At 41.5% G+C, this 71849-nt stretch overlaps 3 protein-coding genes across 3 annotated transcripts in view; 2 read left to right on the forward strand and 1 right to left on the reverse strand.

Moving 5' to 3' along the window:
- Positions 1-13009: 13009 nt before the first annotated feature.
- Positions 13010-22912, reverse strand: LOC113179088 (HLA class II histocompatibility antigen, DP beta 1 chain). Its single transcript, XM_077801855.1, has 6 exons — positions 22756-22912; positions 20470-20733; positions 15019-15300; positions 13839-13949; positions 13528-13551; positions 13010-13237 (listed from the first exon to the last, which is right to left on the reverse strand). Exons 1-5 carry the CDS (start codon positions 22850-22852, stop codon positions 13535-13537), a joined length of 771 nt encoding a protein of 256 aa, XP_077657981.1. The 5' UTR covers positions 22853-22912; the 3' UTR covers positions 13010-13237; positions 13528-13534.
- Positions 22913-27599: 4687 nt separating this feature from the next.
- LOC113179041 (HLA class II histocompatibility antigen, DP alpha 1 chain) lies at positions 27600-35959 on the forward strand. The gene is made up of 5 exons (XM_026383400.2): positions 27600-27767; positions 30831-31076; positions 31404-31685; positions 31857-32007; positions 35625-35959. Exons 1-5 carry the CDS (start codon positions 27686-27688, stop codon positions 35626-35628), a joined length of 765 nt encoding a protein of 254 aa, XP_026239185.2. The 5' UTR covers positions 27600-27685; the 3' UTR covers positions 35629-35959.
- Positions 35960-70154: 34195 nt separating this feature from the next.
- The window catches only part of LOC113179205 (HLA class II histocompatibility antigen, DO alpha chain), a 4639-nt gene continuing 2944 nt past the window's right edge, over positions 70155-71849 (forward strand). Inside the window, exons 1-2 of the mRNA XM_026383677.2 lie at positions 70155-70267; positions 71345-71596. Of these exons, the coding sequence (XP_026239462.2) occupies positions 70186-70267; positions 71345-71596 (334 nt within the window). The 5' untranslated portion in view covers positions 70155-70185. The remainder of the gene's footprint in view (positions 70268-71344; positions 71597-71849) is intronic.

Genomic DNA, 71849 nt, shown 5'->3' on the forward strand with positions numbered 1-71849 from the left:
TAAATTACCTGACTTCAGTTTCTGTTAGGAACACGGATGCAGTATAGTAAAGAGGTCAGAACAGAGGTGTGGAGGGAGATCTCCTGTCTGGGAAGCTGCTTTTGGCTTCTTCTTGGCTTCCCAGCTTTGGACAAGTTACTTTACTGGCTGTATCTTGGTTTCCTCTCCTGTGGAGTAGAAGTTATGGTGGTCTGTATGTCGTAGGTTTATTAGGTAGTAATCAGTGTTCGTAAATCTTTAAGAATCTTGCCCATAGGAAACATCAGGAGATTTCAATTTTTATAATGGACTAGTTTAGAACATGAAAAAACTCTTTATACGATGAAACACACTATCCAATTCCGTAATACAATTTCTGTCATTTTAACATTAAATAGCAGAGAAGCTTACTACAGCTCCTCATCCCTTTAGACTAAAACAGAGTATATAAAAAGAAAGATGTACCATTACATTTAATGTGAAATGATTGGAGAGAATGTTCTTAAACATAAGGACCTTCTTTGTGTCATTTCATTCTTGTATAAAGAAGAAAGAAAAAAGAGCAAAAAGAAAATAACTAAAAATTTCATCCCATTTATGTGTCTAGAAATAATCAAAGAATTTCTCCAAAATTATCAAAGGGGTGAAAGGGTAAATAGGATATCATTTGGCAACCATCAAATGAATTCTTATATGAAATTAGGAAGAAGCATCATCCATTTACACAAGCGAAAAATAGTCATTTATACAAATGAAAAATAGCCAGGGACCACCCCATGCCCTAGTTCCAAACAGCCCTGGGAGGGGCTGCTCCTGACGTCTCTGATGTAGCTTCTTCCTCATCCTCAGACCCCACAGTAGGTCGGGGCTTTCTGGGCCGCGCCAGGCCCGTGGTGGACACTGGAGGCAGCCCTCCACCTCCTCTCCCAGGGATGCTAGAGCCTTCCTCAGCCAGCCACAGAGGCGCCCCCTGACTGTTCTGGTTGTCCCCTCGTCCCCTCCCTCTCCACAGGGGAAGGGGAACAAGCCCTGGCTCAGAAGCCCCCGCCCTGTGCCACCTCAGTTCTCCCCATTGTCTGGCTCACGGTGGCCACTGCAGGTGCTCCTTGAACATGGAGGGAGCCAGAGCAGGGCCGGGACGCTGGGAGCCCATGCCACCCTAGTTAGCCCCAGTGGAACTGGTGCCACCAGGGCTGAGTGCTCAGGTGGGCAAGAGGGGGTGGGGTGGGGCTCGGGGACAGTAGGGTCTGCAGGTGCTGTTCTGTCCTGTTTTCCTTTTCTTATTACTTTGTGCGAGTTATTTTTTGGCTTTCTCCCCTTATTCCTCCTCCTCCTCCTCCATCTCCCTCCTCTTCCTCTCCCTCCAATTTTTTTTCTTCTTCTTTTTATGGGGAGACTATGGATTGGACCCCTTAACCACTGAGCCACATCCAGGCCTTTTTCATATATATTTAGAGACGGTGTCCTAAGTTGCTGAGGCTGGCTTTGAACCCTCCATCCTCCTGCCTCAGCTCCGAGCCCCTGGGATCACAGGCTTCCTCTTATTCTAACTGAACACCCGCTAGCACCAACTCTCACACCACTCTTCACATCGCTTTTCTCAGGAAGGCATTTAGGATCTCACTTTAGAAATGAAAAACTGAGATTCTGAGATTCCTAAGTGCCTCATTATCCCAATGTCGGGTGCTGAGGGGAGGAGTCAGGGCCTGGTCCTCCTCTGGGGAGCTCCTCTTTCTCACTGTTTAAAGCTAAATCTCTTGGAGCAGGAGTCAGGGATGTCTGCTTTAACTTTCCCCATTTCCACTGCCCACTGGGCTCCCCCTTTGTCTCCCCACATCCCCGCTGCTGCTCTCCTGTGGGGATCAGTGACCTTTGTCCAGCACCACCTCTCAGCGTCTTGTGTTTCACTGGTGATATTTGAGATGTGACCACTACTCTTTGCTGGAATTTTCCTCCTTTCCTCCCATTTGTTGATCCTCTACTTTCAGCCTCTTGTTGAAGGTCCACCTTTCCCAGGATGTAGACCACACACTGGGACCATCCTCCTCTGACTTTGTACACTTTTCTTGGGGACCTAATCCAAAATCACAACCTTCCTCACCCATGAGGACTCTAGTCTACATCCCTAACAGTGTAACTTGAGACCCATCTACTTATTTCAACGTCCCCTAAAACCTCCTCTGTCCCTCAGAAATCCCACTCCAATCAGAACATCCTATTTCTTTTTTTTAAAAAAATAAATGACAGTGAAATGCATTAGAATTCTTATTATATTTATACAGCACAATTCTTCATATCTCTGGTTGTATGTAAAGTATGTTGACATCAATTCGGGTCTTCATACACGTACTTTGGATAATGATGTCCATCACATTCCACCATCATTTCTAACCCCCTGCCCCCTCCCTTTCCCTCCCACCCCTCTGCCCTATCTAGAATCCATCTATTCCTCCCATGCTCCCCTCCCTACCTCACTATGAGTCAGCCTCCTTATATCAGAGAAAACATTCGGCATTTGTTTTTTTGGGATTGGCTAACTTCACCTAGCATTATCTTCTCCAATGCCATCCATTTGCCTGCAAATTCCATGATTTTATTCTCTTTTATTGCTGAGTAACATTCCATTGTGTATAGAGGTCACATTTTTTATAACCATTCATCTACTGAAGGGCATCTAGGTTGGTTCCACAGTTTAGCTATTGTGAATTGTGCTGCTATAAACATTGATGTGGCTGTGTCCCTGTAGTATCCTGATTTCAAGTCCTTCAGGTATAGACCGAGGAGAGGGATAGCTGGGTCAAATGGTGGTTCTGTTTCCAGATTTCCAAGAAATCTCCATACTGCTTTCCATATTGGCTGCACCAATTTGCAATCCCATCAGCAATGCATGAGTGTATCTTTTCCCCACATCCTCGCCAACACTTAGTGTTGTTTGTCTTCATAATGGCTGCCATTCTTACTGGAGTGAGATGATATCTTAGAGTAGTTTTGATTTGCATTTCTCTGATTGCTAGAGATGATGAGCATTTTTTCATATATTTGTTGATTGATTGTATATCCTCTTCTGAGAAGTGTCTGTTCAGGTTCTTGGCCCATTTGTTGATTGGTGCTTAGCTTTTTGAGTTCTTTAGAACATCCTATTTTCCCTCAATCACTTCCCATCCTTCATCACCTTTTTAGCCACTGATGCCATAATCCTCCACCTGGAGTCCCCCTTATCGTTTACTGATGCCTGTGGATTTCCAGCCCAACCCACCATTCCACACACTGGTTCTCTCTTTCCCAGGATTATGCTCCTGTCCCCCACCCAGTCCCCTCATCCCTTCTCACCTCCCTGCCCCACCCCCAGCCTTGCTTTCAATCCAGCTTTATTGTTGCTGCCACCTCCCCACCAAACTCTGATCCTGTCACTCTCCTGCTTAAGGCCCTTCAACAGTGTCCTCTGTCCTGTGGCATAATTTAGTACACAAGGCAGGTTACAGGGCAGCCCCCACCTCCCCTCAGCCCCAGCCCTGCTGAGGAGCTCCCAGGTCTCCTGCGATTTCAGCCCTCTCCCTGCCTGAGCCCATTTCTGCTGCTGGAAATGCTACTTCCCCTCTCTCTGCTTTGCCAGCCCCAGGGAAAGGCCATCTCTAGGAAACCTTCCCCAAATCCTTTGTGATTTTATTGCCCTCTTTTTGCTCCCGTGTGGCATCTTCTGTAAACCCAGAAGTGATCAAAGCTTAGACTAGTGATTTTTCTGTTTCTCATTATTGGAATTTCAAATAGTTTGAGAGACAACTTTTGTTCCTGGAGTGTGAAATTTTATGGTATACGTTTTTATGATTTTAAAAAATTTTTAATTTTTTGCACCGGGGATTGAACCCAGAGGGCTTAACCACTGAGTCACAGCTCCAGCCCCTTTTTTAGACAGTGTCCCCTTAAGTTGCTGAGGCTGGCCTTCAACTTGAAATCCTCCTGCCCCAACCTCCCTAGCCACATGGATTATAGACATGCACCTGGCCCTTCTCCCAGTGAATGAAAATTAATATTTAAAGAGTTTAATTCACATAAAAATGCACAGACCTTTGTCAATTTGTCAATATGCAGAAAATGAAATATTCTGAGGCAAATAAACTACATCTGTGTAGATCTTTTCTGTAGGTGACTAATTCTCTATGGTCACTGAACTCAGTGCAGGACCCCTAAGCATTACTGTCACTAGTGTGTCTGAGGAGAGGGCTGCTCTCCATGTGCTGGGACTGGGAGGGGGAGTCCTTGGTAGAGACCCCTGAACCCCACGGTGTTGTTTCACTGAAGTTTCTCTAAACACTGTCAACACCAAACCCCAACTTGTTATTGTTTTACTGTAATAACAATAGATTTTTCTTAACTTTTTGCTTCCCCTAATATATTAGCTAAAACTAAGATACTATCTCACAGGAGTTTCAAAGGCAATAAAAAATTGCCTGGTACCAGGGGTTTAACTCAGTGGCACCTAACCACTGAACCGCATCCTGAGACCTTTTTAAAATTTTGTATTTTTAAGACAGGGTCTCACTAAGTTTCTTAGAGACTCAGTAAATTGCTGAGGCTGATCTTGAACTTACAATACTCTTTTCTGAGCCTCCTGGGTCGCTGGGATTATAGGCGTGCTCCATGGTGCCCAGCTTCAAATGCAATAATTTTTATTTCCAATTGAAACTACACTCAAAAACAAATTAATCAAGCCAGTTTTGTTTTTGATATTATTTTAAATTTATTATGTCTAAAATGAAAATCTTGTGGATAAAAGTATACAACTAACTACTTTTATTTATTTATTTTTAAAATATTTATTTAGTTGTAGATGAACACACAGAATCTTTATTTATTTTTATGTGGTGCTGAGGATTAAAACCAATGCCTCATATATAGGAGGCAAGCACTTTACCACTGAACTACAGCCTCAGCCCCAACTGCTTTTATTTTAAAATTAAGCAAGTAAACCAAGTGTGGTGGCATACACTTGCAATCCCAGCAATTTGGGAAGCCAAGGCAGAAGGATTGCAAGTTCAAGGCCAGCCTGGGCAATTTAGGGAGAACCTCAGAAGTTTAGTGAGACCTTGTCTCAATATTTAAAAAAAAAGAATAGAAAATGTCTGTAGATGTAACTCAGTGATAAAGTGCCCCTGCCTTCAATCGCCAGTAGAAAATGAAATAAAACAAACAAACAAACAAAAAACTCTAAGAAAGTAACTTGAAGTCTATGATTAGTGCTAAGGGTCTGGAGGCCTTTTCATTCCTTTATTATTAAGCACTTTTTTTTTCCACTCTGATTTTTATTCCATTCCTACAACCCTATGCCATTCTGTGGATCTATCATTAATTTTATGTCTGGTCTTGTAAAGATTTTGAGATTGTGTGGGATTGGGGGTTTTAGGGGAGACTACCTAATATTGCTTCTACCAGGAGTTGTGTGACCTGGGACAGGTTACTCAACCTCTGTGATCAGTTTCCTAATATGAAAAATATTATCTTCTTCATGGGGGCGTGAGGATTCAGTGAATAACCTGAATAAGACAATATTATCTTATTGTGTTCAATATGTTATTATCTTGTCCTGGAGTGACAAACGCCTAAGTCTTCAGTGACAAAAAAAGAAAAAACGATCTAAATGTTTAATAAATAGGTCATTTCTCTCATTGTTTCCTCTTATTTTTCTTCAACTTTGTAAAAAATTTCTCACTTTGTATTTTTCCTTCATGTTTTTTTTTAAAATTTAATTTTGTTTATTTATTTATTTTTATGTGGTGCTGAGGATTGAACCCAGGGTCTCACATGTGCAAGGCGAACACTCTACCACAGAGCCACAACCCCAGCCCTTCCTTCATGTTTTTAATTCCTTTATCTTCCTTCCTGTGTCTGTGGTTTCCTACATATTCATCCATTTTTCAGTCTTGTTCCTCTTCATGCCGTGGGCCACGTGTCTAGGTGTGCCAAGTGTGCCCAGACACCTCGACCTGCTGTGTTTGATGAACAGTTCTACATGGGCCTGCACAAGGAGACTGTCTGGCAGCTGCTGGGATGACTCATGCCTTTGACTTTGATGCTCTGAGGGGTGTTGCGGCCATCATCGTAGGAAGGAAGGACTTGAAAACCATGATCCAAAGATCCAAATACACACAGGCCCCAGGTGTTACTGCCTGCCCTGCCTCCTCCTCTAGAGCCCAATTGGAGAGAGGGGAGGGCCTCTCTGCCACATAGAAAATGGGAGACCCAGATGCCCGTCCATGAATAATCCCCTTCCCCAGAAGCCAGCAGTGTTTGGTCCATAAAGCTAAACACTTGGATGCTCAAAGGAGGAGGCATGTTGTTCTTACTCAACAGAACAGGTGGGCTGAATGGGGAAGCAGGTCAGGAGCATGAGAAGCTGGGACCTGACCTGGGAGCCCTGGTGGAGCACAAGGTGGGCCTGGGAGAGGTGGCCCCAAGTCTGTAACTTATAGGGTTTGGGGTGGTGGAACCTCTACGATTCAACCACAGGCCGTGCACTCACCAGGTCTTGTCCCAACCCAGACCCTCCTGAGGCGACCATGTTTCCCAAGGAGCCTGTGGGGTTGAGCCACCCAACGCCCTCACTGCCACAGTGACAGGTTCTTCTCCTCAGTGCTCAATGTCACCTGGCTGCAGGTGAGGGGAGGTGAAGGAATCTGTCCAAGGTCACATGGGTTCAAGGTGCAGAGCTTGGATTTGAAGCAGGCACTCGGGCTCCAGAGATTGGGGTCTTACCCACACGTGGGTCATGTCACCTGCAGCCATTCTCTGTGTCCCTCTCAGTCTACAACACAGCCTTGATTTTCTTCCATTCTCACAGAGAGGTCCAGGATCTCTGTTCTGTGTTAAACATTTGCAGTAATAAAGGGCGACCTATCTTTTTCATAATCTCTAAGGGGATATGTCTACTTTCTTCATATATCTGATATATATCTGTTTTATTAGCTTAATCATGGTGTAAAAAAATAATCACACTCTGTTTATATATTGAGTTGAATTCATCTGAAATGAATATGAATTTTCTTCTTTGGCCCACTGATATGCTAATCACATTATGGATTTTCTGACACTGAAAAATAACTATATTTTTAGAATAGACCTTATTTGATGAAAACAAATTGTTACTTTGTAGTGACTGTTGGATTCAGTGATGTGGATAAAATTAGTGCATTTTTTCATCTTTTTTTAAAAAATGTTTTTTGGTACCGGGGATTGAACTCAGGGGCACTCAACCACTGAGCCACATCCCCAGCCCTATTTTGTATTTTATTTAGAGACTGGGACTCACTGAGTTGCTTAGTGCCTCGCTGTTGCTGAGGCTGGCTTTGAACTTGTGATCCTCCTGAATCAGCCTCCCAAGATACTGAGATTACAGGTGTGTGCCTGGCCATCATTTTCATCTCTTGTACTACCCTTAGCTGGCCCTGGAAAAGAATGCACACGCTTCCTAAGATGATCTGGAAGCTCTAGTCTTTTCTGCGTTCCAGGCTGCATGTGTAAGAGAGGCATGGTCTCTCCTTCAAGTGTGGTAGGACCCACCCAACTGCCTTGTTATTGGGACAGGCGCCCAGGGCAAGGGGTGATACTGAAATGTTTCTTTGATGTTCATTACTCTATTTTAGTTTTTCATTTTTTCCTGTTGTTTTTACCTTTATGTCTTTCTAAAAATGCATCTCTCTTAATTTTCAAATTTATAGGCATAAAGTTGTTCATAATTTTTTTTCATTTTAAAATTTCTGTATGTATAATCATTTCCCTTTTCATTTTAAATCTTCTACCTTTTCCCTAGCAATCATTCTTTGATGCTAGGTGACCTCATCAATTTGAATTGACTCTGTTTATCTTCTCTCTTTTTCTTTTTCATTGAATTTTGCTGTCTCCTTTATTACTTGCGTCATAAAGAGAGGTGGGCACTTTTTAAAACTTTTCAATCATTTAGCTCATTTGTTTTGACACTTCCTTTTCCCCATAAATTTGTTTAAAAACATCTGTCATTCTGTGTACTATTTTCAACTAAATTATTATTTTTTATTGGTTGTTCAAACCCTTACAAAGCACCTGACATATCATATTTCAAACATTAGTTTCAAGTGAGTTATGAACTCCCGTTTTTACCCCAAATACAGATTGCAGAATCACATCGGTTACACATCCACATTTTTACATAATGCCATACTAGTAACTGTTGTAGTCTGCTACCTTTCCTATCCTCTACTATCCTCCCTCCCCCCCATCTTCTCATTCTATCCCATCTACTGTAATTCATTTCTCTCCTTGTTTATTTTCCAATTCCCCTCACAACCTCTTATATGTAGTTTTTTATAACAATGAGGGTCTCTTTCCATTTCCATGCAATTCCCCTTTTCTCTCCCTTTCCCTCCCACCTCGTGTCTCTGTTTAATGTTAATCTTTTCTTCCTGCTCTTCCTCCCTGCTCTATTCTTAGTTGCTCTCATTATATCAAAGAAGACATTTGGTATTTGTTTTTTAGGGATTGGCTAGCTTCACTAAGCATAATCTGTTCTAGTGCCATCCATTTCCCCGCGAATTCCATGATTTTGTCATTTTTTAGTGCTGTGTAATACTCCATGGTGTATAGATGCCACATTTTTTTAATCCATTCCTCCATTGAAGGGCATCTGGGTTGGTTCCACAGTCTAGCTATTGTGAATTGTGCTACTGTGAACATCGATGTGGCAGTATCCCTGTAGTACGCTCTTTTAAGGTCTTCAGGGAATAGTCCGAGAAGGGCAATAGCTGGGTCAAATGGTGGTTCCATTCCCAGCTTTCCCAGGAATCTCCATACTGCTTTCCAAATTGACCGAACCAATTTGCAGTCCCACCAGCAATGTACAAGAGTACCCTTTTCCCCACATCCTCTCCAGGACTTGTTGTTGTTTGACTTCATAATGGCTGCCAATCTTACTGGAGTGAAATGGTATCTTAGGGTGGTTCTGATTTGCATTTCTCTGACTGCTAGAGATGGTGAGCATTTTTTCATGTACTTGTTGATTGATTGTATGTCCTCCTCTGTAGAGAATCAGATGTAACTGCGTTACTATTACTGTCCTTGATGGAGTCTGCCTGCAAACGGGATATTCTGTCAAGGTATAGATAAGTAACAGCGGACATGCTTGAAAACGAGGTGTCTGCTGTCCTTGGGAGGACTTGCCTGCAAACGGGATGTTCTGCTAAGTGGGCTAGGAGGGCGCTGAGAAAAATTTTATTATCTGTTCTTAACAAAGAGCAGAGCTCAACATACTCCGGGCCGAAAATAGATTAGCCATGAGAAGCGGGTCACTTCTGATTAGAAAGTAAAACTTCTGTGTGCTATGTTTAATTAGCTGAAAGACCTGATTTACTGATGTTGGAAGGCTGCCTTCTTTGTTCACAATACTATAAAAAGATTGCTGGTACACAATAAAGGACTTTTTTTTCTGCTGCTGCTTCGCTTGCTCTGCTTCTTCTTCTTCTTTGTTTTCCCATGCTGACCTGCAAGTGAATTACTGCAACACTCCTCTGAGAAGTGTCTGTTCAGGTCCTTGGCCCATTTGTTGATTGGGTTATTTGTTTTCTTATTGTCTAATTTTTTGAGTTCTTTGTATACTCTGGATATTAGGGCTCTATCTGAAGTTCGAGGAGTAAAAATTTGTTCCCATCAACTAAATTATTTAATCTTTTTATTTATTTATTTGTTGGTCCTGGGGTTGAACCCGGAGTCTCGCTAAGTTGCTTAGGGCCTCCCTAATGGCTAAGACTGACCTCAGACTTGGGATCCTCCTGCCTCAGCCTCTTAAACTGCTGGGATTACAGGCATGAGCCATTGCTCCCAATGGCTTATCTTTGCTTATCTTTCCTGAAAGCTTAGAAATTCATTATTTTTTCCTGTGGTAACCTCTCCTCCTACATTTCTCTTACTTTCTGGGTGTTTATTTACCTAGGTGTCAGAATCTTTGTTTCTATACTTCATGTCTCTTAGCTTTTTTATTTTTTATTATTTGATCTTTCATGCTGCCCTAAGGTGAGTACCTCAGTCTGACTTTTTATATATTAGTTATTCTTTTTGTAAAAAAATGTTTTAATTAGTTTTACATGACACTAGAATGTACTTTGACACATCGTACATAATGGAGTATAATTTCTCATTCTTCTGGTTATACATGATGTAGAATCCCACTGGTCATATAGTTATTTATGTTCATAGAGTAACGATGTCTGGTTCATTATTAGTTAATCTTCAGTTGCAAAAGTCTCATTTGTTATATCATCTGTTATGTTCTTTATTCCAACTATTATTAAAACCCAGTTTTTCTGCTAGACTCATTGGCTTTTGTGTTTGCTCCAATTTATCAATATCTTGCTTTGCTTCTTTTTAAACCCTTTTATTGTGAATTAAAGGACATTTTCAAGAAATACATAAAACAAAATAATGTACAGCCAATGATTATCAAGGCAAACACCCACGTAACTAGTACCTGTGCCAGGAAATAGAGCATCGCCAGCATCCCTGAGCTCCTCAGGGCAGCACGTAGTTTACGAATTTTTAGGAACCTAAGTCTCTTTACCCATAAAGCCCAGCAAAACTCCTACTATGTGGTAGGAACTCATCTAGTAAGCATGGCAGGTCCTCTTGTGTATTATTTATGTAACATGCAGTCACTGAGTAATCGCTACTTTCAAGGATACCAACTCACTTGTAGCTGGATGCAGCCATGTGACAGGGGAACCCAAGAAGGAGAAATGACATCTTCCTTAGGGTGTCCTTTAACTTATGGCCATCACCTGGGGCAGTAACACCTGTCAGACTGAGAAAACTCCTTCTCCATAGGAGGGGCAGGAAATGAGGAATGAAGGATATGACACCAAACCGAGAGTCCTAACTGTGTTTTTCCTATTGTAGGTGGCAACTTTTCTGTGACAGAAGAGGACATAGGCATGTCACCAGCTTCAAGTCTGCTTGAAAACTGCAGTCCCAGCTTTCCTTTGAATCTCTCTGCGTCCCTCAATGCAGCCACTGAACTGATGTACCCAAGACCTGTCTTATTCCCACCTGTTTTTGATCCTACTCAGACTCAGCACCTAGCACAGGCCCTGAAACTTACAAAGTATCCAGTAAATGTTGTTGGATTTGGAAGCATGGTAACAGGTGACCCCCACACTGAGTGGACTTCACACCCCCGTCTCCTCTGGGACTTCTCCCTACGCTGCATCCTTCCAGAAAAAAATCCTAGAGACCAACAAATACCTGGTTGTGTGAGAGCTGGACCTGCCTGACGCCTGCTTTCTTAGCTGCAGGGCCTTCCCCATTTCCTTCACCCCAGCCCTCTAGAGGCACGTCTCCTGGACCCGTATGTGCAGTTTCTGATCCTGCCAGAGAATGTCGCTTCCACCCTGGTCCTGCCCTGGCCTGTGGCATGTGGAGCAGTGGGTGGGGGATGGTTGGGGAAGATCCCAGTCGGATATGTTTTGTAATATTCAGTGCCTGAAGGCTCCGCAGAGGAATCTACACATTCTGTGTCTAGGATTTAATAGTGATCATGATTTTAAGACTTTTCAGAATTTTCATGACCCATCTCTGTCTTTGAATGACAAGGTTATAATCATATTATTTTTCTGCTACATAGACTTCTCTGAATCTAGAAAGGAAAATCAAGAGATAAAGGGTCTTCATTTGTCTGCTGTACACTGTCCTCGTCCTCTCATTATGTGACAGCTGAAATTACTACACAACCCAAGGCAGCAGTTACTCCTGTATTAGTGACGCCCTAGACTCCACCTTCAGCCCCAACCTCTCCTGGAAATGGGGGAGTCTGGTGCCCAGATTCAGGGCACAGTGAGAGAAGACTGTGAGAGAAGAGCACTGTAGATGGTAGTAACTGACCAGGGACAGGTATCTAGGAGTATATGGATCCAGAAACTGCTTCTATGAAGCCAGGGACAGGGACCGCTTTGTGTGTCAATAGCTGTAGAGCACTCAAAATGTGCATCTCCACAAAAAAGTAGTACTAGACAGACCTGCTAACTCTTGCCTATAATCCCAGCATCTTGGGAGGCTGAGACAGGAGGACTGCAAATTTGAGGCCAGCCTCAGCAACTTAGCAAAGCCCTAAGCAACTTAGTGAGATCCTGACTCTAAACTAAAAAATAAAACGGACTGGGATGTTGCTCAGTGGTAAAGTGACCCTAGGTTCAATACCTAGACCCCCAATTAAAATGAAATAAGAAGTGCTAAAGTCCCAGGATAGAAAAGTTATGGTTTTATAAGACTATCTAGACCTAAAGATAACTTGACATATGGAACTAAGAAAAATTTTGCATTGTAAAAAAAGACTTGTGTTTGAAAAAGTACTACATATACTGCTTTGTCTTTCGACAATTAGGATGCATCTCCCACAGTACAAATTATTAGGAGAAGAGGTCTGGGTCGGCTGGAGAATACAGATTTTGAGGATAAGTCTGTACATTCTCCTTGATGCACTCAAAAGGGTAAGACATATTTGGTTAAGCAGTATTTATTATGTACACAATGAAAATGTTTAAAGTGTATTAAGTATATTTATAATCCTTAATTCTGATTTTTAAATTTTATTTCTTAACTGATAATGGTAAAACATGCTCTTAATAAGATATATGTTGAATTGGTGAATACAGGTCACATAACCATATTCATATTCAGAGTCACTGTCTGCTCACCAAAGAATAATTAAGAATCATGGTCCGAGACCTACACAGATGCAAGGGGCAAATATGATTATGGGGCAGCCCATAATATAAATATAGCAAATTCAGAAGAAGAACTATGGAGCACACAGTATGTGCCATCCAGACCTGGTGATTCATGCCTGTACTCCAACTGGCTACTTTATGCAGCAGTTAGGATCTCCCATTTCCATGTTTTCCTCTTGCCTGTGTGTACATGACAATGAACTTCTCCATTATCTCTGACTGCTTACCTCAAGCCAAAGCAATGGCAGAGATGACTCGCTGCAATTCTTAAAAGAAAACAGACAACTATGTTGAATTTTCATTATTTATGGAGTTCAGGAACTTGGTTGAAAGCCTCAGGAAACTTTTGCATTGAGTCAAAGAGCAGAGCTATAGACTCTAGTTTCAGAGCAATTACTTGGCAGGAATATCTTCTTGGGAAGCTGGGAGTCTGCCCCAGAATCAGCCTCAGGGACTAAAGAAACGCAGAAAAATCCTTGTTCCAAGGCACAGAGAGTCTTCTGGTAAGATCAGGAGCCCTGTGGGATGGAGAAAAAGTCATCTCAGGTTGGTGAGCCCTCTTCCTCTGAGCCCCAGGACAGAGAAGCTATGGCCTTATAAGATTGAGTCTTAGCCTGATAAAAACCCGTTTTCCTGAGCTTCCATCCCCAGTGGAGTAAAGGACGGCCCTTTGCCCACACTCACTCAAGGGCTGAGGCTGAGAGGGAAGTTCAGGCCTGCGACCCTCTTCCCTGTGGTCAGTCACAATGCAAGGACAACACCTAATCCTTCTGCAACCCAGTCCCTCAGGAAAACAGAGAAGTGTTACCTGTTTATCAAGGTCCTCGTTGAGCTGGAATGAAAGGAGCAAAGGGGATGCATTCAGCCATTAAAGCCACCTCAGAATGAGAGAAACCCTTATCCCACCTTCCAGTGCCCTCACTACATAGACCCCACATGAGCTTGAGCACCAGACCTTGTCCTCTGGGCTTTCCTCCCTCCCTACAGGCCATCTTTGCTTTGAGGATCTGATTTCAGTGGCTTCTAGAACTCTCCAGCACTGCTCTCCTGTCTCAGTCCCTCATCATGCAGATGAGGAAGCCAGGAAGGCAAGCCTGGGTCTCCTCCAGGCTTTCTTACCTTTCTTGCTTCTCTTGTGCATGAAGACGCCCACTACAAGGAAGATGAGCCCCAGCACGAAGCCCCCGACCCCAGTCAGGGTCTTGTTCCGGGCAGAGTCAGACTGTGCCTCTGGGAAGAACAGAATCCAGGATTAGTTTCAGGGCCTCCAGCTGCATCCCTTCCTGGGTCTTGTGTGAGATCCTGGAGCTGGAGCAGGAGGTCAGCATGAGTGTTATGGGCCAGGCTATATGGGTGAGGACCAAACAGACTCCATTTTGCCCTGAGACTCCACGTCATGTGAGAAATGCTTCTCCCAGGGAACACCCCACCTTTGTACCCATCAACAGTGGCTTAGCATAGCGTGTTTGGCAACACAAAATGGCAATTCTTCTACAGTGTAAAAGTGTTCTCTCTTTTTGGTTCCCGTTTTTCTTGGACAATGTCCCCTGTCAGAGATAGATTGTCTAGATGTTAGTAACCATTCTTTAACTTGTAATCAACTAGAGACGTTTTGGCCCACTCCCTTTTCTGCTTATGATTTTAGATCTCATGACGTTTGCTTATGGTTTTGAATCATAGCAACAGCCACTTACGCTTTAATATGGTTTTGGACTATAAAGAATACTCATACTCCAGGAGGGGGTTGAAGGGTGGAGACTTGCAGCCTATCCCTTGGTCCACCAGCTGGTGGATCCTGACCACCAGCTGGTGAATAAAGTTTCTGTCTCTTGCTTTAAGATCAACTCAGTGATTTATTGCAATCTCACCTTAACATGAAGACAGTGAGGGTGTCCACTGAGAAGTAAATTTAGAAAGGACCCCCCACCCCAGTTCTGGACTTAGGCTGGTGAATTGAGTAAGAGAACAGATGCTGATTCTGGCAGCTGTCATTCAACATAACACAGACCAGGGGAAAAGGTGGAAGGAAAACAGTTCCCATGTATGAGGGCAATTCAGGAAAACGGCTGATTCCCTAGGTTTTCTGACAAAGGGGAGATCCTCAATCCTCAGGATACCCTAGGCCAGAGACAGGCTAGTTTCCATTGTCTCCAGTTCAGAACTGCCCTCAGGGGCTTGGATAGGAAACACATGGTGGTAAAAGTGGTCCCAGCGTACAGACGTGTAAGACAAGATGCGTGGACCTTGGAGCTAGTGTTCATAATGTGGGGTCTAGAAGGGCTGTTAGGGGCTAACTCACTCCACTCCACAGTAACAGGACTGTTCAGGCTGGGGTGCTCCACGTGGCAGGTGTAGACATCTCCCTGTTTGGGGGTCATCTCCAGCATCACCATGATCTGGAAGGTCCAGTCTCCATTATGGATCAGGTCAGTGGCCACAATCCCAGCTGTTTCCTCCTGTCCATTCAGGAACCATCGGACTTCAATGTTGCCTGGGTAGAAATCTGTTACGTGGCAGACAAGCAGGTCGTGGTGCTGCAGGGACTCCTTTTTGGAGGGTGACACATGAACTTTAGGCTGGACTAGAGTGGAAGAAAAGAAGGAGTGACAATGGAGATTATAATTTCTTAGATGCTTTTATTAAGGAAGTGTTTTCTAGATGTTTAAGACATAAATATATGGGCTGGGGCTCAGTGGTAGCCCACTTGCCTGGCATGTGTGAAGCACTGGGTTCGATTCTCAGCACCACATATACATAAATAAATAAATGTCTATCAACAACTAAAAAAATTTTTAAAAAGATATAAATGTCATTATTAGGCTAGTTGCACTGAAAAGACGGAAACAGACTTTTGGTGAAGGCGTTCCTGCACCTGCTGTCTGACAGGGTCACAGCATGGGGGATGCTGGGGCAAGACAGCATCATCTGGAAACCTAAACCATGAGGAATGTTAAGTGTTTTGTTTATGATACTCATGATATGGATAACGGGGCATATGTCAATCAATAACAAAAGTACATATTGCCTGAGATTGCAGGAAAATTCCCAGAATGAGACTAAGGATATAATTGAGACATGCCATGAGGTGAATTTCAATGTCTCTTAGGATACAAACAATGGTGTTATTCCTCAATCCTGAACAACAAGAAATATTTATCCCATGGTTAATCATTTACACACTAGCCCCCCCCCCTCAACCCCATCCTGAAGCCACAACCTGTACAACAGCCTCGCTACAGAAAAACAATTGCTGTGCCAACAGTACAAGGACCACTATATGTTGCTTATGGTATCCCCTCAAGGACAAGAGGCTAATAAAAATACATTCCCCAACCAATAGACCCTCCTTTGTTTTATGCAGAAACTTATGATGAAAATGGAAAACACATAGTTAATATAAATGACAAATGGGTTGAGGTGTAAAGCCTGCCCTTTAGTTAAAGATTACAAAGACCTAAGAATTGGTGTGCTTTGACCAAGGATCAAGAAAGTTCTTTAAGAAAGCAGTCAAATAGATCATATGAAAAAAGGAAATTACCTTGGAAATTAAAAATAGAATAATATAAAATTAACATAGATGATATATTTTAGAGGCACTTCAGAGTAGTAGGCTTTTAAATAATAGACTTTCACTACTTTAAGTGTGTTTTATTGGGATTTCTGTTTAAAAGTAAGAAAGCTTTCCAATAATTATAAATATTCTTTAAAGTTAAAGGTTAATGAAAAAATTATAGGAATGCTTTAAAAGTTAGAAGTGAATAATAGGTCAGGAGTCATGTAGTCTAGTTGTGTCACCTAGCACCTAATGATTGAGGTAAAAAACCTAAAAGCTTAATCATGATTGTCTAAGGTTACAGAAAAATATTTTGAACAATGTACTCAATATCTTAGGTAATCAAAGTATGTCAGAAAAGACTGTAACTCTTGAAAATTATGTAAATCAAAAAAGTTTCAGGCTTTGAAGCTATCCATTAACTACCTGAAAAAACAACTGTTAAAAAAAAGTATAAAAATAAAGTTCCCTCCAGGGGCAGAGAGATGTCTTCTGGAGGCTGCTTGTAACTTGCAACCTGTTGTCCTGACTCTTCTTCTTTCGCTGATGCCACTCCTTCTTCAGGACCCCTGAAACCCCACTCCCCCCAACGGGGCTGGACCTCGACAGACTTTTGAAGAGAATATACAAGTTTTTAAGTTACATATCAAGGACTGAGAATATTAGGAGCAAGACAAAAGCAGTGTTTGTTAGGAAACAAACATGAATGATGGGTCAGGGTTTAAGACAACATGTAGGGCAGATCCAATCAGTTCATTAACGGCCCTGCCTCAGTGGTACCACAAGGGATGATAAGTTAGCTATTTTATTACCCTTGCCTGATTTCAAGCCTATAAACTATTCATTTTACAACAGGAGGAAGGTAGATATATTCAGGGGGATAGGAACCAAGGATTTGTTTGCTCAAAAAGGCTTAATTGCTAAGATACCTTAAGCAATATCGGGGGAAAAAAAAAAAAAGCACAACCCAGGTCAGAGATTCCAAGACCTAAGAAAGCAGGATGATTAAGATCAGAGCCCAGTGATCATAAATTCTGTCAAACACGTTCCAATCCGGACCTGCCAGACAGGCCAGGATGACCAAGAGTTGCCCTTGGTTTGTCATACTATAATATCATTGTAATATGAATCAGAGGTTTAAAAAATCAAATGTGGTCTGTCAGTCCAGAGTGAGAGATGATATTTGGGTGGGACTTTCTAAGAATCCTCCTACATATCCAATAAAATGAAGCTCAAAAAGAAGTGAGTTGTTATTCTCCTCTTTGAGAGGACCCAACCCCCCCCCTCCCTTGGGAGTGCTTGTGCCTTCTTCTCTTTAATAAATTTTGCTATAGTTTTACTACTTTTCATATTTTGAAATTGCCTCTTGAGAGAACCCAAAAGCTGAGAACCCCACGCAAATCTCCATGACACTTTGTGGCACATTTAGCAGAAATTTTAACTATAAGCCGTTGATTAATAAATAGTGTTTGGATAAAGAATATTTCTCCAATTGTGAAACTACCTGTCTTTTCAATGTTCTATCTTGATGAAAAGAACGCAAAATTCACTTAGATAACTTTTTGAAGTTAAGATATATGTGGCATTCTCTTTCTCTATTGACCTAATAATTTTATGTCATAAAAATTAAAATTAAACAGAACGAACTTGACAATGACTAATTTTTCAAATAGTCTATATATTTTATGCCATTTCCTATCTACAAAAACTCAAGATATTTAGAGTAATATCCTCAAACCCAATATTTTGAGCCCCTTTTTGCTGAATTTGTCCATTGCCAAATTTCTCCTTTTAAGTGTCTTTCTGTTGCTTGAGGGGCCCATAGATATAGGTTGTCTCTGTTTGGTTCTGTTTGATGTACCTTCTTCTCCTTGTTTTTTCCTCATCCATATTTCCCACATCAGTTTGCATTCTGTTGCCTATTTCCTCCCAAACCCTCTTGATAGTCACTACTTCTGGACATCTGTCACCATTATCTTCCTCCCCTCCTTAGGCCAGAAAAGATCCAGCTGCCTCTGGAGAAAACCTATTAAGAAGAATTTCCCACCTAAGACCTTTCAGCTATTTAAAAAGTTAGTTCTTTTTTCTCTAATTTCTACTTCCCAGAGCAAACAAATACCTTGAGATGGGACAGGCATATTTTTGCAATTTACCTAGAATGTTGTTTCCTATAGCAACTTGGTTTTGTACACAGAGTAGTCCACACTGCCAACCTTTTTATACTCATGGCACTTGTAGGAACACCATTTCACTTCAACCACCTTTATAAACTCACAGTTCATCAGACACTTCAATTCCTGTCTGAGTCACAGTTTGTGAAATAATTAAATTTCTCTGGACCTCATGAAATCAAGCTCTACATGGAAATTTACTTTGAGGCCCAGAACATTCCACAGGAACTTTGCCTGGTGTATAAAATTGATCTCTAGGGGAAGATGGAGCTAAGTCTACAGGTCCAGCACTTCCGTTTCTTAACCAGTTCAAAATACATTTCGCAAAGGCAAAGACTTCCATGTAAGTGGAAGACTGTCCGCTTATTTGCTTCTAGAATTATGTTAGGAAATTCTGCAGCTCTTTCTCCCCTTCCTCTATTTTCTTCCCCCTTATAATTCATGCCCTGATTACTATTCCCTAGACAATAATAATATTTTCTTACTCCAGCTCTGATTGTAGTCATTCCCATTTAACACTCTCTGAACACAAAATTATGACCTTGTCATTTACTATTTAAAAAGAAAACTCCTCAGGATCTGGCAACAGTTACCTGGTTACATGGGAATCACTGGGAAACTAACTAAAAATACAGATTTCCTGACTTCACCACCTACTAAATGTGAGTCTCTGGGCAGTGTCTCTGGGGGAATGTGTGTTTTAAAAAGCTCTCTAGGAGGCTCTGCTTAGCAGAACTAGTTTGGGACCCACTGGCCTAAGTGGTTAACCCAAATTGCTCAGGCTGACACCAGGGCAATCTGGCAATGGATTATTTGGATTTATATCCTAAAAATTTGTATTAGACCCTACAGTTGTTGCCAATCCTATTTCTTCTCTTTGGATTTTCTCACCTAATTACTTTGGTAACTTTCCTAAACTCATGTCATTCTCTTAATTCTTATCCAATTTGTCCACACTCTGATTCCTTCCACTTTCCAAAAGAAGAGGGATCAAAGGTGAGCCCTCCCACAGCTTCTGCCTTCTTTTACCTATCATCCTTCCCCTTTTTCTGTGAGAAGGATCCCTAGTTTTGTGGAAGGCTCATCTCTTCACCCCTCGATGCTATTCCCTCAGGTCTTCTCAGGTTGGTGCAATCCACAAGCTCATGGTAAGAGGAAGCTCATGCTCTCCTCTCTCATCCTTGAAAAGTCCTGAGGCTCTGCACAAACCTCACCTCTCTTCTCCCCTTCACACTAGGTTTCCTGAACCAATAGGAGTCCAAGACAAAATGCCATCTCCTCCTGGAAGAACTTATGGTTATGCTCGGCCTGGGTCCCCACCCTTAATTCTCAGCCCAGGTGGTCCAGCTCCTGGTCCTACTCTGCAGACTACCTGTTCTCTCTGGTTTCCCAACCCACCTTTCAACTTCTATTTACTCATCTTCTGAAGTCATTGGTACAACTGTACAGTTCCCATCTCCCTCTCTACTTCAGCGTCTCTGACCCTTCTCTGCCCAATTCTTATAACACTCAATCTTTACTCTCTGGTCCTCCTAGATATTTCTCTTAGTCAACATCATGTTTGTCCAAGGTCCTAGGAATCAGCCCTTTGCTCTCTTTCCTGGATCCGCCTTCCTCCTTAGAAGATTTTGCCCAGCCCAGACCCTCCACCTCAGCTTGGAATCCCTACTATACCCGCCCATGAGAGATCTGCCCAAACCCCTCAAGCTGTCCAACCCAACCATCTCCCCCAAGGGAGTTTCTTCTCTGCGTGGCCTGCAGCGCTTGGAGGGCAGCATCTCTCCCTCCTCGCTGCCCCTCAGTCAGTGGGCAGGCCTGATAAGCCCTGATGGTGTGTATCTCTCTCCACCCAGCCCTCCCTCTTCATGCTCAGCACAGTTCACCTCCTTGCCCTCACTCCCACAGAAGGCTGACTCACCCGCATCGATCCCCAGCACTCAAACCCCTTCACCGCGCCCCTCCCCGCCCCGCATCCCCACGGGGCTCGAAGCCCAGCGGCAGCCGCGAGCCCCGCCCGGGGCCTCACCTCGGCGCTTCAGGGTGAAGCCCTCGTCCAGCTCGTAGTTGTATTTGCACACAGTGTCCACCTCGGCCCGCCTCCGCTCCAAGAAGTCCTTCTGGCTGTTCAAGTACTCGGCTTGCTGCCGCCCCAGCTCGGTCACCGCGCGGAACTCCCCGACGTCGCTGTCAAAGCGCACGAACTCCTCCAGGTTGTAGATGAGTCTGTCCACCAAGCGCTGCGTCCCGTTGAAGGCGTAGCACTCCTGCAGTTCCAGGAGGACGTAATTCTCTGCGGGGAGAGGACGGCGCTGAGCCCGGCCGCGACTCCCTGGGGATGCGACCTCGGCCACCTCACGACTCCCTCCCCAAAACCTCCTCAGCCTCTCGGCCAAGCCCAGCACCCGCCCGCTCGCCCCTCGGCTTCGGTCAGCGCTGACTCCAGGATCCAGCGCCGTCGCCTCCGGCCGCCCGCCAGCCCGCAGGGCCCAGTGTCGCGGGGAGACCCCGGCGCTCCGTGTTCCTGAGCCCCCTCACTCCTCTTCAAGGATTGCCGCTAATGTACAAGGTAGTAACTCTTCTTCCCACTCAGCGTTAAATCGTAAAATAGTATTTCTTTTTTCTAACAGCGAGTTCTGGGGTCTTAAGCGGGTCACCCAGGCCTCGGTGTTTTCCTATCCGTGACCAGAGGGTTCACTGAATAAACTGTGACTCACTGCTAGAGGGGTGACTTAGTGATCTTTGGGGAGGTGCGGGCATACTGAGAAGGTCATCTATTCTGCAGCAGATGGGGCAGGAGGAGTAGTTCACATGAAGTCACAGGAAAGAGCAGAACTTCACTAGGACAGAAAGTCCTTCAGGAAGAGAAACTTCAGGGGCAGAAGGAGCTGGGGAATGGAGAGTGGTGCTGCCCTTCCTGTTGGTGCTCCCTAACCTACATTGCCATCCTGGAGACACCCTTGACTCAAATGTGACCTGTTCCATGAAATCTTCCCTTATTTCCTTTTCTTCCAAAACCAAATACTCTTTCCCCTGTGCCACTATCTTGTATATATCTTAATCTACTCTGGCTTTGCATGCGGGAAATGTATAAATAATTTCCCTAAAACTTTCTTAAATAATAGTATAAGAAAGCCTTCCTCTCCTGAAAGTTAATGTATCTTTTTACCTTTCAAACATGGCTATGGGAAGACCTGATCTCAAAAGGCGTGGAAGGTACTTTAGTCATTGAAAAGCACCACAATCACCAGAGACCTATGAGGGTAGACTCCATTGTTTCTAGAGGCAGGATTTTGAAGGTATGTTTTCCACAGCAGAGTTGTCCTTCCAATTGGTACTCCCACAACAAGTGACTAACAAGAGCAAGTTCTGCCTCCCTTCTCAGCAAGTGGACATGATATAATAGGAGAGAGTTCCTGGGACTGAAGGCGGTGGGCTCAAGGGATTCAAATATGGTTACCCCTAGAAATGAGGACAATATATCTTAGAAAGATTCTAAGAGAAGTCTCCTGCAAAGGAAATGTGGAAATTAGTAGAAAACTAAGATAGCTCCTTCATAGCCCTCCCTCCTATGGTGGGGTATAAATTTGGACTATAAGTTTGGAAGCATCCTGAGAAAATGGGATCACAGAAGCCATAATATTATACTAGGCAGAGGCAGGCAGTGTGGGGAAGAGGTCTTTCCATTAGCTGCTCCTTCCTTGGCTGTCTGGTATTCTGCAGTAATCCTTTCTTACACACCTACACATCCTCCTTTCATTCTTCCTACAAATCTCAATTCACTCTTGTACTCTAATCAAGCTCTTGGAAGTTTGCATTTATTACCTTCAACAAGAATGCTATGGGAGTAGAACCCATTCCCTTTCTCTTAATCTTGCCATCACCTTCCAATGGTCTTGGCTTTTACCCCACCCTAGGGACAGTAAGGCACTCTCCTTAAGCACTGAATTGACAGGGTGATCTGGGTCCCCTAAAGGTCGTGATGTGATATGAGAAGACACAGGAGGCTGATCCTGCTGAATGCTCTCTGGAAACCTTGTCCCTCCTAAGTTATTCCAGACCCCCTGGCCCATCTTCTACAACATACTTCTCCTTTGGCATTGCTCCCCTGTACACTGTCCTTGTGTCCCTGGAGAGAGAATGGGTTGGCTGGATAGCAATGGGGAGGTTAGCCTGATTCTCTAGCTGGGAAGGAAGGACATGGGATGTGGCGGGAACCTCCATGGCCTTTCTCAAAGTCTGGTCCCCTAAAGGGAAATGCCCTTGGGAATGTTCCCTGAGCCAAGACCTCCAGGAATAGCCACTTTGCTCTTACCTGGAGTGGCCCTGCCCTGGACCATGGGGTGGCTCAGCACCATCAGTAACACCGTCAGAGCTGTTGTCCAGGGGGTCTCAGGGGCCTGCAGGACCATCCTAGAGCTGGAAGAGGCTGGTGAGAGAAAGTAGCAGTCAGGGAATCAGGGACTCACTGAACAGAGCTCCTGTGTGAAATATCAGAGACCACGGAGCAAAGTAGTCTCCTCCAACCCTGGGACTGGACAGACTCTGAGGAAAGAACCAATGAGTAAGAAGCTTTAGATGAGTCATCATTCACTGGGCAGACGGTTAGTGTGAAAGGTCTGACACGATGCTCTCAAAATAATGGAGGGAGGATAGTGATCCTCAGTTTACCCAGTTGAATAAATCATGAGGTTTTAGGAAATTCTGTGTTTTCTTTGCTTTGAAAGTGATCTCAACTATTTTGTTGCTCCTTCTATATGGATTATCATTCCCCCAACCCTGACACTTCTCACATACCCACAGGCCATGGGATGGCATGAATACCATCTTAGAGTATAAAAGGTCATTCCGTGGTGTGATTTATGGAGAGGTTATAGTGCCCATCCCAGACAACATGAGTCCTAGAGTCCATCTGCCTTGCCTTTGTTTAAGGAGGTGTTTAGGATTATCAGAATTCATATTTTCTTTCCCCTAGAAGCATGTTAGTTTGAGAGGTATGGGGACCTAGGGTGCCCCCCATAGGAATGTCATCAGGGTCATCAGGGCTCAGTCTAGGGTCCTGGTAGTAGGTATGTAGCTGTACTACCAAGTAAGTATGCAACTTAGAGGATATTGCTTTTTCGGACTTCAATTCTTTATCTTTTATATGGGGCTGATATCACCCGCTTTTACAGCAATACTCTTAAGTTCAAATAAAATAAATGTATCTGAAATTGCTCTGGAATAGTAAAGTGCTGGAAGCCATCCGTGAAATGCGTGAGGACCTTTTTCAGCCAGTGAGGGGGCAGATGTGGCATTGGGAACTTCCCATGGCAGTCCCACAGGGGTAGACCACCTGGTGCAGGTGAATTCCCCCTCTGCTCTGCTAGAAAGGTCCCTGCAGCAGATGGGCCTAACCCACTAGGAACTGAGCAGCCTACCTGCCCACACCTTTAACCTGTTTTGGTGAAGAACTTTCCATAGAATTTCTTTGATGTCTTCGGATATAAATAAAGCAAACATGGGCTCCTTTCTTTTTTTTTTTTATTGGTTGTTCACAACATTACAAAGCTCTTGACATATCATATTTCATACATTAGATTGAAGTGGGTTATGAACTCCCAATTTTACCCCAAATGCAGATTGCAGAATCACGTCGGTTACACATCCACAATTTTACATAATGCCCAATTAGTAATTGTTGTATTCTGCTACCTTTCCTATCCCCTACTATCCCCCCTCCCCTTCCCTCACATCTTCTCTCTCTACCCCATCTACTGTAATACATTTCTCTCCTTGTTTATTTTCCCATTCCCCTCACAACCTCTTATATGTAATTTTGTATAGCAATGAGGGTCTCCCTTCATTTCCATGCAATTTCCCTTTTCTCTCCCTTTCCGTCCCACCTCATGTCTCTGTTTAATGTTAATCTTTTCTTCCTGCTCTTCCTCCCTGCTCTGTTCATAGTTGCTCTCATTATATCAAAGAAGACATTTGGTATTTGTTTTTTAGGGATTGGCTAGCTTCACTAAGCATAATCTGCTCTAGTGCCATCCATTTCCCTGCAAATTCCATGATTTTGTCATTTTTAGTGCTGCGTAATATTCCATGGTGTATAAATGCCACATTTTTTTTTATCCATTCATCTATTGAAGGGCATGTGGGTTGGTTCCACAGTCTAGCTATTGTGAATTGTGCTGCTATGAACATCGACGTGGCAGTATCCCTGTAGCATGCTCTTTTAAGGTCTTCAGGGAATAGTCCGAGAAGGGCAATAGCAGGGTCAAATGGTGGTTCCATTCCCAGCTTTCCCAGGAATCTCCATACTGCCTTCCAAATTGGCTGTACCAATTTGCAGTCCCACCAGTAATGTACAAGTGTACCCTTTTCTCCACATCCTCGCCAGCACTTGTTGTTGTTTGACTTCATTATGGCTGCCAATCTTACTGGAGTGAGATGGTATCTTAGGGTGGTTTTGATTTGCATTTCTCTGACTGCTAGAGATGGTGAGCATTTTTTCATGTACTTGTTGATTGATTGTATATCCTCCTCTGAGAAGTGTCTGTTCAGGTCCTTGGCCCATTTGTTGATTGGGTTATTTGTTATCTTATTGTCTAATTTTTTGAGTTCTTTGTATACTCTGGATATTAGGGCTCTATCTGAAGTGTGAGGAGTAAAAATTTGTTCCCAGGATGTAGGCTCTCTATTTACCTCTCTTATTGTTTCTATTGCTGAGAAAAAAACTTTTTAGTTTAAGTAAGTCCCATTTGTTGATTCTTGTTATTAGCTCTTGTGCTATGGGTGTCCTATTAAGGAATTTGGAGCCCGAGCCCACAATATATAGATCGGAGCCAACTTTTTCTTCTATCAGATGCAGAGTCTCTGATTTGATATCAAGCTCCTTGATCCATTTTGAGTTAACTTTTGTGCATGGTGAGAGGAGGGGATTCAGTTTCATTTTGTTGCATATGGATTTCCAGTTTTCCCAACACAATTTGTTGAAGATGCTATCCTTCCCCCATTGCATGCTTTTAGCCCCTTTATCAAATATAAGATAGTTGTAACTTTGTGGATTAGTCTCTGTGTCCTCTATTCTGTACCATTGGTCCACCCGCCTGTTTTGGTACCAGTACCATGCTGTTTTTGTTACTATTGCTCTGTAATATAGTTTGGGGCTCCTTTCTTTGTTAGAAGCTGGATCCATCTGGTCAGCTTTGCCTGTCTCTGCCCCCTCTGAAAATACTTTCTGTGTTCTGTAGTTATTTTGCTGTACTATTTTTCTTAGCTTTTATTTCTCAGCCAGTCCATCCCACTGAAGGGAAACCTACTCCCTCACCTGTGCCAGATGTGGACGGTAGTAAAGTCCATGGGGAATCTAAATGGACTAGTAAAAAAGGAAGAAAAAAATTTAAAAATTATCAAAAACACTTCCTCCTCCAAAACATTTGATTATGTTGTTTATTGTGAATATTTTTACGAACTTTAAAGAACATTACTGTCTACTTTATAAACTTATAAATGTGAAAATGTGATGCTATTGGAACACAAATTCTGATAAAGAATGTCAAACTGGAACAATCTCTTTAAATAGATATTAAAATTAAATGAAATGCTAAATAAATAATATGTAATTATATATAATATTTAATATATGATCTATAACAATAATTAATAATAAACAAAATAAAAAAGAAATGCTAGCATATAAAATGCAAGAGAAGAAAATAATTACATAAGAATGAGGAGTCAGCATAGAATTGTGGAATTAAAGCTCAGGTTCTTCATAAAAGTTCCTGGGTTGGTCTCCTCTTTGTCACCTATCTGCTACAGATGATTGGATAAATATCTCCTTAGTGTTTCAGTGGACATTAGTAATACAGGTTTGATGTGAAGATTAAATGAGATAATACTTATGAAGCTCTAAAAATGGTCTCTCTCCTTACTAATTTGTTAGTACCTACTTATTATTTGTACATGATCAGGGTACCACAAAATAAGAAAAATATTGACATGCTTCATTATTACACTAAATATTAAATACTTTGTAATCTTACCTATGAATATCAGAAAAATACTTCAAAATAAAAATCTTTAAAATAAGACTAGAAGGGGGGCTGGGGATGTGGCTCAAGCGGTAGCGCGCTCGCCTGGCATGCGTGCGGCCCGGGTTCGATCCTCAGCACCACATACCAACAAAGATGTTGTGTCCGCCGAGAATTAAAAAATAAATATTAAAATTCTCTCTCTCTCTCTCTCTCTCTCTCTCTCTCTCTCTCTCTCTCTCCCACTCTCTCTTTAAAAAAAAAAAAAACTAGAAGAGCAGTTTCTTAAATATGGTAAAAAAAAAAAAAAGGTAAAACAACAACATTACCATTACATGTAACAGGAAAACATTAGAGAAGTTTCTCTTAAAAAGTAAGTTGAAAACAAGGAGCCATTGTTATTAGTACAGTGCTGTATTGGGTATTCTTATGTGAAAAATGAAATAAAATGAATAGTAATCTAAAGGAGAAAAAATGATTTCAGACAGCTTTCACACAGGAGAACTCACATAGTTAGAAACCAGGATACAAGGATTATGTAGAAATTCCATTAACAAAGGTAACCAGGCATAGAAAATACTTAACGATCAGCTTTATTCAAGTTAATTTAAACCTCTAAATAGAAACTATAAAACTTCTACATAAAAAGTTAAAGAACGACATCTCAGACAGGTGGGCCTGAAAGGAAGATTATTTTTATTGGAGAGTACTATTATTTTTAAATCATAGCAGAATGTTTTTGTAAATTTAATAAGCTAACTTTAAAAATCATTCAGGAAAAAAATAGTGGGAAAAATATCAAAAATAATCTGGATCTCTGGGAGAATGCAGGAAGACTAATTCCATCATATAACAGAACTTAATATAAAATATTTGCCACCAGGAGAATGTACGACTTATCTTTTCAAGCCTAACTCTGACAATCAACTCTGAATTGGTGCTCCCTTGGCCCTGGAAATTCTGCTGGCTCCTGGAGTCCTCCACCTCCTCCTGAGCCCCTTGCAGTCTCTCTTTACCTGGCAACAGGCAGAGTCAGCTCCACTAGGTCTCTGATTGGCTAAGCCCAGCTGTGCTCATCCCTCTCCACCCCTTCTCACAATTTCAGTCTATAGAAGCCCACAGTTTCAGAGCTCTTGTCTGTCCCCTTCTGCCTCAGTCCCTCATCACTCTTCCTGTGCTTACTGTCATCGGTTGTGGACCCCACAAGGTGTGCCTGAAGAGAGGATGTTCCAGAACAGAGCTGTGCTCCTGAGAGCCCTCTCCCTGGCTTTCCTGCTGAGTCTCCCAGGAGCTGGGGCCATCAAGGGTGAGTGCCCAGGAAGTGTGAGAGGGTTGATGAGAGCTGGGGGCAGTCAACCTGCTAATTGCCTTAGGAATTAGAGATTTTAGGGTCTTAGCTATTTTCCCCTGAGTCCTTCTCTCTTTATTCCCTTGAGTGATGTTTACCCTTGTTCCCTCTTGCTGTAAGGATCACAATGGATGTGGCAACAGCAGCCACCACTTCCTACACCTATTTAGCTTCTTTCCCCCCTCACACTTCAAAGAAATCAATAAAGATAAGTTATTCTTCATTGAACTTTTTGAGATGAAGGAACTGAAGCTCAAAGAGATTAATACATTTTCCAAGTTATGCAACAAGTCTAAGAGCCGACATTTAAAGGCAGACCATACTCTACAGTCCCCAAACTTCTGCACACAGTGACTTTCTAACTAAACCCTGCTGAGACCCTGCACAGTCTATTGCTCCTGGTTTGCCAGCTTCTGCTTTGTGTGGCTGCTATTGAGAGGCTCAGAGGTGTGGGGTCTGTGTTGGAGCCTGGGAGAGTATTCCTCCCTGTCTTCCAGGATCTCCCAGGATCTCTGTGGGTGATTCATGACTTCTTCTCTCAAGACAGCAGTGTTTCCTGATTTTGTTCCCTTTCCTTCTCCCTCTCCCTTGAGATTTGGGTCCCCAGTGACCCAGGGGACTATTGCTGCTTTGAGAGGTCTAGACTATGGATAACCACAAGGTCTCAACTGGAGATTATACATTATGATGAACGCTCTCGCTCCTGCTGCTGGCATCAGGGTGCATCAGACCTGTGCATGATATTGTCATCCAAAAATGTAGTGATGTGAAGGATTAGAATTTATAACATAAAGAAGCACCATGGACCACACAGTTTAATGTAGGGTGAAGGGGTCCAGAGTTGTGTAGAGGCGAAGAGGAGGTGAGACTACAGGGAAACAGAAGCACCTGCAGCCCTGTTTATGGGCATTTGGATTATTATCAATGTTGTGCTATAATAAACACCATAATGAATATATCTTTATAAAGGTTTGAAGACTTTCTCTTTCCTTTTTTTGTACTGGGGATTGAACTCAAGGGTACTTAGCCTGGGTTAACTGAGCCATATCCCCAGCCTTTTTATTTTTTATTTTGAGATAGAGTCTTGCTAAATTGCTGAGGCTGGCCTCAAACTTTAGATCCTCCTGACTCAGACTCCTGAGCTTCTGGAATTACAGGTGTGCACCACCAGCCCGGCTGTTGTCTCATCTCTGATAGTGATCTCTACCTAGCTTAAGCACCAACCACATGACAAGGTATATACTAGAAGTGGGAGATACCATAGCATGCAATAATTTTTTTGGAACTTCCAGGATAATGTTAAGATTCCCAAGCTTTGTGTGTAAGTTCTGTCATGATCTAACTTCAGCCCGCTTCTTCTTATTTCCTGCTACTGTTTCACATCTGCAGTCAGCTCCAGTGGCACCAAAGCATCTCTAGTTCTCCAAATGCATCCTCTGTCTGAGCAGGCCTGTACCTTAGAACACTCTTCCCTGTGTGTGAGGAGTGACTTTTCCACGGTTTTCTGACTGTCTAAATTCAAGCCATCTGCCCTGTGCCTTATTTGATGGCATCTCATGCACACCAGTATTTCTGCAGTGTCCTTGCTATGTCTTATCTCTTGTCTGCCTCCTTCAATGGATTGTAAGTGTCTTAAGGATAGAAACTGTACCTTTATTTTATTTGAATATTAATTCTCTAACAGTGTTTGTCATATAGTTCACTTTTTAAAACTTTCTTGTTTGAATGAAAATGATATTTCAGGAAAATAATTTGTCTCATATTTGCCTGATCTTAAAACCCTAGAATATGTGAAAGTGTTAATAACAAAGGAACAAACTGGTGCTCAATAATTCTTGGAGGGTGCTGTCTTTGTCTGAGGGGGAACATAAGAATCCTTGTGAAAGAACGTTCTCACTGTCACTATGAGTGTTCAAGTGTTCACATACAGCCCCCCACCCTGGGGCTGCAAACTCACAGAGAAACACCCAGGTTAGGAGGTTAGAAGAGCTCAGCCCTGACACCCCTTTTCTCTCTTTCTCCTCTGTCATTCTAAGCCCAGAATCTCTCATACTCATTGCTTTGTTTGATGATGATAGTTTCTTTTATTCTCATGTCTTTGCTATTTGTTACAAAGTAAATAAAACTAACAAATAAAAAAATTGAATCCTACAGATATTTCAAACACAGCAACACTTGAGTTCCATTTAACACAAAACTAAAAACTAAAATTAAAACAGAAAGTTTGAAACCTATGTCAAAAAATATCTGTACTCTACTTTGGATTTAATATGTCTAATATGAAAAATATGAACAAATCTATACAAACTGCAGTTTCATGTTCTTGAACTAGAACAGAAAATTAAAGACTATAAGGAGCAGTACTATTTGAAGAATGTTTCCTTCTCCCTCTCAATTTTTAAATTTTTTTCCTCCTTTTTTTAAATAAGAAAATAATACTCCTGCTCTTCTATTCCCAAGACTCTAAAAATGGTTTTACATCTGCGGCCCTAGAAGAATTGAGAGCTTACGTGGAAAGAGAAAAATCTCTCTATTAGTTGCATATAGCTGTGTGACCTTAAGCAAGTTGCTTAACCTCTCTGTATTTCCTTATTCATAAAAATAGTACTTTATGTATATGGCTCATACTTGTAATAATTACATAAGTAAAATATATAAAGTATTTAGAATGATGCCTGGAACTTTGAAAGTGCTCAAAAAATGTTCCTTGTTATTGTTCTTATTAAAAATTCTGCAGGGACAGAATGCTAAATCACTAGGAAGATGTTAAATCACTAGGAAACAGCTAAATTTCTCACTAATACTTTTCTCATTTTGTTCTCCATTTCCTTTTATAACTGCTCTTGTCTACCTCATGTTCTGTCTTTTTTCTATGTTACTCCTTCTTCCTCCATAGATGCTTCCTTTGACCGCTTTCCTTCTGGGTTTGTGTATTAATAAAACTTTATTCATTCTCTTACCTCCACCCTGTACATATTCATTTTTACATTTTGTCTCATTTTCTCTATTTCCTTTACACAGCGGACCATGTGTCAATTTATGCCATCTTTGCACAGAAGCATGCACCATCAGGAGAGTATATGTTTGAGTTGGATGAGGATGAGCAGTTCTACGTGGATCTGGACAAGAAGGAGACCATCTGGCGTCTGCCAGAGTTTGGCCGAGCTTTTCGCTTTGATTCTCAGGGCGGGCTGACTAACATTGCTGCAACAAAGTCAAACCTGGATATCATGATAGAGTTCTCCAATCACACCCAGGCCGCCAGCGGTACTGCCTGTCTTTGCTTCTTCACCCACTGGGAAGGGGTGGGAGGCCCCTCTGCCACACAGAATGGGAGACCCAGATGCCCACAGCTGAGGGACCCTCTTCCCCGTGGCTGTGGGCTCCTTCCAGCATAGTCGAGGGCTGCCTGGCCCCTTCCCACTGCACAGGAAGGTCAGCTGAGTGACGCTGGCCAGTGGGATGAGACTCCTGGCTCGGATTCAGGAGCCCAGAGATGTCACAAGGTCTTAGCCTGAGGTAGATGACACCCCCAGGGTGGCCTTTGTCGCTCATCCCAGAGCAGGGCACTCACCAGGTTCTGTCTCCTCCCAGAGCCTCCCGAGGTGACCGTGTTTCCCAAGGAGCCTGTGGAGCTGGGCCAGCCCAACACCCTCATCTGCCACGTGGACAGATTCTTCCCTCCAGTGCTCAATGTCACGTGGCTGCGCAACGGGCAGCCGGTCACCGAGGGTGTTTCTGAGAGCGTCTTCCTGCCACGCACAGATTACAGGTTCCACAGGTTCCACTACCTGACCTTCGTGCCCTCAGCTGAGGACGTCTATGACTGCAAGGTGGAGCACTGGGGCCTGGAGGAGCCGCGCCTCATCCACTGGGGTACGGAGCCTCTTTCTCCTCCTCACCCTCCACGCACCCTCTCCCCCAGGACCTGTGCACAACCCCCTACCCTCTTACCCTCCCAGGCCACCAAATGGTCTATAACCTTCCACACACCCCAGACCAGGCCCACCTTCATGCACATCCTGACTCCAAATCATCTCTCCCCAGAGGCCCAGGAACCGGTGCAGGTGACGGAGGCAACAGAGACTGTGGTCTGTGCCCTGGGCCTGGTGGTGGGCCTGGTGGGCATCATCACGGGCACCGTGCTCATCTCGAGGGCTCTGCGTTCCAGTCGTGACCCCCGGGCCAGGGGACCCCTGTGAGTGACTGTGGTGGTGGGGACTCTTCGGATACAGTGAGAAGAAAAGGGGAGGGAGCCACTCTCTGTTGTATGTAAGGAAGGAGGGACAGGTAAACTGATCAGGTGTACATTGATCTCTCAAAAGCATCCAGCTATATGACATTGACACTTTATGGAGTACTTAATATGCTCAGGCACTTACATTTTAAAACTCATTTCATCCTCACAAATACTCTTATGAGGTAGGTATTATTGTCATCACTTAATCCCTGAGAAGTACTCACGTGTTCTCATATACACAGGGGATTAAGCAACTGACCAGGGTCGCACAGCTAGGAAGTTGTGAAGCTAGCATTCAAATCTGGAAGCCTGGATTCAAAGCTGTTGGCTTAATCGCTGCCTAATATTTCCTTTTTAATGAGGAAATAAACAGTCCCAGTTTGGTCTAGTAGTGGAGCACGATCCATATTCCTACACGTAATTACAACATGGTGTGATCAGTGCCTAATGACCTTCTCTCTCTGCTTGGACTCACAGAATGGCAAAGTTCATATAAAAATTCCCCTCCTGGGATTCATAGTTTTTAATTCATCATGACTCTTTCCATGTTTTATGAACTTATCTATTTTTGTAATTCTCTTTTCATTAAATAGTGATATTTCCTTGATGGTGACCACACATAATGCCTTATCATTATTGTTTATTCCGGACCCCAGCTGCAAAGGGTTAAGTCACTCTACTGCTCAGTTCACACACATGCCATCGTGGGTACCTCTAAGCTCTCTCTCTCTTGGTTTGTACCTTCAGTCCTCACTCTCATATCTGACCTTTTATCCCCACCCATAGGTTGAACATCGTAATAGATTCAATGAGTTCCTTTTATTTATATATATTCTGTATAACAGAGTAGTAATCAGTGTATGCTCATTTTTTAAATTAACCAAATGACCTTATATTGCACATCTAACTTTGTACATCAGTCCATTGCTTCCACCTGTTCAATAGCGTTCTATTCTGTACATTCCCTTTCTGTATTTCTTCTGGGATACCTCGCTTACCTCTGGTTTGTACAATGGCAAGCAATACTGGTATTATTTTCTTTCTTTCCCCTGCTCCCTCCTTCCCTCTCCCCCTGCCCCCTCTTTCATTCTGGGATTGAACCCAGGGGAACTTTGTCACTGAGCCACATCCCCAGACTTTTTTATTTCTTTTATTTTGAGATAGGGACTTGGTAAGTTGCTGAGGCTGGCCTCAAAATTTCGATCCTCCTGCCTCAGCCTCCACTGTTGCTGGGATTATAGACATGCACCACTGCACCCAGCGTTACTTGTATTTTATGAACCTGCATCTCTGCAGTGTATCTACCCTAGAAAGGGTTTGCAAGGTTATTGGAGATGGAACTCCTTTACCTGACTAAGTAATTTCTACTCACTCGTCAGAATGGCTATACTAATTTGTATTTCCTTTAGTAGTATCAGAAATTTTCTGTAGCTCCTAAATCCATAACAACATTGTACATTATCCAGTTTTCTGATTTTGGCCCATTTATGTGCATGAAGGAATATGTGTATCTAATTACTTCTAATTGGGACTCTTAAATGCCTGTTAGCCCCTATTCTATAAAATGCTGGTTCACATCCTTTGTCCACTTTGGTCCTGTTGGCTTTTTTTATTGATTTGCAGGAGATCTTTCTATAGTCTTGCTAGTAGTTCCGATCAGTTTTAAAAAATTGCAAAATTTCCTCCCCTAATCTGAATTCTGCTAACTTCCTCCTTGACTTCTTTCATTGAAGAGAAATCCTTAATATGTTATAATCAAATCCATCAGTACTTTTTTCAGTGTTTTTTTTTTTAAAGAAGTGTTGCTGGGGCTGGGGAATAGCTCAGTTGGCAGAGTGCTTTGCCTTGCATGCAGAAGACCCTGGGTTCAATCCCCAGAACCACAAAAAAAAAAAAAAGGAAGTGTTCCCCATACTGAGGTTTTAGGTAGTCTTAAAATAGCTTCTATATTTTAAATTTCACATTTAGTTTTTAAATTAATCTGGCATCCCCTTTGTTTTTGATGAGGACTTTTATTTTTCTCTGTATGGTAAGCACGGTTCCCAACTACTTTTCTCCATAATAAGTTTGCGCTGTCCCCTTTATCATAGTGCAAGTTCCCATTGGGTTTGTGCTGAGCTCTATTTTATTCTGTTGTTTTGCCTTTTATGTGACAGAGTCCTAATGTTAATTACTATGACACTGTAATGTGTGTTAACATTTGGTAGGACAAACTCCCTCCCTTTTCATTTTCTTTGTAAAAACACTTTTTTTTATTGCATATCAGATTTTACTCTGGGGCGAAGTCCTCCTAGGTTACCCAGGGTGGTCTCAAACTCATGCACTCAAGCAAATTTTCTCCTTCTGCCTCCCAGAGAACTGGAACTACAGGCATGGGCCACTATGCACAGTTGGCATATAGGTTTTCTTTTCTTTTTGGTACCAAGGATTGAGCCCAGGGGCTTTTAACCACTGAACCACATCACCAGCCCTTTTTCATATTTTATTTAGAGACAGAGTCTTGCTGAGTTGATTAGGTCCTCATTAAATTGTTGAGGCTGGCTTTGAACTTATGATTCTCCTGCCTCAGCCTCCCAAGCCATTAGAATTACAAGCATGTGCCACCATGCCTGGCTTGCATATAGGTTTTAAATTAAGTTTATCAAATGTCTCCAAAATTTTCACAGGAATTTTTACTGAATTAGCATTGAAGTTATAGATTAACCTGGGGAAAAATTTGGCATCTTTAAAACATTAAATTATTTTATTTGAAAAGCATATAATACATCATAATTTATTCAAATATTTTCTTATAGATTTCAGTAGAATTTTTAAATGTCTTTAATATGGGCCTTGTTTCTTCTTCTTTCAATGAAACAGTCTTTTTTTTCCTCTTTCAGTTATTTATTTATTTTTATTTATAGTTTGTGTTCAATGCAAATTAATTCTATAACATGATAAGTTACTAAGAATCAAGCAAAAATACACAAACACAATATTCAATCCAAATAGACGTACAGCAAATTCAACTAATGCTACACCCAAAAATACATAACTCACAAAATATCAAAAGAGAAGTTTTCAAAGCCCAGGGGAAAAACCATAGAGGCAGAAGAATGAGAAGAAAGTTATCACATAAGCTAAGGAAGTAAAGAATTTCAGGAAGAAGGAAATATGGAGTAGTTTTAGGTGCTCCACGGGGTCATATTAGAAAATATACAGTGGTTCGTTTTGAAACTGTTCAAAGAGAAGTTTCCCACAGTGTGAGCAATGATCCTTCCTTCATTGCCATCATTCCAGAGTTGAGCTTCTCTGGCCTCAGTAATGTGGTCCTTCTCCTTGGGATATTTTGGTAACTTGAAGCATATGGGATGCCACCAAACTCAGCTGGGGCTTAGGGATTAAATTCAGTCACCCAGGAGTACTCCTTGTCTCCTAACTGCTGCTCACCTGCAGGACCAGGGCATGTGCAGGGATGACCACTTTCTCCCTGAACAGAGTAGAGGAAGGGGAGGTATAAAGGGAATGGGGAAGTTGGGTCTGAGCTTAAAGTCCTGAACCCAAGGATGTCAGGAACTCTGTGTATCTTGCTGCAGGTGACGAAATTCCTGAAAAGAAGAGGACTTCGGAGAGATCCGAATTCCAGCTGCCCTATGGATGCTAGTCTCAGCTTTCCCTCTCAATTCCTGTGCTCACTACACCACTGATGGACTTTCTTGCTGACCCTCAAATTCTTGTTTGTGGCCCTAAAGCACTTAGCCCTTAGTTCCCAGTAAGTAGAAGGTGATGAATATATGTTGAGATTTTTGTAGCACTGACATGGAGATGATCTCTTCAGTGGGCTCCATGTCCTCTGGTCTCCTTTGAAAAACCCTTCACTGCCTACTTCCTGCAACTATCTCAAGATCAATAAACTCTTTAATGTTTCAGAGCTGGAATACTTTTGAGTTCTTCTTGCTGGAAACCTTGGACCAGGCTACATATGTCTAATATTTTATGAAAATGTGGTTTCTGAATTGGGTTTACGGATGTAGTAGTTATTGAAGGTCTAACCTCACCTGGGTGGAAGGGTCTGAGAATATTGATTTAGCCCTGAGGGGTTATTCCTACTACAGAAGAGGGTGGATGGAGAAAGTGTATTGGGAAATTTTACTTGGATGAAAATTTGTGTGGATATAGCTTGAAAATTGCAGGCTCCAAGGAAAGATTGGTCAGTATGGATCAGGATTTCAGGGAGATCTGGGGTGCACTCACACACAATCCCTGAGCTTCTTTCCCATGGCTAGATTCTAACTATAGTGATTTTCCATGGAGAAGGATTTTCATACAATAAACTAAGAGACAAGAAATAAAATAAAAACATGCCCTCATTCATTCCAATTTCTACCTGCTATAGTCACTCCATGAAGGAGAGCTTAGATCATAATTAGCAGAGTCTACAGTCAAGGATTTGAGAAGACCAGGGCTGATCATGAAGAAAAAAAAAAACCCTTATTTGAACAAGGATTTTGTTTCTTTAGGGAATATTTTCTAGATGATAATGTGGAAAAAGAATAGTAAAAATGCAGATAAACATAAAAGTTTTCTATTTCTCATTTTAAATTTTTGAAAAAGAATTACTAATATATGTGGGAGTTTATAACATACCTAGAAATAAAATGTATGACAACAACAGCACATAGAATAAGAGGAGGAAATGGAAGGGCAGTGTTGTGCTCTGTAGAGTGGCACACCAGTGTTTGAAAGTAGGATGGATTAAGTTAAAGATGAATATTTTAAATACCACAGCAAATACTAAAAAAAGAGATATAACTAACGAATCAATGGAGAAAATAAAATGGAATAGAAATTACTCCCAAAACAAATAAGCAAAAGAAGGAAAACAGAGAGAAATTGTAAGATGGTACCATTGAATATAACCATAGTCTTAATTGAATTAAATTGTGCAAAATCTAAATACTCTAATAAAGGACAAAGATGGTCAGAATGCACACACAAAAATTATAGGCCAACTGTATAGTGATTATGTGATATTTATTTAAATAAGAAAACAAAGATAGGTTTAAAAAAAGGAGTGGGAAAATAATGCTAACCATGAGAATGTTGGTGGCTATACTAATGTCAGAAATATAGAATTTCAGAATAAGGAATATCACCATGGATAAAGAAGGACAGTTCATGATGACAAAAGGATACATTTACCAAGAACATATAATAATCCTAAATGTGCATATATATAAATAAAAACCTCAAGGCTCATGACACATAAATGATAAATATGAAAGCAGAAATAGGAAAATCCTGTTATATTTTAATATTCCATCATTATTCTCCCAATAAATAAACAAAAAAATCACTAAGAATATGGAAGATTTGAGCACTATCAACCAACCAATGTGATCTAATTGACATCAACAGATTATTCCATTCAATAACAGGAGAATACACATTATTTTCAAGTGTACATAAAACATTCCACATGGTACGCCATATACTGGATCATTAAAAAAAAGTTCATAAGCCTATGATCCTAGCAACTCAGGAAACTGAGGTAGGAGCATCTCAAGTTTGAGGCCAGCAACTTATTGAGACCCTCAGCAACTTAGCAAGACCCTATCTCAATATAAAAAATTAAATGGGCTGGACATATAGCTCAGTGGTAAAAACCCCTGGGTTCAATCCCTAGTACAAAAAAAAATAGTCAATAAACTTAGAAATGTTGAAAACATAGAATACATTCTCTGACCACAACAGAATTAAATTAGAAACCAATAACAGACAAATATCTGAAAAAAATCCCAAATGTTTGGAAATTAATAATCACACTTAGAAATAGCACCTGTGTTAAAATTTATCTAAAGAAAAGTTAGGAGGAAAATTAGAAATACTTAAAACTGAATGAACCTGAAAACACACTATGTCAAAATCTGTGTGAATGTAAGTAGAGGACGATTTATAGCTTTACATGTTAGAAAAGAGGAAACTCTAAAAGTCAATGATCTAAGTTCCATTCTTAAAAAGTTAGAAGAGCCAAGCAAACCCATGTGTTATACCTTTTGTCTGTTGTTATAACAAACATCTGAGGCTGGGCACCTTATAAAGAGATATATTTAGCTCATAGTTTTGGAGGTTGTCAGCTCAAGGTTGTCAGCCTTTTCTGTTCTTCCTCTGACTATACCAAAAAATGGTGGAGAAATGGAAAGGGAGCTGGCTGTGTGGAGAAGGGACCACCTGGTGAGACACAGGAAGCCAGAGGCCATGGAGGGGCCACTCTTGCTTTTTTAAATAAAAACTCACCCTCATAAGAACTCACTCAATGAGACGTCCAGAGAGCAATGGCCTCACTGAACTCACCATTTCCTATTAGGCCCCACCTGACTGGGGACTAATCCTCAAGCCCAGCAACTGCAGGACACAAACCACATCCAAATCAAAGCAACCTAAGTTTAATAGTAAGAGCAAACCTAAATGAATAAAAAATGGACCAACAATCGAGAAAATTAACAAAACCAAGCATTGGTTCTTTAAAAGGCTCCATATATTGATAAACCTATGACTAGATAGTTCAAGGGAAAAAAAAGATTCAAGTCACTAAAATCAAGAATTAATTTAGTTGGGTATAAACTCAGAAGTGGGATAACTGGGTCAAATGGTGGATCCATTCCAAGTTTTCTGGGGTATCTCCATGCTGCTCTCCATAGTGGTTGCACCAATTCACAGTCCCACCAGCAATGTATGAGTGCACCTTTTCTCCCACATTCTTGTCAACACTTTTTGTTGCTTGTATTCTTGATAATTGCCATTCTGACTGGAGTGAGAAGAAATTTTAGAGTAGTTTTGATTTGCATTTTTTAATTACTAGAGATGATGAACACTTTTTCTTATGTTTCTTGATTGATTGTATTCAGAGAAAAAAAATGTTCCCAACAAAATGATTAGGAGCAAGTGTTGGAACATCTAGATGGATGAACTTGGCACACATCCTCAAGTGAAGTTGGAGTCTATAGACTAGAGTTTTCTGGGGTGTGATGGCTGATACCAAGAGTATGAGTAAGATCTGAAGGAGGAAGATGAGCATACATATGTCTCCACTTAAAGATGAGAAAAAGAGAAGTACAAAAGGACAATACATTTTTCCTGCCTTGGCATTTGGTAGTAAGTAGGATAAAAAAGAAAAAGATATGGAGCAAAAGACCTTTTATTGGGGCTGGGGATGTGGCTCAAGCAGTTGCATGCTCGCCTGGCATGCGTGCAGCCCGGGTTTGATCCTCAGCACCACATACCAACAAAGATGTTGTGTCTGCTGAAAACTAAAAATTAAATATTAAAAAAAATCTCTCTCTCTCCCTCTCTCTAAAAAAAAATTAAAAACATAAATAAAAATTCTTTTTTTTTTAAAAAAAAAAAGACCTTTTATCTATGGGTTTGCCTATCAGTTGGCTAAGAACCAGTAGTTTAAGTGCTTGCCAAACAACTTATTAACATAAGCAACAGATCTACAATAAGGAAGGTGCTATGTATCTCCTCCCATATCCTACTTTGTCCCTAGCAGAAGTCTTACATAGTCAGACACAGATTTTTAAGATTTTAACACCACCCGGACAGTGGCATAAAGGAAAAATGGGAAACAATAGTAAAAATAATTCAAATGCTTGTCATTTGGGAACCTGTTATAGTTTGGACCTTGAGTGTCCCCCAAAAGGCCCATGTGTTAAAAACACAGTCCCCAGGGAAGTGCTATTGGGAGTTCATCGGGCCTCTAGGAGGTGAGGCCTTGTGGGAGTTCTTTAGGTCACTGGGGATGTACCACATTGAAGGGGACAGTGAAACTTGAGCCCCTTCCTCTTCCTCTCTTTTGCTTCCAGGCCATGAGGTGAGTAGTTTTGCTCCACAGTGTACTCCCACCATGAGGTACTGCCTCACTCTGGGTCCAGAACAATAAGGCCAATTGCTCAAAACTTCCAAAAATGTGAGTCAAATTAAAAATTTTGCTCTTAATAAGTTGCCTATTATCTCAGGTATTTTGTTATAGTGGTGGAGGGCTGACTAACATAGGGCCATTAAAGAATCTGGCCAAGTTTGGACTGGAAAAGAGAAAAAAGAAGAACTGGGGCTGGTTTCATGATCTCTGCCTCCAAATATTTGTAACTCAATTATGAAGTTCCTCAAGAACAGGCAGGGGCATTTTGCTTTATTTATGAGAAAAGTGAATTTACATATGTTTAAATATATGATACACCATTGATTGTGTTTTTGAGTAGGATCATCTGCTGCTAATACAGTATAGAGGGAACACATGTATGGCCTAATCAGTTGTGTATGAGAGAAGAGGAGAAGATTCTTCATAAGGGTGACAGAGCTTCAAGCAAGAAGATAATTCCAACCCATCCCCCATTTTACCTGTCTTTCTATGTTTCTTGTCTTTCTGTATTTTTCCCCCTGTCTCATTCAGGGGGTTCATTGCTCAGGTTATCATACACAATCAACTGAAAAAGTCTGTCCCAAGAGGGGCCACTGACTCTGAACTGTCTAGTAATTGTTGAAGCAGGTCTCAGAGTGAGAGGGAAGGGCTGATGGAATGGTTTGGGGAAAGCTGTGACTAAAAGGATCGTTATTATTTCTGTGTAGTGACTTTGCCTACAACCAATGAAAAGGGGGTGTGAGGCACTGTCATGTGTATCCAGCTGACAGAGGTGCTGTGATTTTGCTCTGAAGGAAGACTTGTGGAGAAGGAAGAGGTGTCATAACAGAGATACTATGAATTCTGAAAACAGAAGTGGCGTGGTGTCATGAGAGTTCCTTTTGGAAATGGAATCAGAGGTGTGTGGACAGAGGGGCGAGAGAACTGAGGACCTAAGTGGGTTCTTGGGGAAGATGTATCTTCAAAGGTTGAGAAGATGAAAGAGGATGTCAACAAGATGTAGAATGGTTGCCTCACAGGGGGAGAAGTCAGTACAGCCTCCAGTTAGAGCTGCCTGCTGGGATTCTGGTAAACAGGTTTGCGTCAGAGATGAGAAAAAACATGGAAGGGAAAACTAAAGAGGAAAAATGGAAATAATTCATGGTAAAGGAGACAAAAAAGAAGAAAGCAGCTTATAAGTGCAAAGCCCAATAATGTTCCTCCTAAAGTCATTTCATTCTGATTAAATTGGGAAAGTAACATCATCCTTACTTCATCTTCTAGAGTCCAGTGTCCCAAATCAAATCCATCCCAAATACCGATAGCAGGTTACTTTTACTTAATTGCTATGCTGTGTCACTTCTCTGCTCAAAAACTTTCACTGACTCCAAAGTGCTACTGAGTAAAATCCAAAATTCCCAATTTGGCTCCACCATCTAGACTCAGTCCATATTTCCAGCCTGCCCTCCTTCCACTTCCACACACAGACATAGCAATCCCACCCTTTGTATTTCTTTCTATCATCCTGAAACTTCTTCATGTCACTTACCCTACAGAGCATGCTTCTCTAAAATACCCTGGACCCCACAGCTCTCAGGTTTGGCGTAGGAAAAAAGAAGCCAGTGACTATGTTAGTATCAACTTTCTACCTTCCTAGGCTGTGGCCCATAGACTTTTCCCTTCAAAATGTTTGGAGTTAGTGGCACATTGTCATCATTTCTTATAATGGTTTTAGACTTCATGGGAAATAGTACCCAACCCAAGTGTGGTCAGTCTAACTGCTGTTACAACCATGGTAGGCAGCTTGTAAGATGGCGCCCAGTAATCCCCCCCTACCTCCTGGTGTTCTGTAGTTCCTCCCACACTGTACCAACAGAATACATCAGAAATGATAACATGCTGCCACCAAGTTCAGATTTTAAATGACATTGCAGCTTCTATCTTGGATCCCTTGCTCTAGGGAAAATGAGCTGCTGTGCTGTGTGTGCCCTATGCAGTGCCCATGTAGGATTAGAAGATGACATCCAACCATGTAAGTAAGCTCAGAAGCAGATTCACTGCCCCCAGTCAAGCCTTCAGATGATTTAAAAAAACAAATCATCATGGATTTTTCACTTATATATTTTAAGTATTTACAACTTAGAATATAGAATTTTACTATTAAACATTTATCATATTACTAAAAAAAGTATTCTCCTTTTCTTAAGTACAATTGTTTTGAGAATGGTGGGGGAAAGTATGTGGAAAGAATGATATAAGAAAGGGAAGTTGGGAGAGGGTAAATTCAAGAAAGAGAGATAGAGAGGGAACAGTGAAACTCATGGATCAAATATCAAACTATCATATATCAGAGAGAGAGAGAGAGAGAGAGAGAGAGAGAGAGAGCAAGGAAAAGTTTTTTTAAAAAGGAGAGAATATGTAGATTAAAGGGTCTTGATGCAGAGGCTAACCTACCATTAAACCAAAGAAACTTAAAATTTAGGGCTCTGCTTGCAGGAGTCCTTCTACACAATCATGTATGTCATAAAGTTTGCAAAAAATATGATCATTGAATTGCAGATAGTTTTGGCTGCTGCCTCTTTCTGCTCTGAATTCCTCCCCCATGTGCTTCCTGTGGTTATGTGGTGATGAAGCCATGAACATATTGGGGAATCAGAAAAGGGGAATCTGAGTTAGGGATCCATATGAGATAAAGGAACATATTTATGGTTTGACACTCCACGTGAAGTTATTGCTAGAGACATCTCATGGACCTAGTCAGTGGCACAGATAGATTTTTCTTTTTTGTACAGGGGATTGAATCAGGGACACTTTGCCACTGAACTTCTTCTCCAGTCTTCTCCTTTTTATTTTTATTTTTTATTTTGAGATGGGGCTTGCTAAAGTACTTGTTTCAGTAAGTTACTGAGGCTGACCTTGAACTTGTGATCCTCCTGCCTGAGTCTCCTGAGTTGCTGGGATTACTGGCATGTGCCACTGTGCCTGGCATCACACAGAGAGATTTAAAATTTCCCTGAGTTCAGTATTAATGACCTTAGGACTCTCCATGGTGTCTTTTATGTATTTATTGGTAACCACTGGGCCTTGATGCCTCAACTTAAAGTCATTACAGACTATTATTATCTGCCACCAGTAGTCACTATGTACCACCTTCCTCTCTCATTTTATCTCATTTTTTTCTAGTCATTTACTCTGTCACTCTATTGTATATTAGACCATAATCATATTGAACTTCTTATCTTTATTAGATCAAATACTTGCTAATTTTTTTTGTCAACCTGAAATGGACCTGCCCAATAATTCAGAGGTTATTATTAATTCTTACTTGAAATACTGACATTGGTGACATTACTCCTAATTTGCCACTATAATAGTGAATTTTCATTAATTCTAAGATTATCTATGAATAATGACTACAATATAGTAACTAAAGAGAAATAAAATAATTCTACCTCAGTCCCAGGCACATGGGCACATAACCTATGGCTGACTAACTGTATGCTCCCACCAAGGAGTACCTGTATTTTGCTGTTCAGAGTAGAGTGGGAGGTATGACAGTCATAATATATTCTTTTATTATCTCCCTGGACCTTGGAAGGGAATGTGATACATGCATTCTATTCCTGGAATTGGTCTCGAAGAATTTCAGGTATTGACACCCAGACCTGAAATAAGAGATAATGAAGAAGCAAAGAATAGAAAAGCTGGAGGTTCCAACTCGGTGCCAAGTTGTAAATCAAAAACAATAATATAGACTGACTGCCATTACGGAATAGTTTGAAAAAGATTAATACTCCTTCCAAGGACAACAAGTAAAACCAGGGAAAGACCAAAAACATGCTCGAGAGAGTCAGAGAATTCTCCAGGTAACCACAGCTTGAGGAGACAAGATCATGGTGAGTTCTGATCCATTCTTTGTCTGTCCGTGCCTGTCATACATCTGTCTGCTAGGACTATCAGCCTCTTGCTCTGTCCTAAAAGTGAAACAATTTCTTTAGTATTAAAGCAGCAGTAAAATGTTGGCTCTCTACTCTTGACCTTTTCTTTGCATGATCCTGTCTCTTCAGGAGATGAGACTGATTCATTCTCTCTTTCCCTGTCTCTCTCCTTCCCTCTCCAGGATGATTCTGAGCACAAGCAGCCTCAAAGCTTCACCTCAGGTTGTAATTATATTCCAGGAACCTAAAGAGAGAGTGAAACTGTGATATTTCATAAAACAACCCGTCAAAATTTGTTCATATTGGGAAAATTTTTCATTGGGGTCCACAAAAAATGTCTGAATTTTTTTTAAGTAATAAGAAAAATTAACACATTCCATCCTGGACTAGATTCTTCTTTCTTTCAAAATGTTCTTTAACAGACAACTTGATTCAAATCAAGGATCATTTCTCATGACAAACAACCTTTTTAAACATCAGGATGGATGTGAGCCTTGTATTTTAGGATGGAAGGCAGAAATGACAGGAAAAATATTTTAAAAATTCTTATGTGCACTTGCAATTGTAGGCAGAAAATGAATAATCCCTGAAAGACAGAGAATAGGAAGAATCAAATTTAAGAGGAAAACCACAGCCCAGAAAAACACATTTGCAGAAAACACTATTGCAGAAGGTAAGAGCACAAACTGGTTCTCAACTGAGGTGGTTTATGCCGAGAGCATCATGGGCCTTGGGATCAACTGCAAAGTTATTAAAGGAGGCTGAAAATCAGGAATGCCAGGGGCCAATTCTTGCTCTTCCCCACACTTGTCCCAGCAAGTGGGCAGCAGCTCTTGGGAAGTGTGTTTCCAGACTATAGCATAGAGTGTGGCTATGAAGGAAAGGGTACACACAGGATCAGAAGACCAAGGACCAGGGTACTCTGCCAAGTGGCCATGAAATCCCTTCTTCACTTTCACTGAAAACAAGCTGGAGTACAAATGCCCACCAGTCCCCCTCCTGTCCCCTAAGTGAACTGTGCACACAGGTACAGCAGACCTGTGTGCACAAAGGTGATTCCAACTAAATGGACAAACCTGCTGTCAACAATCACAAGCAACAGAAAAATCCAACCCCATGAAACACAACAAATTCAGTAAATAATAAAAGTTAGATGTTCCTTTGTTTGATTATCCAGTGATCAATTAATCATTAACAAGAAGCAACGTACTCAGGATTTGTGATGCTTTCAGGGGCCCACAAAAGCATGTGAATTTCTTTTTAAGTTATAAGAACAATCAATCCAGCATGGATTACATTCTTCTTTATTCCTGTGCAATTATAAAACATTTGGTTTGTCTGTTTTGTTTTTGGTGCTGAGGACTGAACCTAGGGCCTTGTGTATGCTAAGCATGTGCTCTGCCACTGAGTCACAATTCCAGCTCTGAAATGCAATTTTTATATTTACTTTTATAAAGGAAAAGTCCACACGATCAAAGGTACCTACAGCCTGCAGTCATAATGTGGCTCTGGTCATTCTTAGTTTAATTTTTTTTTTAAAGACAGAGGAGAGAGAGAGAGAGAGAGAGAGAGAGAGAGAGAGAGAGAGAGAGAATTTTAAAATTTTTTTTTGTTTCGTTTTCTGCGGACACAACATCTTTGTTTGTATGTGGTGCTGAGGATCGAACCCGGGCCGCACGCATGCCAGGTGAGCAAGGTACTGCTTAAGCCACATCCCCAGCCCCTTAGTTTAATTTTTATAAGGCAAAAACTAAACAGTCATCTACAGAGACTCTAGAGTATTCATTCACTATCTACCCGAAGTGCTTATATATTCTCTTCCAAGTGGGGGAATTAAGCATAACATTTAATAGCTTTATATTTCCACCTCCCCACTGAACTGTCAGATTGTTGATGGAAGTAAGTTTGCCATATTCATTGTAGAAACCTCCAATTTTGCAGTCATGTATGCAAGTTTTAAAAGTGCAAGAGTTGGATTATAATATGGTGGGTATGGGAGACCATCCTTGCAAGTGACTGAGTCACACTCTCCGGCTGGGTGCTGAGGCGCTCAGTCACAGAAATGTGGCAGAGCTTTCCCCACCCTTCTTGGGTTCAAGGGTCCATGTCTCGTGCATGGGTGTGTCTTGCTACAGCCCCATGCGTGAAGCTATGCTCACCTGTTCCTTTGTAATATAACCCCTTGCCCTGTTTAGGATAGAATCTTCCATGGAAGTGCCTTGTGTGTGTCCCCTTCTCTAACTGTGCCCTTGGGTGTGGCCTACTCAGGTGTCAGTCAACCTGCTGACAGTGACATCATGAAGATAGACTAGCCCCCTGAATCCTGACCCCTTGCCTCATTTGAATAGCTTCTCCTCAATAAAAGGGGTCATCGCTCGCTCTCTTCCTGTGGATCCTTAAGGTCAGAGGAGCCGTCACAGCGACCCCAAAGAAAAAGGTATTTGTGTCTCTTGTGTGGTTATTTTGTGCAGCCCAGTTAGCACAGTTCAACTGGAGTGACCCCTGAGTCTTTTAGTCATGAGAACAGAAACCCGGCAGGTGGGAATATATTATAGTATGCATTTATATATAAGCTGTTAGGAGCACACAGAGAAATACATTGGATATGAGTGTAAGGAAAAGCTTCTGAGAACAGACCCAACTGAATTAATCCTTGAGTGTGAGGAAGGACTTGTAAGGAGCATTCCAATGAACAGAGGAACACCTCCTACCAAATTCACTGACACTGTGAGCTAGACTTGTGAGGAAGATTCCTTAGTTGGAAGTTCATTCAGTGGTGGATATTCAGGAAACAATTGCTAAGCATCTAATATAACTGAAGTTAGTAGGACATAAAAAAAAAAGATGAGAAAGTAGAAATATTTAGTATTTAAACCAGGCAGCAGAGACACCAGCTCTGTCAATGTGGGGCAGATGTTCTCTAGAACAAGAATAAAATAATAGGAGTTCGGGTGAGGTTGAGCTAGCCACGTGCATGCTCCTGCTGGCCAGTGGGAAGGAGACCAGGAGGGAGTGCTGGGCTGAGGTTTGGAGGTGGCCAGTGTAGATGTGGAGGAAGCCACTGGCCTGTCTCAGTTTTCCAGAGCAGAGAAAGAGAAGAGCATAAGGCTGGTGACTTAGCCATAGGTGTGAACTTTGGGACTTAAGAAGGGGACAGATTTTATTTCCTGCTATGATACTTGGGCACATGGGCGGGTCTGAAGGCCTGAGGGAGGTCAAGTCCCCCTTCCACAGCTCTTGGTCCCCCTCACTTCAGAGACTCCAGCCATCGTGACATTCTTCTCTGATGCGACAGATGGAAGGGGACTTCAGGCTTCTGATTGAGGTTGGGGGCAGAATGAGGGAGGGAAAATATCAAGGGGAAAGATGTATTTCAATGCATGTGGAGGTTTGAAGAAGCTCTGTTCCTGTGAGGTTCTGATAGACATTTCTCTCTATCCAATCAGATGTGGGTGGAAGGCAGCATCACTTGTTTCCAGCAGACGAAGGCTCTGAGAAGGCCCATCTGTTAGGCTGTGTATAAAGAAGTTGTGTTCAGGGTGCTTGGGATCTGCGCTTGAGTGTGAGGACAAGAGGAACCAGAGAGTTTCACAGCGTCAAGTGCAGAGGTGGGGCAAGGGGAAATCCAGGCACAGACCCAGCGTTTCTCTGTGCATACCTGGGAAGTCCCTGGCTGCCTCCAAGGAGTCGAGTATGGCTAGACTCTAGGATCTGTTGACAGATGATGAGAATCGACAAGGAAGCTCATCTTAAGGCTTTTTGTCAGTTTTTGTCAGTTAGTAGATGATGGAGGGTTAAAGAAACCACAGGAAGAGGAAGACTTTCTACGCCTAACCTCTTTATAACTCCATCCTCTTCTGAATTTTCAGATGGGGGAAGGGGAGTGTTATGCATCTCCATATTCATGGCTTTTTTTTTTTTTGACACTGAAGATGGAACCCAGGGCCTTGCAATCTGAGCAGCTGCTCTACACTGAGCTACACCTGCAATGCCTGCATTCATTCTTGATTGATTGTGATGGGATATATATATATATATATATATATATATATATATATGATGTATTTTATATTATACATATTCACTTATGCTTCCATAATACACTGAATTGCAACAGCCTTGACCGTTCTTAAATCTCCTATCCTTGGTGTCCAGAGGACAGACACCTGCCTCAGAGCAGATAGAAATGTTACCAGGGTCGGATTTGGTGGAGAGAAGATCCCGTGTTACCCTTTGTATTGGAGAGAGACTCTAAAGAATAAAAGGATTAGGAGAAGGAACAGAAACATTATTCTTATTGCTGTGGATCAATATTATATATAAATATATACAATATATTTATATATATGCTATGTATAAGATATATATATATATATAATATGACATGCATTAATATGACATACAGATATGGGGGGAAGAGAGAGAATAAATTAATTAGTCTGTAGAGGCCTGGTTGGCCATTTTTTGGATTATTTCACCCTGAAACTGTGAGTGGTGTTGGGCGGCTCTGGACCAGGAGTGGACTTCAGGAACTAGATACGTGCATAGGCTGGCAGGTCCACGTTTCATTGCCTCCTCTAGGAACAAGCCTGTACTGCTCTTTTCTCCCTCTCATTGCCACTGTCCTCACTACAACAAAATGAAAGATTGTGGAAAGTTCTTAAGAAAAAAAAAGAAATTCATTGTCTGCATCTTAAATTCCCTGTTGCTCCACCCCGTACTCAGCTTTACTCCCGTATCAGTTGAACTGCAACAGCCCTTGACTATTTTTAAACCCCTTACCCTTGGCCTCAGGAGGATAAACAACTGCTTCAGAGCAGATAGAAATGCTACCAGGAGAGTGTTTGGTGGAGAGAGGACCCATGTTACCCTTCCTATTGGAGCAAGGCTCTATATAAGGAATAGAAGGTCTAGGAGAAGGAATAGGAACATTATTCTCCTTATTTCTGTGGATCAATGGCATAATCCGGGTAATAACTGGCTGCTTTAAAGGAAGGGCCAGGGTTTTTATGAAGTAGACCTTATCAATGACGAATTTGAGTGTGTGTGTGAGTGGTAATGGAAAGAGAGTGAGGTCAGAAGCCTTGATGAATCTATGCTCAGTGTAAGGAAAGAGGAAGGGAGAGATGAGGTCGGTGAAGGTATAATGCCTGGTGGATGTAGGAAGCCAACAGCAGGGCTCAGGGATGAGCACAGGATATTACTGACACCTCCCTGTTGGCCTGGTGACAGCCTTTGTGGTCAGGGAGATGAGAAGTGAAAGGGAAACCCACGCTCAGAGGGATCACATTTCCTAAAAATAATAGAAGGAATAAAGCATGCCAGACAGTCTTAGCGAAAACGTCATCACATGATTTGAGGACATTGGAAAGTCCCTGCATTTTTTAGCCACTTGCATCCTATAATTGTGTTCCAGAGCACTTCATCAGAAAGTCACTCCTTGGGATGAATGTCATTTGCTGATTGTAATTTTTCTTCCTTCTCCTTCTCCTTCTTCTTCTCCTTCTCCTTCTCCGGGGGGATAGAACTCAGGGGCATTCAACCACTGAGCCACACCCCCAGCCCTATTTTGTATTTTATTTAGAGACAGGGCCTCACTGAGTTGCTTAGTGCCTCACTTTTGCTGAGGCTGGCTTTGAACTCGTGATCTTCCTGCCTCAGCCTCCCAAGTGGCTGGGATTATAGGCATATGCCACCACATCCAGCCTGTTTATTATTATTTTCTGTCTCTTCTCTAGATTCAAGTCACACAGACTTGAGTCTCATGTAAATACAGGACACTATGGGCACAGAAATGAAGGACCATGTGAAGAGTTATAGGAGCTAAGATGAAGTATGAATCATTGAAAATTGGAAGGTTTTTCAGTCCTCCAGAGGGATCTCCACTTCCCATTCTGGCACTAAGTACTCCATTAAGTCTAGTTAAATGGGCAAATGAATGGACAGAAGGAGTGAATGAATAAGTATGGGTTTTGTCTTAAGAGATAGAAAGTCATTGCAAAGTAAGATTATGAGACATAAGAAAGGCTTTTTCTAAGACTGTACCCCAAATACTCCTACCCTCTTTTTTTTTCAGAATCCAGTATTGCTGTCCGTTGCACTTAATTATACAATAAGTGTCAATTGATAGATATAAAGTCCCCCATGCAGTAGAATGGGCATCAGAGACACAGAGTTGAGAGAGCAGCTGAACTTTGACCTCTCTTTCCCTTCTACTTACTGCAATGTATAAATCATATCCAGGTATCTTCCTCCTGAACTAGGGTTGAAATGAGTCATATTCAGTTTCTTCTTTTTTTTCCCCATTTTAGGCAAACACAAACTTCTTGTAAGATTTTAAAAGGTGTTATATCTCATGACTTTGGTGGAGATAGAGGGGAATTATTAAAAGAAAATGTGAAAGTTTCAGAAATAGGAAAATTATCCTAAAACTTCATATGGAATTTCAAGGAACCCTAAGTAGCAAAAGAAAAAAAATGTTTAAAAACTCACACTTATTCACTTCAAACATATTACAAATTAATCAAAACTGTGGGGGGTGTGGGGGGCTGGGGATGTGTCTCAAGCGATAGCATGCTCACCTGGCATGTGTGAGGCCCGGATTCGATCCTCAGCACCACATGCAAACACAGATGTTGTGTCTGCTGAAAACTAAAAACTAAATATTAAAAATTGAAAAAAAAACTGTGGTACTGGAATAAAAACATATAAATAGACCAGTGGAACAGAATAGAGGACCCAGAAATAAACCCTTAATTATGTGGCTAGAATACACAATGGGTAAAGGACAATTTCTTCAACAGACAGTGCTGGGAAAGCTAGATATCCAAGTGCAAAATAATGAAGTTGAGGTCTCACCTCACACCACGTACAAAACATTAACTTAAATGGAAGAGCTCAATGTAAGACCTAAAAGTATGAAACTCCTAGAAGAAAACTGGAGAAAAGCTTCATGACATCGAATTTCTTGGATATGACACCAAGAACCCAGGTGACAAATGAAAACATAGACAAATTCAACTTCATAAAAATTAAACGCTTGTGTTTATCAATGAAAAAAAATTTTATTCTACTGAATGAAAGACAGCCTATGGCGTGGGAGAAAATACTTGCAAATTATCTTTTCAAGTAAGAGGTTAATATCCAGAATTATAGAAGCAGTTTTTACAACTCAACAACAAAACAAATAATTTGAACAAAATTTTCAACAAAATACCAGTGAGCTGAATTCAATAGCACATTGATGATTCAATATATCCGAATCTATAAATGTGACACACGGTATTAGCAGAATGTAAGACCAGAACCACATGATCATCTTAGTAGGATCAGAGACAACATTTCACACAATTCAACATCCTTTCTTGATGAAAAAACTCTCGATAAATGGGATGTAGAAGGCATGTAGTGCAACATGATAAAGGTCATATATGACAAACCCACAGCTAATGTCATACTCAGTGATGGAAATTTGTTCCTGTAAGATTAGGAACAAGGCAAGGATTCCCACTCAGCACTTCTATTCAACCTGGTAATGGGAGTTCTAGCCACAGCTCTTAGGCAAGAGAAAGAAATGGAAGGCATTGAAGTTGGAAAAAAAAAAGAAGTTGTCCTTGCTTGCAAATAATGTGATCATACAGAAAACTCTAAAGATTCCATGAAAAAATTGTAAATTAATAAAGTAATTTGATAACATTGCAGGATACAAAATCATAATAAAAAAAAACAATAGTGCCAGGTGTGGTGGCGCATGCGTGTAATCCCAGCAACTCAGAGGGCTGAGGCACGAGGATTGCCAAGTTCAAAGCCAGCCTCAGAAATTTGGCAAGGAACTTGGTGATTTAGCAGTTTAGCTTAGGAGCCACTTAGTGAGTCTCAAAATAAAAAAATAAATAAATAAAAATAAAAGAGGGCTAGGATATAGTTCAGTGGTTAAGCCCCCTGGGTTCAATGCCCAGCACACACACACAAAATCAGCAGCATTTCTATACACTGTATTCATAATAATGAATTAACTTTGAAAAAGAAAGCAAATCATTGAGGTGTAGTTCAGTGGTAGTGTGCAAGAGCTCTGGGTTTCTCACCAGCACCACCAAAAAAAAAAAAAAAAAAAAAATCAGAAAACAATCCCACTTAAAGTTGTTCAAAATAAATAAATAAACTTAGTAGGAATAAACTTAAATAGTGAGAGATGTGCACACTGAAAACTATAAAATATTAAACTTCAAACTTGAAACTGTAAAACTAATGGAAGAAAATGCAAGGTAAAAGCACCATGGCATTGGTCTGGGCGATAACTTTTTGGATATGACTCCCAAAGCACAGGCAACAAAAGCAAAAATAGACGAATGAGATCACATCAAACTAAAATCTTCTGTACAACCAAGGAAACAATCAACAGAGTGAAGAGACAATCTGTAATGGGAAAAATATTTGCAAACCATACATCTGAGAAGGGGTTAATATAACAAATATACAAGGAACTTAAGCAAACAAGAAGCAAGGAAACAAATAGCCTGATTTTAACATTGGCAAAGGACATTTCTCAAAAGAGAAAATAGAAATGGCCAAACAGGTATATGAAAGAATCCTTCACATCACTAATCATCAGAGAAACTCAAATTTAAAGTATAATGAGATATCACTTCACACTTATTAGGATGGCTACTTATAAAAAAAGATAGCAAGTGTCACCAAGAGTGTGAAGTGTTGCGAGTCTCCCGGCTCCAAAGACTAACTTCCCCATCCCCTGAGAAGAGCTGTCCAATGGTGAGCCCTGCTTGCTCACATGATCCTTACCCACCAATCAGACTAGCCCTGCTGGCTCACATGATCCTTACCCACCAATCAGACTACCCTGCTGGCTCACATGATCCTTACCCACCAATCAGACTAGCCCTGCTGGCTCACATGATCCTTACCCATCAATCAGACTAGCCCTGCTGGCTCACATGATCCTTACCCACCAATCAGACTACCCTGCTGGCTCACATGATCCTTACCCACCAATCAGACTAGCCCTGCTGGCTCACATGATCCTTACCCATCAATCAGACTAGCCCTGCTGGCTCACATGATCCTTACCCATCAATCAGACTAGCCCTGCTGGCTCACATGATCCTTACCCACCAATCAGAAAGCACCCCATGTCAACTGTCAAACCGTTCAACCATTAAACTGTCATAACTGTCAAACCATCCCCAGCTCCATAAATATGCAGAACTGTTCCTCAATAAATGGACATTTTCTCTAAGGAGGAGCCTTGTTCGTTCTTTTGTGAAGGAAAGGAAACTGTTGTACACTGTTGGTGTAAATTGCCATAGCATTATGGAGAACAGTATAAAGTTTCCTTGAAGTATTAAAAATAGAACTACCATTTGATCAAGTGGTACTGCTTCTTAAAGAAATTGTGGTGTATACCAATGGAATACTATCCAGCCTTGAAAAAGGAAATCTTGTCATTTACAGCAACATGGTTGAACCCAGAGGAGACATTAAGTAAAGAAGACACAGTAAGACAAATACCACATAATTTCACTTATATTTGTATAGAATTTAAAAACTTTTTTGAATTCACAAAAACAAATAGTAAAATGGTGGTAACTAGGTGCTGGGTTTTGGGGATTCAAGAAATGTTGGTCACCAAATACAAAGTTCCAGCAAGATAAAGAATAGGTTCAAGGGGCTGGGGTTGTGGCTCAGTGGTAGCATGTTTACCTTGAACATGTGGGACACTGGGTTGGATCCTCGGCCCCCACCTAAATAAGTAAAATTTATTACTTTAAAATAAAGATATTGTATCCATCTACAACAAAAAAATTAAAAAGAATATGTTCAAGAGATCTATTGTACACTGTAATGACTGTAATCAAGGACAATGCATTGTACTTTGAAAATTGCACAGACAATAGATATTGAGTGCTCTCACTGCAAAAAAAATGATAAATATGTGAGGTAATGCATGCTAATTAGCTCAATTTAGCCATTCCACAAGGTATACAAATGACAAATCATCATGTTGTGCAAAATAAGTGTGTTTTGTCAGTTGAAAAAAAATCTATTTTTGTTAATTACAAAATCAAATTAAACTGGCTAAAAAATAGATGAAGAATTTGAATAGACAATTCCTCAAAGAAGATACATAAATTGTCATCAAGCATATGCAAAGATGTTCATTATTAGACAAATGTAAATCCAAACCAAAATGAATTGTCACCTCACACCTACCAGGAAGGCCACTACAAAACAAAACAAAATAATCCCCCACCCTCCAAGTAGCAAGTTTGGTGAATATGGGGAGAAACTGGAACATGGCACACTATTGGTTGCAATGCAAAATGGTGCAGCCACTATGGAAAACAGCTAGATGTGCCAAAAAAGGAAAAAAAGGAAAGAAAGAAAACTGCCATATGATTTAGCAATCCCATTATTTCTGGGGCAGGGCCAAGTTCCAGAGAGAAGAAAAATATGTTAAAATAAAACAGCAACAACAAAAAGAAGTTCTTTATGGTGCAGTGGCACATGGCTCCAGTTCTAGTTTCTCAGGTGGTTGAGGCAGGAAGATTACTCGAGCCAAGAAGTTCAAAGATATCCTGGGCAATATAGTGAGACCTTGTCTAAAAAGAGAAAGGAAGGAAAGATGGAAAGAAGGAGGGAAGGAAGGAAGAAAAGTTCTGAAAATTAGTATAGCAGTGCTTTAGTTATTGCTGAATACCAAAGAGTATATGCACTGGGTAAATTCTATGAATCTATGCAAAAACTGACCAGGGAGAGGTAAAAAAGAACAATTCCCCAAACTCACACACAGGCTACGAGGCATTTGAGTACTGATCAGCTAAAGTAAAAAGTTCTAACTGACCATTTAGGAATAAAATATTCCATAGAGTAGAGTTCACTCTAAACTCTTTCTGACAAAGTCCAACACTCTTTAATGGAAGATAACAGAATCCAGGCATTCAACATATATATAAGAAAACATTATTCAGCCATGTTACAACACAAAATTTTTTTCTTTCTTTATTTCCCCCATAGCTTTATTGAGGTAAAATTGAAAGTACAATAAAATACACATATTTAAAGTATGAAATTTTATCAGTTTTGACACATATGTAACCAATACAATCAATATAAGAAGCATTTTCATTACTTTATTTTTAATTTGAAATCATGCAGACTCTTTCCTACATGATTTATTACATTAGAAATCAATCACCTTAAGATATGTAGAACCCCGCTCCCACAGGTCAACTGCTTCAAAATAAAATGGCACACTTAATAAAATATCTCACAGGTCAAGGAAGAAAGCACAAGAAAAGTAAATCAAAAGTGCTTTGAACTAAGTGATAATAAAAGCTTAAAATATCAGGATCTCTGGGATAAAATGGTACTCAGATGAACATTTGTAACTTAAAGAACTTGTATCAGAAAAAAGCTATATTAATAATCAAATTATTTTCAAATTAGGTAGTAGAAAGGAAAAATAAGAGTAAGAGCAGATATATATGAAATAGAGAAGAAATAATACAGCTAAAAGTTGATAAAAATCAAACAAGTCTAATCAAGAATAAAGCAAGAACACAAAAATTAATATCAATGGGAAGGGAACTATCAAAATAACCCTATAGATGCTAAAAATATATTAAAGTAATATTACAATTGCATGCCAACAAATGTGATAGCTTACATAACATGGTCTATATTAGAAAAGGATCCATGTACTGCTGAGAAGAAAGTGTATTCAGTCATTGATGGATGGAATATTCTATATATGTCTGTAAAGTCTAAATTATCAATTGTGTTTTTCAGTTCTATAGCTTCTTTATTTAGCTTTTGGTTGGAGGATCTATCCAGTGGTGACATAGGCATGTTAAGTTTATCCAGTATTATTGTAGAACATAGAATCTTTAAAAACACCATGTTAATTGAAAGAAGTCAGTCACAAGATAACACATATTATATTATTCCACTCATATGAAATATTCAGAATAGGGAATTATATAGAGACAGAAAACAGATTAGTGATTGCTTAGGAGTGGTGAGGATGGGAGGATAAGGGGGAAATTTCATGAAAGACAAAGGGAAATCAGTAGAATAGAGGAAAGGGACTCGGGGAGGGAGGAGGGAAGGAAAAGGGGAAATAATGGGAATGATATTGGTCAAATTATATTGTTATATTGTGTGCATGCATGAATATTGGTAACAACAAATCCCTTTATGTGCAACTATAATGCACCAAATATATATGTGTATATATATATATATATATGTATATATATGTATATGTGTGTATATATATACATATACATACATATATATATTATATATATACATACACATACACACACACACACATATATATATTATGTGTGTGTGTGTATGCCAGGTGTTATGGCGCACACCTGTAATCCCAGCAACTCAGAAAGCTGAAGCAGGAGGATCAGGAGTTCAAAGCCAGCCTCAACAACTTAGCAAGGCCTTACGTAACTTAATGAGACCCTGTCTCAAAATAAAAAATAAAAAGGGCTGGGGATGTAGTTTATCGGTAAAGTACCTAGAGATCAATTCCCAGTCTGCAAAATATTAAAAATAATAAAATAATAAAAATTCTAATTGAATCATGTCTTGCTCACCGAGCTCTCAGCCTAATGTAATGCTGCCAGCCAGGTTGCCTTTATTGGAGTCAGAGCTCAACCCCTCCTGTGACAGGCAGTAAAGCTGGCATTAGGGAAGTGTGGGTATTTGTTTTCTTCAACCTGTCTACTAGCCTCACAATGTTTTATCTGGCTCCAATTCCCCCAGTTTTTCCCTCTGGGTTCCTTCCTTCAAGATAAGGTCATGCAGCCAACAGACCATAAAAGACAGGACCTGAGAGTGGGAAGGGTAAAGGCGGAGGAGAGGTTGGGAAGACCCATGTTTCCCTCTTTAGTCAGCTTTCCCTCCAGCCAATGGGGAGTTAGTCAGAGCAGCGTCACTGGTTTCCAGCAGATAGATGGTGTGGCTCTGGGCTTGGTAAACAGAAGAGAGAGAAGGAATGCAAGAGTAAGCCAAACACTGGTTCTTCTTTTTTTTTCATGTTAACTTTGTATTTTTCTTCCATCCATCCATATTTATTTATTTTCTGAACCATTTGCATGTAAGTTAAAACCCCTGGTTCTTGAAGAAGAGTGATCTAGGTCTGAAAGAGTCTCTTGGATTTGGGGAAGTGGAATCTGCAGTTATGGAGAGCCAGGGCCTTTTTCATGTGGACATAGAGATGGGCAGAGCTGAGCAACTGATTAGTGTTCTGAGAAGGGCCCGGAATGGGCCCCATGGGAGGGATGTGGCTTCTACAGTTGGGGAAAGTGAGGGTAGAGCCAGACTTAGAGCTCCATATCACATCAGCCAGCAGCCAGTAGAACCTCCAGTGAGAGCAGAGATTCCAGAACCTCACTGCACACCATCAGATAAAAACAAACCAAAGCCAAGTAAGCCCAGTGCCGCAGCTCCTGGAGCAGGGTGTGGGTCAGCACCTAGATTTCAATGGAAACTTATAGAGTGAGGAAGAGTGGGAGGGTAAGGGAGGCAGGTGCTAGCCCGGGCCAGAGCCACCGACAGAACACCGCAGGCTGGGTGGCTTTAACAACAAAAATTTATTGTCTCATAGTTCTGGGGGCTAGAAGTCCAAGATCCAGATTCAGGCAAGGTAGATTTCATTGTTAGGACTTTCCCCATGGCTGGCATATGGTGGCCTCTCCAGTGTGTCCTCGTGTGGACTCCTCTCTGTGCACTCCCTCTCTTGGTATAGCTTTCTCTCCTTATAAGGACACCAGTCCCACTGGGCTAGGGTCCCACCCTTATGACCTCATTTAACTTTAGTTACCTATTTAAAGGCCCTGTCTCTGAATATAGTCACATAAAACACTGAATGAAACTACGTGGGTGAGGGGGTGGGGGACATAATTGAGTCCATAACAGAGGGAGAGCTCCTAAAATAATTGAATTTGCAAATAATAATGACTGCACTTTTCAGAAGAAGCTTGACCTTATGCTATGGTTTCCTAGCCATGGCACTATTTATATTTGGGGCTGAATGATCCCGTGTAGTCGGGGCTGTCCTATACATTGTGGAAAATGTATTGGTGTCCTGGCCTCTACCCAGTAGATTCCAGAAGTACTCCATCCTCCCAGTGTGACAACCAAATATGTTTGGTTGATGTTTGCTGACATTGCCAAACATCCCTTCTAGAGAAAAATCACCCCCTTAAGAGATTTTGCTCTAAGCACGGAGTTTCTTTCTTTAAGCAAAAACAAAACACAGAAGAACAGATTTCTCCACAGTTAACTCTACAAGTTGAGCCCCATGTGAGCCTTTGGAATTGTTCTGTTTCTCTCCCTGGTCACTCTGCCTGGACTCACACAATTTTATTCCATGCATGGACGCCTGGCCTGTTTCTTTCTGAGACCCCTTCATGTTGTTGGTAGCAATGTTTTCTTCTCAGTGGCCAAGACTGGCCTGACCCTTAGGAGAAGAGTTTGAGATTCTCAGGGACCTCTCAGCCCAGATGGCCTCCTGGGAGGCTGCCCGGCCCACACTGTGCTGCAAACTATGAAAGGAAAGATACGAAGCTCAATGTGATGAAAGAAACTGCTTTGCTTATTAGGACTCTCCTTAGATTCTGAGGGTCAGCTCTGGGTCACACGTCTTTTGCAGAGGATTAGCAATAGATTGCTATGGAATTTAATCAGCAATCAAACCCTCTTGGGCAACTCTATCTTCTTCTGTGGCCTTTGATTTTTCACGAGCTTATAACTTTCTAGATTCCCAACCCCCTCACACAGGGAGGCTGTGTTTTAGAATGAAAGCTACATAAATGAAAGAAGTTTAAAACACTCAGGAACAACAACAGAGATAATTTCCACCAAGAAAGAAGGAGAACTGTTTGCTCATAAAACTTTCCAGAGAACAAGACACTCAGGCTGCTGAGAAAGAGGGCAGGTGGTTTTAGGGAGGGGCTGCTGCTTTCTGGGCTAGTTTGCATGCAACAGGAAATTGAAAGCAGAACCTGGGCCACTTCATGGAAGGAGGTTTCTAGGGGAAACACTCACTTCTCCATTCTATTCCCTAGCGAACCAATGGGCAGCGTGGGTCTGGAAGTGTCATTTGTGTCCGGCAGACTGAGTTCCCAGGAAGGATCTGCTGCAGACAGACTGGGGAAACGGCTTGGGTGGAAGGAGACTGGTTTTATTTTTATGAACTGCTTATTTTCATCAAGCCAGCACCACATAGAGGTAAAAGCTGATTTTAAATGAACAGATATTTTGCTGATGGGAGAGATCAAACATGTAAAACATTTGTGATTCCATGATAAATCTGCACAGCTAAGGATAGAAATATTTTGTAATCGGTGAGCTATCCCACAAAGACATTGAAATATCTTTTAATTTTTAATTGTGATCAGGTGAGGAGAGCCAAAGCAGAAAAGCGATTCTTTGGAGAGGAAAAGAATAGCCAAGATTAATATTAGAGAAAGAAGAGATCCCTGGCAGAATAAAATTATGGTCCTGAAGAGGGGAGGGAGTTTGATTTTACTCCCTATTAAAGGTTAGAAGACCAGGTCACTGTATTAAAAGGGCCTTTATAGGTGTCTTAGTCCATTTTCTGTTGCTATAACAGAATACTTGAGACTTGGTAATTTATGAAGGAAAAGGTTTATTTGGCTCATGGTTCTGGAGACTGGAAAGTTCAAGGTCACAGTGTTGGGAAGAGCTTTGTGCTACTTCAACTCATGGCAGAAAATGGAAGGGCAAGTGTGTATATGAAGAAGAAGCAAGCAGAGGAGTGGCCCTGCTTGGTAACAATCTGCTCTAGTTAGTGGTAACTAGTCCACACTGTGAGAGAACTCACTCCTACAACAGTGTCACTAATCTCTCTTAATGATATAATCACCTGTCTTTATTTTTATTTTTCCTTTTTTCTAGTACTGGGATTGAACCCAGGCCCTCATGCTTGCTACCTTCCCAGCCCTTTAAAATTTTATTTTGAGGCAGGGTCTTGCTAAGTTGCTGAGGCTGGCTTTGAACTTGGGACCCTCCTGCCTCAACTCCCAAGTAGCTGGGACTACAGGTGGGCACCCCACACACCTGGATGGCTTCTTCATAATGACTGAAATACTCAAAGCCAGTAGAGGAAGGTAGAAGCTCACGTGTCTCTGTGAAGTATAGGGAGATGTAACTTGTAAAAATATTAATTGGCTAAAGGTCTCAATTTTCCCTTCCACTCTTCTTTGTCTATTGCCTTATACCTGTTCACTCAGAAATAGTCATTGTCTTGAGGGAAATTAGGATTTTTTTGTCACAGAATTGTAAGGAGAAACCATATTCCCAAATAGAATACTGACAGCTGTGGCAAAGTCCTAGTCCTGGAAGTCAGGCATTGGCAAGAGAAGAGGGGGTTTCTGAAATTCTAGAAGGCTCGCTTCCTACAGCTCCTTGGTGAGGAGTCCTTCGAGACTGAGGCTAGCTCCTTTAGTGGGTGGCCATTCATTGGCCATCTGTGTCCTGAGATCTCAAAAACCCCACAGCTCTCCCTTTCACCCCTCCATACCTCCACATAGTGCTGGAACCCACAAGCTCCTGTGTGGCTGGTGGGGCCAATGCACCCCTCTCCTGGAGTTTCAGGGGATGCCTTAAACCTACTTTGGCAAAGATGCCACCTATGGGCATTATCCTTTGCTATTCCAATTGCACTCTGTTTTTGTGAGACACTTGGGGAGATTAAAAACTCCACCACTGCTACCATCTTCTCCTTGCATTCCAAACATCTGACAGACAGACACTTCCTTTAAAAGCTACCATGAAGACAAAAGGAAAACCAAGTTAATTAAAAATTGCCACAAATCTTCCAAAACTGTAAAACCAATATAAATATAAAATGGCAGAAACTTTAAAGTGTTGGGTTTCTGATAAATTGATAAAATTGGAAAACTGATGAGCTGGTGAGTTAATTCTGATTAGTTGGTGCTTTCATGGGATGATTTTTAGTGAGTTTATATTTAGTAAATTAACTTATTTTTTATTTCTTTTTTATTTATTTCTCACATAGATGACAATAGTGGAATGCAGTACATTCATAACTATCCATTCACAGCACAATTTTTTGTAACTCTGTATATAAATAGTAAATTAACTTCTAGAGTGGCCATGGAGAGGGGCAGAAGGGCCACTGTCTGGGTGGGGATCAGGCCACAGCCCCAGCAAGACCTAAGGGGTATATAGCAAGAAGCCAGCCAGGCAGGGTCTATAGGCAGGGTGAGTGGCTGAGCTCCCCGCCCCTACCAGGGAGAATTGATCACAAATTGGACCAGCCACAGAAGCTCTAATAATTGAATAAGAGGGGCTGAAGCCAATGTCCACAGTAGAACTGGAAGGAGAGAACCATCGGAAGAGAGGAAAAAATGCCAGCCAGAGACAGTGTCTTGCACCATCACATTCTCTAAGTTTACCCTCTGCCCCAGGCGTGACTTCCAAAAGGAGAAAGGGAGAAATGGAAGAAGAAACCTGAAAGACTCTGCCTTTCCTAAGAAAGAGAGAAAAGTTTTCAGAAGTAGGGCTGGGGATATAGCTCAGTTAGTAGAGTGCTTGCCTTGCATGCACAAGACCCTGGGTTCAATCCCAGATCCCCAGCACCATAAAAAACCAAAACAAACCTCTTTTATATGGGAAGAGCTGCATCTAAACCTAAATGTATAATTTAATATTTTAAAAAATGACCAAATGACAAGTGAAGGGATTTTCTTATCATCATTGTTGCTCTGTATGGCTTAATGAGACTATATATTTTTTTTCCTATATATGTGGGAGATATATATATTACTTTTTCACAGATTGTTTTAGTTTTATTTTTTGGTACTGGAGATTTAACCAAGGGCACTTTACCCCTGAGCCACATCCCCAACCCTTTTTGTTTTTTTACTTTGAGACAGGGTCTTGCTAAGTTGCTTAGGCTGGCTTTGAACTTGAGGTCCCCCTGCCTCAGCTCCCTGAGTGGCTGTGATTACAGTTGTGCCACCTCACCTGGCTGTTCACAGATGAGTTTTAATGTGCAGATTTAAGACTATCTACAAATAAAAAGAAATAGTCTTTTTAGCTTAGAATTTTCAGTCACTTCCTGGGAAGGAGAGCCTGGGGGTCTGGAATTTAGAGAAGTGAGAAGATGGGAAGGGAAAGTTCTAGGGGAAGTGAGCTTCTCCCAGCAACACGGCAGAAGACCGGAGCCTGAAAAGTGATGATGACCAAAAAGAAAACTACTGTCGCTAACAACTTCCTCAATGTGGCCGCAACAGTGGACGCCGCGTAGGAGGCTGGAGCAGGTGATGACGTCAACCACCTGGCACAGGTCAGCAGGCACCACTTCTCTATCCAGGAGTCCTAAGAAATTTTGGGAAAAGCACTGGACCACTTGACTTCCTGCAGTTCTGTGGGTTGGGCATTTGGAGATACTTAATTAATTACTAGGAAAGGATGACCCTAGGAAATTGAAGACATGAGAACATTTATATTTTACATATATATAAAGCAGGCTTTGTTCTTTTCACATCATATTTAGTTCTGTGTATAGATTTCCATGATAGGTTGAGGTATCCATGATGCCAAGAACTATAATGGTTGTTCCAGAGACTAGCAAAGTCGATAAAGCAAAATAAATCAAAATAGACACATATATGCCCATACCACATAGTTGGATTTAAGCTGGAGAATTGAAACTGAGTGGTCAGATCGCCCTCTAGTGGGGTTTTTAGGTAGCAACAGGAAAGGACCCCCAAACCGGGCAAGCAGGCAAGACTTGAAGAAGAAAAAACAGGAGTGATCAGCTGGTAGCCAACCAAGAACAACATTGTCCAATAGAAATAAAATGGTAGCCACACATAACCCATTTCAAAATTTCTAGTAGCCTCCATTAAAAAGTAATAAGAAACAGATAAAATTAATTTATTTTTCAACCTCATAGATCCAAAATATTGTCAAACATTACTCTGTGTACAGATTACTAATGAGATTTTACACACACACACACACACACACACACACACCTTCAAATTCCCACACGAGGCTGGTGGCTACTGTATTGGACAGTGCAGCCCTACAGGGAAGGAAGGGCTCTTTTGCTCCTTTCTGGATCCCCACTGCAAGACACAGTGACTGGGACATGATAGGTGTTCAATAAATATTTATTTAATGAATAATACCTCCTAACATTAGCTCAATTTGACATGCTCCAGAGAACATGATAGATCTCACTTTACCTCGAAATCAACATTTGAGACCATTTAGAGTAACTGTGTGTATTTTCAGAAAGTAGACCCATTAGTGGCCATCTGTGAGTTTGTTTGCTCTATTATTGGAAAGTTTCTCTACAGGCTCATAAGTGTTCACTTTATTTATTTCAAATCTATTTTGTTTATTTAATAAACATTTATTCAATACCTTGTTAGCCTATAAGGGGGAATTTTGTTTTTTTTTTTTTTTAATATTTATTTATTTATTAGTTATTGGCAGACACAACATCTTTTGTTTGTATGTGGTGCTGGAGGATCGAACCCGGGCCGCACGCATGCCAGGCAAGCGCGCTACCGCTTGAGCCACATCCCCAGCCCCTAAGGGGGAATTTTGTAACAAAAATGTAAGAAACCATGCGCCCTCATAAGACCTCTCATAAGACCTCTCTCTCTCTAGAAGGGAACATAAGTCTTGCACTGATATGCCAAGAAAATACTGGAGAAACCTGCTTTCTGTCAGGATAAGCCAACATATATTTTTGGTTCCTAGTTCTATAAAGTAATCTTAACCCTAGAGAAAAAACAGGAGGACCCCTAGTGAGACTGAGAGGTGTTTTGCACTGATGGACAGGTGGGCGGCTGTGGGTGTGTAAAGATTCACTAGCAGCCATCTGTCTGCTCTTGCCTGTCCCAGTACTGGCCTTGACAAGCATTGTTGTTTCATGCTGCAAAAGCAATGGCAAGATCCTGGATGCTTGTACAGCTTGGAGGGTTGGGGAGAAAATCAAGGCTGAAATCCTTGCTGGAGGAGGGAGGAGATGGGGACAGACAGTCAAAACTGACTGCTGTAGTCATTCCCTTTTGCCCTGTCCCAGCTGCTAGCCCTGGGCCTGGGAGGCTAAGATCAACAATGGTGGCCCCTCCCAATGCTTCTTATTCTGAAGTAGTACCTGGAGTGTCACATGGTGAAGTGTCACCAAAAAAGTAGTATTCTTGGTTTTGTGCTGGCCTAGGACTCCCAGCCTTCCTGTTCTTTAAACACATGATAGTGACACAGATGGGCCCTCAGGGGTCAAAATCACAAGATCTTTGGGGAATACCACCACCTCAAAAGAAAACCATCAAACAGGACCATGTATCCTCAAAAGAAGGATTAGAAAATATAGACCAGCCATGGAAAATGGGCATAAAAAATAAGAAGCTATTATAAAACAAATAAAAAAATTAGGACATATAGAGAGAACTACTTAGGAGTTTTAGGTATAAAAAATATAATGCTCAAAATGAAAACCACATCAATGGGATAAATAGTGGGAGAGAGAAACTGAGTAAATTGGAGAACTACACTGAAGAATTGTCCCAGAATCAAAGATGGGAGAAAAAAGTCATTGAAAATAAAGATATATCAAAAGAGATGACTTGAGACATATACAAATGTGAGTTCCAAAAACAAAGAAAAGTAAATAAAAAACAAAAAGAAGAAATAGAGAAATAAGAGATCAATTTATTGTGTTAAAAGATAGGGAGGACTTACCCTGCAGAGAGAAAAGGAAAACCCCACTTTATATACACTGTAGCAAAACTTTGAATAGTAAAAGACAACAAGAATATTCTAACCCATTCCATCATGAAATACAGATTTCCTAACTGCAACACTGGATGTGGAAAAAAAACACACTAGGCTGATATTACTATAATAGTCAAGAGAGCCAGATGCAAACCTGTACCCCAGCTATTCTGGAGGCTGAGGCAGGAGGATTGAAAATTTGAGTCCAGCCTGAGACCTTGTCTTAAAAAAAAAAGAAAATTAAAAGGGCTGGGGGTGAGCTGGGGTTGTGGCTCAGAGGTAGAGTGCTCACCTAGCATGCATGAGGCACTGGATTCGATCCTTAGCACCACATAAAATAAAATATTGTGTCCATCTATAATTAAAAAATAAAAAGGGGGTTGGGGTATGATTCAGTGATAGAGCACCCCTGGATTAAATCCTTAGTGCTACAAATGAAAAAATAAATTTAAATTTAAACTTAAATTTAAAAATATTTCAAAAGGGCTGGATTTATAGCTTACTGGTAAAGGATCCCTGGGTTCAATCCCCAGGGGAAAAATTAAAGGGCAAAACCCTCAAACTTAGAATTTAATATTCAACTAAACTTTTAACCTAACTTGATCATTATGCTCTGTATACACACCTTGAGTCATCACACACTGCACCCCACATATATGAACAACTCTTGTGTCAATTAAAAATTTTTTTAAATGATAGTATGGTAAAACTGTTCTCAAGCACACAGGGTTTCAGAAGTTTGATCAATAAATACCCATATTTAAAACACTTTTGGAGGCAATATTACAATCAGACGAAAAATTTCGGGAGTAAAGTAGACCAAATACTTTGTTGAAGGAGAAAGAAAGTACATAAATGGATTTGAGAGCATGCTAAATTTCTTATCTGCTTATACAGAAGATTGGGAAGATACAGTTAATAAAACTACAAACTAAAAAGGAAATTTAGAAAACAGAAATATCAAAATAAAGAAAGTATTAGAAAGAACTCCAAATATGTCAGTAATCACAATAAGTGTAATTGGAGTGGGCAAAGACAGTGCTGTGAGCTCACCAAGCCATCACACAGCTGATATGCATGCTTCCAGCAGCACCTGCGCACCGTGGTAGGGTCATCGTTTACTTCTTGCCAGAATATAACAGAATGGGAGCAGAGAAGGCACATGACTTTTGGTCCAAAGCCTCAGGAATAGATTTGCCTTTGCCAGTCCCTCTCTCCTACCTGCAAGGCTAGAAGCAAAGTTCTTAAAAATCCTGAAGGTGCAAGCTGGAGCTAGCCTAGGTGCATGAGGCACTTTGTGGAGGGGAGACACAGAGCTACAGCTCCCCTGAACTGTAAACAGGTTAAAAATATAAATCTGAGTTTTGTTAAGCCACTGAAACTCCAGGGTTGTTGAAGAAGCAAGTTTGCTCACTTTGACTAATATATGGATTGATTAAATCCCCAAGCACAACTCAGAGATGATCAGTTTGAATTAAAAACAAAATCTGGCTGGGCACGGTGGGTGCATGCCTCTAATCCCAGCAGCTCCAGAGGCTGAGGCAGGAGGATGATGAATTCAGAGGCAAAACTTAGCAAGGTCCTAGCTAATTTATCAAGACCCTGTCCTAAAATAAAAAATAAAAAGCTTGGGGATGTGGCTCAGTGGTTAAGCACCCCTGGGTTCAATCCCCGGTACCAAACAACAAGTAACTAAATAAAAACAAAATCTGCCTTTATAATAATTACAAGGGCTACCTCTAAAGCATAAGTGTGCAGGAAGAATAAAAACAAAAGGATAGAAAAATGCAAAGCAAACAAATACTAACTCAAGAAAGCTATGTAGCTTAAAGACAGTCTTTAAGGTGGAAAGACTGTCAGGACAAATTAGGAAAAGACTCACTCAGTTCACCAAGACGATAATAATTCCCCAAAGGAAGCACCTCGTCACCTAACCTCATAACCTCATTTTCCTAGAGGGAAAATTAGATTTAAAAAAATAGAAACAAATTGAAAAGTTACAAATTTAACTACAGCACTCTTTGTTATTTTTAAGCCAGTCCCAAAAGAAGGAAAGATGATAGATTTGAATGGCAAAATCTACACGTGCAACAAACATTCGCTGTATAAAATTCTGCATCTAATCAAAGCAGATGTGAAACCTTTACAAAAGTTGATCATATGGCCAGCAGTAAAGCAAGCATCAGTAAGCATCAAAGAAGATGGGCATGGTGGTACATGCCTGTAGTCCCAGCAGCTCAGGAGGCTGAGGCAGAAAGATCGCAAGTTCAAAGCCAGCCTCAGCAACAGCAAGGTGCTTAGCAACTCATTGAGACTCTGTCTCTAAATAAAATACAAAATAGGGCTAGGGATGTGGCTCAGTGGTTGAGTGCCCCTTCAATCCCTTCACTCCCCCCCCAAAAAAAAGTATAAACAAACAAGAAGATGCATCATAAGGACAAGGTTTTTGCATTATCCTGTGGTTAAGTTTTAAGTTAATAACAAAAAAATACATTTAAGAAATCTCCATATATTTTGAAATAAAAACGTCCAACATCCAATAGTTACTAAATAAAGAAACCACAGTCACTTCCTTAATAAGACTCCTATGGCACAAGAATTAAAATCAAGAATCAATAAATGGGATGAACTCAAACTAAAAAGTTTCTTTTCAGCAAAAGAAACAATCTATGAGGTGAATAGAGAGCCTGCATCTTGGGAGCAAATCTTTACCCCTCACACATCAGATAGAGCACTAATCACTAGGGTACATAAAGAACTCAAAAAACTACATACCAAAAAGAAAATAACCCAATCAATAAATGGGCCAAGGACCTGAAGAGACATTTCTCAGAAGATGATGTACAATCAATCAACAAACATATGAAGAAATGTTCATCATCACTAGCAATTTAGAGAAATGCAAATCAAAACCACTCTAAGAGTTCATCTCACTCCAGTCAGAATGGCAGCTATTATGCATACAAACAACAGTAAGTGATGGCAAGGATGTGGGGGAAAAAGTACACTCATACATTGCTGGTGGGACTGCAAATTGGTGCAGCCAATATGGAAAGCAGTATGGAGATTCCTTGGAAAATTGGGAATGGAACCACCTGTTGACCCAGATATCCCTCTCCTCAGTCTATACTCAAAGGACTTAAAAACAGCATATGACAGGGACACAGCCACATCAATGTTTATAGCAGCACAATTCACGATAGCTAAATTGTGGAGCCAACCTAGATGCCCTTCAGTAGATGAATGGATTTAAAAAACGTGGCATATATACACAATGGGATATTAGTCAGCAATAAAAGAGAATAAAATCATGGCATTTGCAGGCAAATGGATGGAGTTAGAGAAGATAATGCTAAGTAAAGTTAGACAATCCCAAAAAACCAAATGCCGAATTTTTTCTTTGTTATAAGGAGGCTGATTCATAGTGGGATAGGGAGCGGGAGCATGGGAGGAATAGACGAACTCTAGATAGGGCAGAGGGGCGGGAGGGGAAGGGAGGGGGCATGGGGTAATTAATGATGGTTGAATGTGATGATAATTATTATCCAAGGTATAAAGACATGAATTATTGTGAATATATTATGTATACAACCAGAGATATGAAAAATTGAGCTCTATATATGTAATAAGAGTTGTAATGCATTCTGCTATTATATATAAATAAAAAATAAAAAGAACAAATTAAAAAAAGACAGGCACAGAAAAAAAAAAAAAAAAAGGAAGCCACAGTCATGAGTTTTCCATGACTTACCCATCTATTGTCCCTTTGTCCCAGGTCTCCAGCTCCTGCCCCACTTGAGAGGAGACAAAGGAGGCAGGGATCTAACCAGGACAGGACCAAAGCAGTGAGGAGATTCATTCATCCATCCACACAAATACCCACTGAGTGCCCACTCTGTGCCAGGTATTATTCTAGACATTCAGGAATGGAATCAAGAAGAACTGGATTAGGCTCCCCATAAACTACACCCCCCCAAGTCCATTACTAGATGTAATTTGGTTAATTTGGAGTCAGAGTCAGTGGTCTGCTCCCCTCAGTGAGGAATCCCTTATACCTAGAGGAAAGGGCCTTGGGCAGTTTGAATCAGAAGGTGGGCCACAGGCTGCCTGGGAATCACCCAGGTAGCACGCTGAACCCAGGCTGCTGGCCGCACTCTTGCAGAGGCTAATCTCATTCAAGATGGAACCCAGGAAACTGTTCTTTTTTTTTTTTTTTTTTTTTGTGAATAGCAGATAAATTGAAGTAAGGTGTGGATTTTAATTCTTTTAATTAACATTTAATAATTATACATATTTATAATCCATAGTATGGTAGTTTGATACATGCACATAATACTTAATGGTCAAATCAGGATGATTAACATATCCATTCCCTCAAACATTCATCATGTCTTTGTGTTGAAAATATTCAAAATCCTCAGTACTAGCTATTTTGAAATAGGTAATTAATCATTGTCAACCATAGTTATACAACTGTGTTATAGAACATTAAAAATTATTTCTGTTATTCAACTGTAGCCCCGAATGGTTAACACAACCATCTCTCTCATCCCCTTCCCACCCTTCTCAGCCTCTAGGAACATCCAATTTACTCTCTACTTGTAGGAGATTAGCCCTTTTAGCTTCCACATATGAGCGAGCACATGTGACGTTTGTCTCTCTGTGCCTGACTTATTTCACTTAACAGAATGTCCTCCAGGCTCATCCATGTTGCCTCAAGTGACAGGATTTCATTTTTCAAAATGACCATTGTTTATATTCCACATTTTTTTATCCCTTAATCTGTTGATGGATACTTAAGTTGATCAGGGGTCTGTATTTTTAAACAGGTGACTGTCATGTGTTGCCAGGTTTGGAACTACAGACCCAGATGATTTCTCAGATCCCTTCCGGGTTGAAAATCATTTAATGCAGGATCTTTGACAAATGGCCTTTGGAGATTTGGTTAGAGCTCTCTTTACCTGGATAACAGTTAGTTCTATATTTTTATTATCACACTAAGTCCTTCAAATGCCTCCCACCAACAAAGCCCAGCTAGAAGGCAAAGACCAGGTGGATGCAGCCCACATGGCTCAGCATGTGGGCAGTGTGGAGAGTGCTCGGAGACCAGGAGGGACAAATGGAGATCACCAGCACCCTCCACCCTCCTCACAACGATCTGTGGAAGTTTCTGGCAGCTCTGCTTCAGATGAAGCCATTACACATTCTTCCCTGGGGGAGGTAGTGGATCAAGGTCTTTCGTCCTCAGAAGCAACAACTTCCTCTCAACTCCCCTGTGGACCAGCCTCGGGCCCAGGGGCCCAGTGACTTCCTCTACCTTCTCTCCCCAGCTTTTCACTTCTTTACCCAGCAACAGCTACATTACCTCAGGCAACAGCTCTGATTGGCTGCAGATAGCAAGGGTCTCCCTCTAACTAAGACTCCTCTTCTTCTTCGCCTCCATCTCGTTCCTGTATTCCCCACAGACCTGGGCTTACTTGGTCAAAACCCCAGAGGGCAATGGCCCTCCGTGCTGGGCTGGTCCTGGGACTGCACACCCTGATGACCCTCCTCTGTCCCCAGAAAGCAGGGGCCATCAAGGGTGAGTGCTGAGGGCCCCAGGGGAGCAGAGGAGATTTAGGGATACAGCATAGAGGTTGCACGTTCCTGTCACTCTCTGGTTTGTGGGCCACTTCTTCCACTTAGAAATCCCCGATCCTCCACCCCAAGTTCCTCCTACCTCTATGGCTTTTCTCTCATTCAGGTTCCTCCCCATTCCTTCCTCCTTTCTGAGACCCCAAGCTCCACCCCCCTGCTGTCCAGTACCCTGGCTTCTCTACCACTTCCTGACTTGGAGGGAGTCCACTCCAGTCCAGCTGCATTGCAGCATTTAACACTCACTGTGTCTAGACGTGCGCTCTCGGTGTGCACGTCCACAGCTGGCTTGTCTTTTTTATTTCCTTGGCCTGGCTTTGTGCTGGGCACACAGTGCTCCTTCAGTGCTCAACAAATCACTGCAGAGTTCTAAAGGAACCTTACCAATTAAGACCCGTCCCCTAATTTCCAGGAAACTATGCACTTAGTTATGGAACAAGATGTGTTCAGCCTTTCTTCTCTGAGATGGCAGAGTTGGGACATGAACCTTGAGCTCCTGTCCAGTGCTCTTTGCAATGCCTGGGGCTGCCTTGATGGATCCCCCTGGTCTGTGTGTCACAGATCTTAATTCTTGCTCCTGCCAGTCAGTGCCCATTTTCCCCCACCCCCATCTACACTACACCTCTGTAGTGAGAGCCCCATTTATGCTCTTGTCCTTAATCATTTCCACCCCAACTCACCGTCTCACACACTCACACACAGGACCTGACGGCATAACCAGAGCAAATGACTATGGCTGAGACTTTTAACTTGAGAAAATCTAAGCACCATCTTCGGCAGCTTCACCTCTTCCTAGGCTCTTCTGCCAGAACGTACCCATGGTGTGCGGGGCATGAGCATGCTCTCTTTCTTCTGCCCTTCTGCAGCCCTTCCACTCTCCCAGGGCCAGCTCACTGTCAGAACAGAACTCTGTCCCCACACTTGACCCAGGATGGGGCTCAGGCTGAGACTCCACACATCACATATCATGGATGAGGCTGATACCTTTTCTCCTTTCTCCTGGCCCTGCCCTCACCCAATACAGCTGACCACATGGGCTCCTATGGACCAGCCTTCTTCCAGTCTTATGGTGCCTCGGGCCAGTTTACCCACGAATTTGATGGAGACCAGCTGTTCTCTGTGGACCTGAAGAATGGGGAGGTTGCATGGCGACTGCCTGAGTTTGGCGATTTCACGCACTTTGACCCACAGAACGGACTGGCCAGCGCGATCGCCATCATCAGAGCCCATCTGGATGTCCTGGTGGAACGCTCCAACCGCACCAGAGCCACCAGCGGTACCTGCCCCCCTCCCCCATCCAGCCAAGCAGGAGGGGCCCAGAGAAGCTTTTTCCCATTCCCTGGCCTCCCTCTCTCTGGCACAAGTTCTCTCAACCAGTCAGTCCCCTTCTTTCCCTGGGAGCTCTAGGTCTTCTCAGACCTCTCAGTCAGCCCCCTCCCTGTCCCCAGCCCCCTCCCTGTCCCCAGCCCCCTCCCCCTCCCCAGCCTCCTCCCCCTCCCCAGCCTCCTCCCCCTCCCCAGCCTCCTCCC

This window comes from Urocitellus parryii, chromosome 8 (assembly GCF_045843805.1).
Source record: "Urocitellus parryii isolate mUroPar1 chromosome 8, mUroPar1.hap1, whole genome shotgun sequence".
NCBI classification, from domain to species: domain Eukaryota; kingdom Metazoa; phylum Chordata; class Mammalia; order Rodentia; family Sciuridae; genus Urocitellus; species Urocitellus parryii.

Bases quoted from the DNA above. Each gene is read 5' to 3' on its own strand.
- LOC113179088 (XM_077801855.1), bottom strand. From the start codon at position 22,852: ATGGTCCTGCAGGCCCCTGAGACCCCCTGGACAACAGCTCTGACGGTG. The intron at 20,734-22,755 runs GTAAGAGCAAAG...CTCTCCCCGCAG, and splicing joins CCAGGGCAGGGCCACTCCAG to AGAATTACGTCCTCCTGGAA. The intron at 13,950-15,018 runs GTGAGTTAGCCC...TGTTCTTCCCAG, and splicing joins TCCTGTTACTGTGGAGTGGA to AGGCACAGTCTGACTCTGCC.
- LOC113179041 (XM_026383400.2), top strand. From the start codon at position 27,686: ATGTTCCAGAACAGAGCTGTGCTCCTGAGAGCCCTCTCCCTGGCTTTC. The intron at 27,768-30,830 runs GTGAGTGCCCAG...TCCTTTACACAG, and splicing joins AGGAGCTGGGGCCATCAAGG to CGGACCATGTGTCAATTTAT. The intron at 31,686-31,856 runs GTACGGAGCCTC...ATCTCTCCCCAG, and splicing joins GCCGCGCCTCATCCACTGGG to AGGCCCAGGAACCGGTGCAG.